The sequence below is a fragment of the Barbatula barbatula genome (assembly GCF_947034865.1).
Source record: "Barbatula barbatula genome assembly, chromosome: 21".
Lineage (NCBI taxonomy): Eukaryota > Metazoa > Chordata > Actinopteri > Cypriniformes > Nemacheilidae > Barbatula > Barbatula barbatula.
In genome coordinates, this window is record NC_136784.1 from 16,389,579 (window position 1) to 16,450,526 (window position 60,948).

At 38.4% G+C, this 60,948-nt stretch overlaps 3 protein-coding genes across 3 annotated transcripts; all 3 read left to right on the forward strand.

Moving 5' to 3' along the window:
* The first annotated feature begins 11,606 nt into the window (after window positions 1–11,606).
* Window positions 11,607–14,645, forward strand: LOC306910655 (uncharacterized protein). Its single transcript, XM_079485370.1, has 4 exons — window positions 11,607–11,669; window positions 12,093–12,289; window positions 12,373–12,458; window positions 12,784–14,645. Exons 2-4 carry the CDS (start codon window positions 12,100–12,102, stop codon window positions 13,924–13,926), a joined length of 1,419 nt encoding a protein of 472 aa, XP_079341496.1. The 5' UTR covers window positions 11,607–11,669; window positions 12,093–12,099; the 3' UTR covers window positions 13,927–14,645.
* Window positions 14,646–18,696: 4,051 nt separating this feature from the next.
* LOC306909895 (uncharacterized protein) lies at window positions 18,697–22,575 on the forward strand. The gene is made up of 4 exons (XM_079484020.1): window positions 18,697–18,949; window positions 19,366–19,562; window positions 19,645–19,730; window positions 20,300–22,575. The coding sequence occupies exons 2-4, from the start codon at window positions 19,373–19,375 to the stop codon at window positions 21,554–21,556; spliced, it is 1,533 nt and encodes a 510-aa protein (XP_079340146.1). The 5' UTR covers window positions 18,697–18,949; window positions 19,366–19,372; the 3' UTR covers window positions 21,557–22,575.
* Window positions 22,576–23,867: 1,292 nt separating this feature from the next.
* myo1g (myosin IG) lies at window positions 23,868–60,678 on the forward strand. The gene is made up of 22 exons (XM_079485475.1): window positions 23,868–24,056; window positions 25,767–25,975; window positions 26,864–26,957; window positions 27,406–27,571; window positions 28,047–28,100; window positions 28,216–28,314; window positions 28,430–28,546; window positions 28,641–28,847; window positions 28,966–29,111; window positions 29,536–29,650; window positions 29,730–29,900; window positions 30,127–30,197; window positions 33,848–33,922; window positions 34,938–35,070; window positions 36,733–36,899; window positions 37,232–37,439; window positions 38,672–38,895; window positions 38,966–39,110; window positions 43,394–43,498; window positions 45,608–45,721; window positions 48,669–48,826; window positions 58,959–60,678. Exons 1-22 carry the CDS (start codon window positions 23,962–23,964, stop codon window positions 59,119–59,121), a joined length of 3,036 nt encoding a protein of 1,011 aa, XP_079341601.1. The 5' UTR covers window positions 23,868–23,961; the 3' UTR covers window positions 59,122–60,678.
* Window positions 60,679–60,948: the final 270 nt, after the last annotated feature.

Sequence of the window (60,948 nt, forward strand, 5' to 3'; positions counted from 1 at the left end):
TGTGATTGGTCTGTTTGAACCCCTCCCTCAGGTCAAAAAACTCTGCGATAGCATCATGTTTAATCAAAAGCATTTCTTAATGAATAATCTATGTAAATTATTAGTTTTTTCTGTATGGAACATCTCAAGCTGCAACAAAAGTTACTGTTTACTTGCCGCTATCAATGCTAATGCTTCTCAAACAAGCTTCTTCTTCAGCTCTTGTCTTGGTTACACACGCAACACTCGCATGGGCACTGATGCCTAGTGGTCATTGCCTGTCGACGTGGACAACGACAAAGAAGCATAAATGAAAACCCACAGCATAGGCGACGGCGTAGGTCCGACGCACAAGTACAAACTGGCCTTAACTCGGCACAAACGAGAGGTAAACGTTATATCTCAGTGGAGACTCATTGGAATTTTTAGTTTAGTGAAATGTTTGTGGACCATGCAACAAATACAACTCTATGAATTTCACTGCTAGATCAAATATATTACCTAAAAGAAACAAAGGAGTTACTCATTGCATATTAATATTACTGAAACATCTCCTGAATAATAAAACTGAAATATCAACTGGCTAACCGTTCAAGCGCAATAGGTTTCTCTTGAATGTTCTTGCTATGAGGCCATGGCCTCTGTGTTTTCTTTATAATTTTCTGGAAAGGTCAGATTATAATTGGAATTTTATTAACACTGTGTCATGGCAATACGAGCTTAACCATATATCTGAGAATTAAAAACTCTTTCCAATGTTCTCTTGTTACACTTGCAGCTGTGTACACGACTATCAGTTGATCATCCCTCCCTGGGTTTGTGATGCAGTCGACAGTCTCTCAGGGTATTCTGTGGAAAATGTACATTGAGGTTAATGTGTCCCAGGTGCTGTAGTCAAACACTGCATCAACTCACTGGATCAATGCATTGCACAATGAGCCAGTTTGTTGTGCTCTGTCAGCTTTTGCCCTCTAATGTTGTGTACAAATTATTTAAAGATATGATTGAACGGTTTCATTGTATTTAATACTATTGCTTATGCTAACGCTAATGCTATTGCTTTGTATGCTATACTTATTTTGCTTCATAATTTGAGTGTATGGCTGCATTTTATGTAAATAGAATATTTCTGCAGTGTTGAGTTTGAAAATAATGTCTGTATTTATCTATCTAGGCAGACTAATGCATTAAGCCATAGAAATATGTCTCTGTATAATATCATCATATCCGAAACACATTTTTTCTGCTTGAAACCTCTTTACCTTACAAACTGCCTATACACAACATAATTTTAACTACTTTATGAGGTGGCTAATTTTTATAAATGTGTTCAATGTTATTCAGACATTATAGCACCAGTGAGGTTAGGTTTGGGTCGGGATGTGGAGGGGCTTTAGTAGCTTTGTTCTATTATACAGTATGCAGACATTTTGGACGATTCCTGTCATACAAGAATGATCTTTTGATTGTAACATAATTTGCGCAATGTTTCTATGTAGTTTTTCTAGTAATTTTTTTAGCAGTGAAGAATTTGATAGTCTTATTTAATTAACACTGCACATAGGAATTTATTGTGTGTCTGATATTTGACCTGTGTTTTGACTTCCATAACCTTTTATGTTTTACTTATAGTCAATGTTTTCTTGTACAGCTGCTTTGTTACAATTAATATTGTAAAAAGCGCTATATAAATAAAGCTGACTTGACTTGACTTGAATTGAAGGCAATCCCATGATCAACCCCAAAATTTCATTGAGAAATGTCAAGGTTAGCTTAACAACATCCAAACCTCAAACTCGACCCTAAATCAGTTGACTCAGTCAGGCTTTATTTCAATTAATTTGCCGTTTTCAATTAGGCAGCTGCCCATGTAGAAAGCAAGGCACCTCAATGCGGCATTCAATTTTTTATGACAAATTGCTCTCCTGCTTTTTACGGCAGTTCATCAACCCAGCGTCGTCAATGAATAATCTAACATCTCAGAAAGACTTTACCATAAATCAGTGTGTATATATGTATGTGGCCTTCTGCCCTTCACCCCGCCTCCTCTGTACTTAGTTGATGAGAGTAGGCAATTCTCACTCACACTAAAGGCATCATTCACTGCACTGTCCTTGCTCTGCTTATGTAAATGTGTGATAAAGCAGGAGCATTTGTTCCCGAGGCAAAACACAAAGTTCTTTGTGTTTATGAACCAGTGTCTGAATCAGAGAATCAGTGCAGCATCACATAACCTGCAGAATCACACCAGCACCCATTTGATTCTTGGCAAGTGAAGTTTGACCTGAGGGCCACTGCGGCTCTCAGCAAAATAAGCCCTACGGTTTGGGATGTGCGTCACTGTGATGTAAGGCTTCATTACGGCTTTGTTAAACTCAGTGCACTTTACCCAGAATTTCTTTGGAGGGATTATTGCGTTCTTAATGGCTGGCATATAAATGCAGCTGTCCTTTGGTCAGGCAGGTCTTTTTTTCAAATACAATGCTTTATCTTTTTGTCCACAACTGGCTCATTAGAAGGATTTGCTTCTGTCTGCTAGGACAGCGATTATAACCTTGTGGACATATTCCCCCTGCCTGCCCCAAAATGGGTCTTGAATATTTTTTTATTTGGTCAAAGACATATAACTGTGTGTAGCACAATAAATATCAACCTCTTAAACAGAGGACCTAGCAGTTCCTATTTCTTTTGTTGTTGACCTCAAAGACCAGAAGATATTTAATTGTTACTTAAAGCTATATTCAAACTGGGTATATGCCATAGACAGGTGGTGCAACATGCCATGTCCTGAAAGAGTAAAAGTGTATTACCACAGAGAAGTTAGTTCGTCCATATGCACAAGCGTCTTATTCTTAACAAAGCCATAATGCCTGTTTATTCACTAAGTGTGTCACATTTTAACTGTGCAGGCACAGTGTGCTGTGTTCTCATACTGTCAGCCACTCCCTTCACATCAGTGTCTTCTTCCGGCCATTCCTGTTCCCTTTCACCGGACCTTTAATTTTACAGACTACAGTCCCCATGATCCTTTGCACCCATTCATGCTATGATTGCTTGTCCCTTGTCTTTGCCGTGGCCCTTCATCCCGCTGACTCCACCAGGCTCCCTTGTACCTCCGGCTCCGCCTTGGTCCTTCACTGACTTCTTCCGGCCACAGTCCCGTTCCCTTTCACCAGACACTATTTAAACCCTGTGTTTTGTCTTTATGGTTTGTCAGGTCTAGTTATAAAGTTGTAAGTTGTTAAGTCTTGCTTTATGAATTGCTAGCTACCATCCCTTGTTATAATTTACCTGTGGATATGTTATTTACATGTGGATCTTATTTGTTATAACTCACCTGTGGATGTACCTTTGGATGTAACCTGTTTACACTTACCTGGGGATTTGTATCTGCCATTTGTTCTCCTTTGCACCTCCATTAAATCACCAGTTCAGTTTACTTCATGTGTGGCATCGTCCTTCTGCCTGAAAGTGTTACAGTGGAATGGGATTCTTCATAAAACTGCAATCCCCAACTTTTGCCTCCACATCAAAATCTCTGTTCAATACATAAAAATGCAGGTTACTTTACATATAAATATACAGTACAATATCATTTCAGTATTAATTTGATTAATTCATTCATTCATTCATTTTCTACCGCTTATCCGGGGCCGGGTCGCGGGGGCAGCAGTCTAAGCAGAGATGCCCAGACATCCCTCACCCTAGACACTTCCTCCAGCTCTTCCGGGGGGACACCGAGACGTTCCCAGGCCAGCCGGGAGACATAGTCCCACCAGCGTGTCCTAGGTCTTCCCCGGGGTCTCCTCCCGGTCGGACGGGCCTGGAGCACCTTCCGGGGAAGGCGTCCAGTAGGAATCCGTAACAGATGCCCAAGCCACCTCAGCTGACCCCTCTCGATGTGGAGGAGCAGTGGCTCTACTCCGAGCTCCTCCGGGTGACCGAGCTTCTCACCCTATCTCTAAGGGATCGCCCAGCCACCCTGCGGAGGAAGCTCATTTCAGCCGCCTGTATCCGGGATCTTGTCCTTTCAGTCATGACCCAAAGCTCATGACCATAGGTGAGAGTAGGAACGTAGATTGACCGGTAAATTGAGAGCTTCGCCTTGCGGCTCAGCTCTTTCTTCACCACGACGGACCGGTACATCGACCGCATTACTGCAGAAGCTGCACCGACCCATCTGTCAATCTCCCGTTCCATCCTTCCCTCACTCGTGAACAAGACCCCGAGATACTTAAACTCCTCCACTTGAGGAAGGAACTCTCCACCAACCTGAAGTGGGCAAGCCACCCTTTTCCGACTGAGGACCATGGCCTCGGATTTGGAGGTACTGATTTTCATTCCCGCCGCTTCACACTCTGCTGTAAACCGTGCATGCTGAAGGTCCTGGTTTGAAGGGGCCAACACGACAACATCATCCGCAAATAGCAGAGACGAGATCGTGTGGTCCCCAAACCTGACACCCTCCGGCCCCTGGCTGCGCCTAGAAATTCTGTCCATAAAAATTCTGTCCACGCGATGCTGCAGAGGCGTGTCAGCCAAGACAGCCCCACAACATCCAGAGACTTGAGGTACTCAGGGCGAATCTCATCCACCCCCGGTGCCTTGCCACTGAGGAGTTTCTTGAGGAGTCCACTTCTGAGCCCTCAGCCTCTGCTTCCTCAATTGAGGACGTGACGGTGGGATTGAGGAGATCCTCGAAGTACTCCTTCCACCGTCAGACGACATCCCCAGTTGAGGTCAACAGCCTCCCACCTCCAATGTAAACAGCGTTGGTAGGGCACTGTTTCCCTCTCCTGAGGCGCCGGACGGTTTGCCAGAATCTCTTCGAGGCCAGTCGATAGTCCTTCTCCATGGCCTCACCAAACTCCTTCCAGGCCCGAGTTTTTGCCTCCACAACCACCCGGGCAGCAGTCAGCTTGGCCTGCCGGTACCTGTCAGCTGCCTCAGGAGTTCCACAAGCCAACCGGGCCCGATAAGACTCCTTCTTCAGCTTGACGGTTTCCCTTACTTCCGGTGTCCACCACCGGGTTCGGGGATTCCCGCCTCGACAGGCACCTGAGACCTTACGGCCACAGCTCCGTCAATGGAGGCAGAGAACATGGTCCACTCGGACTCAATGTCTCCAGCCTCCCTCGGGATCTGGTTGAAGCTCTGCCGGAGGTGGGAGTTAAAGATCTCTCTGACAGGAGACTCGGCCAGGCGTTCCCAGCAGACCCTTACAGTACGTTTGGGTCTGCCGAGTCTGTCCAGCTTCCTCTCCTGCCATCGGATCCAACTCACCACCAGGCCCGCCGCCTCTCCCCATGGACAACTCCAGAGTGATGAAGTGTCCATCCTCTCTCAAGGAGTGTGGTTCCAGAGCCCAAGCCATGCCTAGAGGTGATTCCGACTATCTCTAGTCGGAACCTCTCAACCTCACGCACCATCTCAGGCTCCTTCCCCGCCAGCGAGGTGACGTTCCACGTCCCTAGAGCTAGCTTCCGTGTCCAGGGATCGGGCTGTCGAGGCACTCTCCTCCGACTGCCGCCCGATCCACCACGCACCGACCCCCTATGGTCCCTCCCACACGTGGTGAGCCCACGGGAAGGCGGCCCCACGTCGCTCCTTCGGGCTGAGCCCGGCCGGACCCCGTGGGGAAAAGCCCGGCCACCAGGCGCACGCAAGCGAGCACCGACCCCGGGCCTGGCTCCAGGGTGGTGACCCGGTTGCGCCATACCGGGCGACGTCACGGTCCTTGTTATTTTAGACATCATAAGGGGTTTTTGAATCATTTAAATCTGATCAATGTTCATGTACAATATACTTTTACTGTTTATATATTAATAAAATATAATGCATTCATCATTTTGTGCACAAAACAACTATATGTATTGAATGTAATACATTAACATAAAGTTGTTTCTGTTCAGGTACATTAGCTTGATTATGCTTTCCTCTAGTGGAAGAGTTTGGGACAGCAGGATCTTTTTCTAGCTTTCCTGTATCCTTTCTCTTGATTATTACTTAGAAGATATTTACTTAATAAGAGTTAATAAGTAAGCATTTTATATAATAAAAAAATTGTAATACTTTATAGAGAATGTGCCTCAAATAATCAAACAATTAATTATTCTTTACAATCACAATATTCACAATATAATACAATCAATCTCAATTTTGGTCTTCACTCCGACAAAACCATTTTATACCTTTTCATGATTTTTTCAACATAACATTCTCAACTTTATCCATTAGCCGAGGAATACACAGACCACACACTCAAAAATATATCCAGTTTCAGAAGAACACAAATCTTCACACAGATTCTCTATTCATCTATTATTTCTTGTCTGGAACCTTGCAGACGTAAAGGTTTTTAGAGGGGTTTCTGACTTTAAATGGAAATCAGTTACGTGATCAATGACAAATAAATACTTCTTGCTTTCTTGTTATGAACCTGATAACCTGCAGGAGGAGATTACTTCAAAGCTACTGTGAATCAGAGGAAAATGACAAGAGATAAACGAATGGGGCCACGATGTTATACGCTCCGGTGCAGTAGGGACGGTATTCGTCTTGTACCGAGGTCTGTAACCCATTAAAGAGCAGAAGGAAGAAGAACGTTAAGTTAACTTCCGGTTGTTCGTTCGCTCTGCCATTACCACGTCGAACCGAGTGAAAGGCGCATCGGGATCCGTTTGTCTGCTTACAAACTTCGCCGTTTTTAGGTGAGATTCAAAAGGCACGATACGTTTGGTAGTACATTTCCTTGGTTGAATAAATGTCTTCGTATTTTTTCGAGTTGTTACAGCTTTTCTATGTGTTTTGATGTTATGGAAACGTAAGCTAGCAAAATAGTATTGACTGCCAACACTTATTATCTAAATAATAGTTAAAACAACTGTTAAATAACGCTTTTTGTTCAACTATTTTGGGTGGCTTTAAATAGAAGTTGTCATCTCAAGCACGTGGTCACGTTGTCCCATGTGCATCGATCAACTCTTAAAATGTTAGTTTCGTTACCAATAATGCTGTCACTCATTTGCTAGTAATGTTTTTCGTTACCAACATTTTAGTTTAAGTTCTAAGCAGAGCGGTGGTAATTCAATGCAGGCTGATCAGCGAGGTTGAGTCTGATGTGACTCTGTCCTTTCCTGCAATGTCTGCTAGATGGATATGGGGTGGTTTGAGGCCATGCTGTGCACCTCCTACAGCACGGTTATAGAAACCCCAGACAAATGCTCAAGCATACCTGTTCGATTTCTTTTCCTTGAAAGTCTTCGACTTTTCTGAAACATGCGACCTTCTCTTTCAGCGTGGTGAAGTTCCCCTGTAACCTCGAGTGTTCTATAAAAGCGGATGAGTGAAGTGTTCAGGGATGAAGATGTGTTTTAAAGCTGCTGAGGTTAGTTCAACAGATGAAAATTGCAACCGAATGCAAGGCCACCGTGTATTAAACTGTTCTTCTCAACTCAATAGCTAATATAGCAGACTGTTCAGCGAGGTTCAGTCTTTGTGACTCTTGCCTTTCCTGTGATGTCTGCTAGAGAAATGTGATGTGGTTTGAGGCCTGTTGTGGTGCCGTCACAGCATGGTTATATAATCGTCAAACATTTGAATTGAAAGAGTACATTATCCAATAAAACATCTAATTTGTTTGTGTTTTGTCTTTCATAGGAGGAACCCCGGGGGTAAGCGTTGAGTAAAATGTAATGACAACAGTTAATTTAGTGTAGTTTGAATGTTGCAAATTAAGCACATGTTGATTTGTTCACGTAATTGTAACCTCTCTGGCACCCATAGTCTGTTTGGGTGATCTGAATAAACATTCTTTAAAAAAGTTGGTTGTGGTTCCTTCTACAGTGTTTCATTCATTTAAAAATGTTTGGGAGGAGCATGTATCATACAATCAATTAGCGGGAGACGTCTGTTTATATATACAGTTGCTGCATCACATCAACTTGCTCTCCACTTGTACCTGTTCCAGTCAAGAGGGACAAAGTTCCAAGATTGGACCGCACCCCTTAAATGACAAAATATGTACCTTACCATTTATGACATGTTTGTGTGAATTTGTTAAATGGGTCATGGTGAGCTTTCCTAACAAGGTTAGCCAGTAAGAATTAAATCTATATGATTATCAGGTAAATTGAAACCAACATCACTGATATATATCCACCAAAACAAAAGGTAATAACTGAACGGAATGAGTGACCGATGATTATTTGTAGGGAAACGCATGCATAGTCCATGTTAATGTTTTTATTTGCTTAATGTTTAAACTTGCATAATAGAAAATTTTCCTGGGCAATTATTTGATGTGAAAACCTTGAGCAGGAACATGATTCAAACCACATTCTTATTTTAAATAGATCATAGATTTGGTTGAATGTGTAGCAATGGTCAGCATTTTTATGCATAATTTAATTTTAAATGAATCATTTTATTATAAAATCATGTTTAAGTATGACTTGAGATAAAGAACATGGGGCACAAGAGAATGGAAAATGGAGTATGTAGACGGACAGGAAATTGTCTAAAGATTTTTGTATATATATGTAGCATAAACAACAACGGATCATTAAAGAGCATGAACAGGAAATTAACAAAGCCTAATTCGTACTTTCACTACTATTAACAGACTAAATACAGATTAACAAAACAAACAAGTTACACTAAACATTGATCTTTAGGTTTTTCTGACTTATATCCTTAGTCAGGTCATCTGCCCATTTGCATGTGATTCCATGACTGTTGAGATCTGCTGGGGTTTGTCTAGTATAAATGTAGTAAAATACCTCATGATGTAAAAACAGGCTCTTTTGTGGTTTGTTGATTTGGAAAAAGAAAAGTTATATATATATACACAATGTCATCAGCAAAACGTATTAAATATATTGGGACTCATATAATTTGTAAAGGCAGTTCCCATATTTGGAACGACTTAAATTACATTTGGATTAAAAAAAATCGAAACTCACTTCCATTTTTCCAGTTTGCATACTGGATGTGTCCTTAGAGCAAAGAGTTGTTTTACTCCTGGGCCTTCTATTTTATCACCCCCTAGGTCCAGGTCTTTTAGATGTGTGGGCCCGGGGTTTGATCTCAACGCTGAAGCCAGTGCATGACCGTCATCTCCAATTTTGCAGTTATATTTTATTTTATTTATATAGTGTTTTTCACTATACGCTTTGTTCCAAAACAGCTTTACAGCAGAGAATAAGAAAAACTGAAAAAAGGTCAAACACAGCACAGTCCATAATGTTTATAGAACAAGCAAGATTATTAAATAATATCTAATGTCAGCAGTCTTCTGGTGGTTTATTTTGCATATTTTGCATTAAGTGAATGCTTGGCTGAAAAGATGTGTCTTTATTCTAGATTTAAAGTGGGCGAGTGTGTCTGATCCTCGAATAGTGTCGGGAAGGCTTTTTCAGAGTTTAGTTGCAACATATGAGAAAGCTCGACCCCCCTTTGCTGGATTTAGTTATTCTAGGTGTTATCAAAAGTCCTGAGTTTTGAGATCTTAGAGAGCGTGATGGGTTGCAGTGACAGAAGCTCTGTTATATAGGTAGGGGCTAAACCATTTAAGGCTTTATAATAGGAACAAGCAAAGCAACAAAGCAATTGTATGCCAGCTGGCTGAACACATACAGTGCAACAGTATTTTAAATTGTTAAACAAAATCAAGCTGACTGTGTATGATTATAAAAACATATTTATTGTTGTGTAAATTCAAACATTATATCTGCTACACTTACACATGACAACAACAAAAGGTTATTCAATTTTTGGTGAATAAACTGTAAGTCCAGTGGTTGTCACAGCCATGGCTGCGCACACTCGGGCTCTAAAGAAAGCAGCCAGATAATTGGAGCACAGCTTTAAGAAAACCAAATAAGAGGTAGTTCATACAGCATGGAAGGATAGTATTCGACAATACAGGAAAGCCCAAAAAACGTCTAGATTCGCCTTCTTTTAAAAAAACAGCACAACCCCACAAAAGCGTTTACAATGTATGTACTTCAGTTAAACACATGAGATTATATTTATCAAGTGAATAAAAAATATATATTGACCTGTGTTCTGTTTACTATCAAGTGTCATGCATGTTGTGTTTTATGCATGTGGGTGTTGAAACCAGTTGACTCTTTTACAACTTTATTGTTTTTCTTATAGTCAAAATGTTTCATGTACAGCTAATTTGTATCAATAAAAATTGTATAAATAAAGTGCTATAAAGTTGACTTGACTATTGGCGGAAGTAACTATACATCTTACGTTATTCAACTATTCATAACATTTTAGACTACACTTACAATTAAATTAAGAAAAATGGCAGCGGCTTACAAAGTGTAAATAGCAGTAGATTCTGTTTAATTTCAGAGTGCTGCGAGTTGCAGAAAACACAGACAAGACAAAAACACCCACCTTAAAAATGCAGTTCAGCTGCTTCCGTCCAGTGGAGGACTTTGATTTGAAAGCTTTGTTACTGTAAAGAAAATGGAAAGAATGGTGAATTCTCTGTCCTCACCTCACATCAAAATGTTAATTTTATACCTAAAATATAAAACCACACACAGAAGTCAGTTAGTATTTGCCCATTGTCATCTATTCCACATTTACTAGAAAATGTTGAAAAAAATATGTTGTACAAAATGTAAGAAATCTAAGCATCCAAAGCATAACTGTCATGATTCTGCTTCATCATGTCATGTTTCTCTTAGTATAGTGGCAGAATCATGACAGAACCTCACGGTTGATGTGGAGAGAGGCAATAATTGTCATGGCCTTCCATACGCTCTCTCTGGTCTCGTCTCTGTCCTCTCGTTACCTCGTTATTGATTTATGCCCTTCACCTGTTCCCCTCTTGATTTGGTCCCTTATTTAATGCCCTTGTGTCTTCTGTTTTGTGCTGGTTCATTGTGGTTTGTGTGGTGAGTGCCTGTGTTATGTTAGTTTAGTCATGTGTAGTTTATGTCAAAGAGTTAATTTAAGTTTTGTTTCAGTGTAGTTAGTCTTAGTCCTGTCATGTTATTTATCCATGTTTTGTTATGTTACCCCCACGTGGGTCTTTGTTTTATTATTTATGAAATTATCTGTTAACCCCTTACCTGCTGTCTGCACCTGGGTCCTCTCTCCGTGTCGCACCACTCGAGAATCATGACAATAACAGCTGGGTTTTTGTTATTCCTTGTTTTACAGATTTTGGTACTTAGGCCTACACGGTGTTCTTGGCTCCTCACGTGATTTTGGATTCTCATTACAACATGGTTGCTCAAAACTTTCTCTTTTATCTAAGAAGGAGGTGTCTGAAACCTCATAAACAACATTTAAAGGTGAGGTAGGATTTTAAGACCTGAAACATCCTAACTGACTGCAACTTAAGGAGAGTTCGGAGGTCACCTGTAGGCCAACCGACAAATTGCACCTCAAATCTGACTTTAATATCATGTTTTAATCTTTTGTAATTTTTTCTTTATTTGATTAAATAATAAACGAAGAGTCTGGTTCCACAAGGAGATAACTCTGTTCTGAGCCAAACACGATTTGATACAACACTGACATTCAGTTGTTGTTAATGACAAGTCCCACTAGTGCGCGAGGGGGCACGCCCCCTTGTTTTTTCAGCACTGGGCAGTTTCACTTTCGCTTATTGCATTTAACTCGCCTAGCGTGTTACTTTTGCTGTATAACGCCAGCGACAGGTACGTCATATAATAAACCTAAATGTATACGTGTAAAAATGATAATATCTATCATACACGTTATATTACTACATGTACGCTGCTTTTCCTTTAAAACATCAGGTTTTGTGTTACTTGGGGGGGGCTGAAACAGGCTTGTTGTTTTGGAATTATTGCTAACAACAATAATCACTCAACAACAAACATTTTAATCATAATGTTTGAGATTAACGACCTCTTGACAGCAATGTCCAAACGTATTATGGTGAGATATATATCTATATATATACATAGCTATATGTACTGTATATTACATTTTCTTACTTGAGGCAATGTGAAGCCTATTCAAAAAGTGAACAAGAGTACCGGAATGTAGTCTGGCAGCCAGTAACCATCCAACTTGTTTTCTGTTAAACCTGTTTTTATATTTTTTATTGTGTTCAGTTTTATAATGGACTTTGTGGGAACGGTTATTGAAGTCAATGGCATTCCGGACTACCCGAGCAGTAAAAGCAGCAGTATGATTGATAAACTGACCATGCACTTTCTGAGGCGCAGCAATAACGGAGAAGATGTTTTAACAGTGATTTATCCCACCTCCATCAAAGGCCAGGCGTATGTAGTCTTTGAAAAACCTGAAGGTATGATAGTTTGCTCCCATATTCTTGTTTATCTACATAGCAGATGACCAACACCCCTTGTTTTTTTTCTTTAAATATGTTAGTGCCTGGAGTGTTGCAACACACGCATGTTTTGGACGTGGATGGTCAGTTTTACCCACTAGATGTTAGAAGGGGACATCTTCGTCAGGTAGGCACTTCATTGGAGAATCGCAGTCGGTCATGCAGAGATGTGTCCAGATGTGTGGACCAAAACCCAAACTGGGGAGAATTATACGCATACCCTTCTGTTGTAAAATGCATTGCACATAAATGAACATCTAGTTGCGTCCGTTGTTGATACTCTTGGCTCTTTTAAATGATGATTTGCATCACATGTGCCACTCCATCAAAAAAGTCTAAACGCCTAAATAATATTATCATTATGCATTATGATCATTGTTTTATGTCATATGTGCACTCAAATATTCAACCAAAGTTATCTAATTAACATGCATCCTATCTCTCTTTCTCAGTTGGACATGCAAGCCGAAGCATGGCTCGATGTAAGTATGTTCTCCAGACAGAAAGAGATCGCTGATCTTCTGCACACGTATGGCTTTAGTGTGTCAGGGACCAGCTCAGGTCAGCTGCATTTGAAGGGTTCCTTTCTTGCACTAAAAGTCATACGACCCAAACTCATGGAACGTCTGGCTCAAGAAAGCTCTATTCGAAGAAGGACTTCATCTTACACTAACAGATACTCCAATGGCTCTGCCTCCAACTATGACTTCCGTGACCTTGAATACTTAAATGATTCCACACCGAGTCGCAGACCCATCGATGGCAGATCAGTGTATGCTGGGGCCAGGAGCCCATCTACAGGAACAACCTCAGGATCTCCTGATAATAAAGATCTGCCATTCTCCCGGACTGACACACCTGCGGAAGGAAGCTGTAGTACACAAGATTCCTTTAGCTTCCTCAAAACCCAGAACTCTCCATCTGCCAGGCATACCGAAATTTCCCTTCCTGTTAAAGCAGATGTGTTTAGATATACTATGAGTTTTAAGAAAGATGTTATAAAGAGAATTGAATCAGAGCACAGAACTCAAATTAAGCATGAAGGTGATTCTGAGCATCTTACAGTAAAACTCTCGGGAGGAGCCTGCGAGCAAGCAGCTAAAGAACTGTCTTCCTTAATGCAGAAGACGGCCTCCTCTCTATGCACAGAGAAAATAGACCTGAACAAGCTTGAAAGCAATCAGAAGAAATACATTTCCCAGAACGTATCTGTGTTCCAGGAGAGATACACAGTTTTGATAACGCAAAACGCAAACATTCTTCAAATTATTGGGACGTCAAGTGACAGCCATCAAGTGAAGGAAAACATTGGACTGAAAAGCTACACTCCTTTCCTCAGCAGTTTGCATAAGAGTGTAAAGAGACGAAGCAGCGCTTTACCAAGGATGAGAAGAGAGGACGTAGACCTGAGGAGAAGTCCTGACACTGTGCTTCAAGCTACTGCTGACAGTGGCTACTCTGCCTCACGTTACCAGACGGACTCTTATTCTCCAGATCTTTTGGTTTTGTTTTTTTTATTAATGATTTTATTCTTACTTACTGTGATGTCTAAATGTTATATTGAGGGTCCTTCAGTCCAGCAGAAAGCAACTTAACTGAATCCTGCAGCTTTTTGTGACCCAAAATGAGATCTTTCAGATTAAGGTTTGTGAGAACTGTATTCAGAGTTGATCAGGATTTCTCTGTGAGATTACAACCACTGCCATAAATTGGAAATTGGAATAAAAAATATATATAAATACAAAATAACCAGTATAAAAATATTTTAAACGAAAGCTAACTTTAACAAAATATTGGTAACAGAACAACGACGGTACCCATTTAATTCTGTAGAGACACAAAACCAATGCAAATCAATGGGTACAGCTGTTGTTCGCTTACCAACATTCTTCTTAATATCTTCTGTCTTTTACAGAAAAAAGAAAGTCATATAAGTTTGAATAGACAAGAAGATGAACAAATGATGACAGAGTTTTCACGTGTGTGTGAACTATACCTTTAAGGCTAACATATTAATACTAAAACCAACAAAACGTAGTGAGACTCAGAAAGGGTTTTCGAACTGCAGGAATGTTTTCATAGTTCTAATGTAACTACTCGCTTTTTATAGTGTTAGCTATTTTAGTTATAGGAATGCCTTTTGGGGAGACTAACCTAGCCCTACGGTAGGGTCTTCCTCAGCGTAATAGGAACAAGCAAAGCAACAAAGCAATTGTGTGCCAGCTGGCTGAATGCATACAGTGCAACAGTATTTTAAATTGTTAAACAAAATCAAGCTGACTGTGTATGATTATAAAAACATATTTATTGTTGTATAAATTCAAACATTATATCTGCTACACTTACACATGACAACAACAAAAGGTTATTCAATTTTTGGTGAATATACTGTTAGTCCAGTGGTTGTCACAGCCATGGCTGCACACACTCGGGCTCTAAAGAAAGCAGCCCGATAATTGGAGCACAGCTTTAAGAAAACCAAATTAGAGGAACTTCATATTCGACAATACAGGAAAGCCCTAAAAACTTCTAGATTCGCCTACTTTTCATGACTCATAGAAGAAAACCAGCACAACCCTAGGTTTACAAACAAAGTGGCTTAATGACAAAAAAACTGAATCATGATTTTGGATATCAGAATAGCAGGGATTAATTTAGAACTACTTCACAAATAAAATTTATGATTTTAGAGAAATAACTATAACTATGCAACCAGAAGCTACACTTACTGATCAAACAACCACCTACAGCTCCCCTGAGGAGCAATTGCAATTTTTTCTACCTTAGATCACATTGAATTTTATGTTTATGTATTTGGCAGAGGCTTTTATCCAAAGCGACTTACATTGCATTATCCAATACATTTGTTTCCAAGTATGTGCAATCCCTTGGGATCGAACCCATGACCTTGGTGTTGTTAACGCCACGGTCTTACCACTGAGCTACAGGACAGCTACAGGACAGCTACAGGACAGCTACAGGACAGCTACAGGACAGCTACAGGACAGCTACAGGACAGCTACAGGACAGCTACAGGACAGCTACAGGACAGCTACAGGACAGCTACAGGACAGCTACAGGACAGCTACAGGACAGCTACAGGACAGCTACAGGACAGCTACAGGACAGCTACAGGACAGCTACAGGACAGCTACAGGACAGCTACAGGACAGCTACAGGACAGCTACAGGACAGCTACAGGACAGCTACAGGACAGCTACAGGACAGCTACAGGACAGCTACAGGACAGCTACAGGACAGCTACAGGACAGCTACAGGAAAGCATTAGATCATCTAAATCAACAACATGCATGCTAGACCCTATGGTTACAAATCTGCTGAAAGAGATGCTCCCGAGACATTATGCTCTTCTTAGATTTTGTAACTCTTATGCTAGGATATAAAAGCACCGTGTTTTTCCATTTTAAGAATATGTCTAAACTAGGTCATATGCTGTCACTATCAGATGCAGAGAAGCTAATTCATGCATTAATGACGTCAAGACTAGATTATTTTAACACACTATTAGGTGGTTGTCCTGTGGGCCTATTACAAAAACTCCAGCTAGTTCAAAACGCACCAGCTCAAACTAAAAGTTAAACATATTAGCCCAGTTCTATCAGAAACGCATTTACTTTAAAATCTTACTGATTACCTATAAAGCCCTACACGCTTTAGCTCCTCGATACCTGAGTGAGCTTCTCTTGTATTACAGTCCTTCACGTTCACTACGTTCTCAGGGCTCCCGTCAGTTGGTAATACTTAGAATTTTTAAATCAAGTGCCGGTGGTAGTTCCTTTTCCTATCTGGTGTCTAAACTTTGGAACAGTCTTCCTTGTACTGTCCGGGAGGCAGACACGCTCTGTCATTCTAAGACTAGACCAAAGATGCATCTTTTCAAGCTTCCATAATACTTCCATTCTTTCTTGTGGCTCAGTGGTTAGAGCATGGTGCTAGCAAATGTCAAGGTCATGGGTTTGATCCCAGAGGGTTGCACATAGTCAGAAATAAATGACTAGTACAATGCAATGTAAATCGCCTTGGATTAAAGCGTCTGCCAAATGAATTAGAATAGTTGCGCTTTAGCCGTTTACAATGTATTTACTTTAATAAAACACATGAGATTATATTTATTAAGTGAATAAAAAACTAAATATATTGACCTGTGTTCTGTTTACTATCATGTGTCATGCACGTTCGTGACGAAGTAAGATGAATGCAAACACACCAGGGTTCAATAGAATCAAGCTGAGACACAAACCAATGCTGCAAGGGGCATCAGAACACCCGGATACACACACATTGAGACAGCAAATACTACAGTGTTTCCTTTAAATTTCTGGATACTTTGCAACGGCGGCAAACACCACAAGGGTGAAAACTGGGCCTGGGTTCTCTCAAGGTTATTTTCTCCATTGGAGTTTCTGTTTGCATACTGTTTTGCACTGTTTGCCTGACAGGGTGGGCTGCTGACATCAGCTTTAGAATTTAAAGTTTTTGTATTTATTAATATAACTTCAAAATGTAACGTTCTGCTTAATTTTTTTAATATTACATATTGGAATTTATAGTCTGTGCATTTGGAGTTGTGTTTTATGCATGTGGGTGTGTATGAACCTGTTGACTCTTTTACAACTTTATTGTTTTTCTTATGGTCAAAATGTTTCATGTACAGCTAATTTGTATCGATAAAATTTTTTATAAATAAAGTGCTATAAAGTTGACTTGACTATTGGCGGAAGTAACTATACATCTTACGTTATTCAACTATTCATAACATTCTAGACTACACTTACTATTAAATTACTGACAAAATATAACTTTTTCTGTCCTTTCTAAGTCGCATTCTATTCCAGTATTACGAAACCCACAACAGACAAGAAAACACTGCTCTGATCAAAGAATCCTCCTGATGTTTGCTTTTCTGAATGCTGTGCTGTGTTACGACTTACACTTCAGATGTCCGACTCCTAGTGCAAATGCAAATGGCCCAAAGAAAAATGTCAGCGGCTATTTGCACAAACTGTAAATAGCAGTAGATTCTGTTTAATTTCAGAGTACTGCGAGTTGCAGTAAACACAGACAAGACCAAAACACCCACCTTAAAAATGCAGTTCAGCTGCTTCTGTCCAGTGGAGGACTTTGATTTGAAAGCTTTGTTACTGTAAAGAAAATGGAAAGAATGGTGAATTCTCTGTCCTCACCTCACATCAATAGGAGAGTCTGTCCCACTGAATTTAGTTGGATTTTCCATTGACCAGTCACTCTTCATGGACACACAGCTGGGTTCAGGAGATTCTCCATGAATCACGCTAAAACAAAAATAGACAATCTGGCAAATTCCCCTAATGTTACCCACAAATTAAATCCCATTTCAAATTCCGTTAGATCAAAAAAGTACAGAAAAACAATACATCAAGATTAATATAGCATAATATGACGTTTTGTTTAACTATCCCAAAACCAAATTCCACACTCTGAAGTACATGTGCTTCTTCTTAGAATAACATATTGAAGTTTCTCACACTTTCACTGTGTTAATGTAACCTTTTTTAAAAGGACCCATTGTGGTCTGTTGCCTTCAAAAATGTTGATTTTATACCTAAAATATAAAACTACACACAGAAGTCAGTTAGTATATGTGCCCATTAAATCAGAGAAAACTGGTCACATTCATTTAAATGGTAAGAAATGTACATTAAAGTGTTTATTAGATGCATCACTAAAGCAGAGGTCTGGTGGTAATGAATGTAGGCTATGTGGTGCCAAAGTAAAGTTCATCCGTGTTGTTGTAAAAATCAATAACCGACCTCTCAAAAGTTTGTTGACATTTATTCCACATTTAGTAGAAATTGTCTAAATGTTTTACAAAATGTAAGAAATCTAAGCATCCAAAGCACAACAGCCGGGTTTTTGTTATTCCTTGTTTTACAGATTTTGGTACTTAGGCCTACACGGTGTTCTTGGCTCCTCGCGTGATTTTGGATTCTCATTACAACATGGTTGCTCAAAACTTTCTCTTTTATCTAAGAAGGAGGTGTCTGAAACCTCATAAACAACATTTAAAGGTGAGGTAGGATTTTAAGACCTGAAACATCCTAACTGACTGCAACTTAAGGAGAGTTAGGAGGTCACCTGCAGGCCAACCGACAAATTGCACCTCAAATCTGACTTTAATATCATGTTTTAATCTTTCGTAATTTTTTCTTTATTTGATTAAATAATAAACGAAGAGTCTGGTTCCACAAGGAGATAACTCTGTTTTTAAACATAAAAAAATCATGTCCAATTAATGATGTTTTTTAAACAAAGTTCGAGAGGAGCAGGAGCATGTAATAAAGCCCGGCTGATCCGCATCAGCAATCACTCTGGGTTCGGGGGTGCGCTCTGGTTTCGGGGGTCCGTCTGGGTTCGGGGGTGCGCTCTGGGTTCGGGCTGGTTCTGAGCCAAACACGGTTTGATACAACAGTGACATTCAGTTGTTGTTAATGACAAGTCCCACTAGTGCGCGAGGGGGCACGCCCCCTTGTTTTTTCAGCACTGGGCAGTTTCACTTTCGCTTATTGCATTTTTTAACTCGCCTAGCGTGTTACTTTTGCTGTATAACGCCAGCGACAGGTACGTCATATAATAAACCTAAATGTATACGTGTAAAAATGATAATATCTATCATACACGTTACTACATGTACGCTGCTTTTCCTTTAAAACATCAGGTTTTGTGTTACTTGGGGGGGCTGAAACGGGCTTGTTGTTTTGGTATTATTGCTAACAACAATAATCACTGAACAACAAACATTTGAATCCTAATGTTTGAGATTAACGACCTCTTGACAGCAATGTCCAAACGTATTATGGTGATATATATATATATATATACACATAGCTATATGTACTGTATATTACATTTTCGTACTTGAGGCAATGTGAAGCCTATTCAAAAAGTGAACAAGAGTACCGGAATGTAGTCTGGCAGCCAGTAACCATCCATCTTGTTTTCTGTTAAACCTGTTTTTATATTTTTATTGTGTTCAGTTTTATAATGGACTTTGTGGGAACGGTTATTGAAGTCAATGGCATTCCGGACTACCCGAGCAGTAAAAGCAGCAGTATGATTGATAAACTGACCATGCACTTTCTGAGGCGCAGCAATAACGGAGAAGATGTTTTAACAGTGATTTATCCCACCTCCATCAAAGGCCAGGCGTATGTAGTCTTTGAAAAGCCTGAAGGTATGATAGTTTGCTCCCATATTCTTGTTTATCTACATAGCAGATGACCAACACCCCTTGTTTTTTTCTTTAAATATGTTAGTGCCTGGAGTGTTGCAACACACGCATGTTTTGGACGTGGATGGTCAGTTTTACCCACTGGATGTTAAAAGGGGACATCTTCGTCAGGTAGGCACTTCATTGGAGAATCGCAGTCTAAACGCCTAAATAATATTATCATTATGCATTATTATCATTATGTTTTAGATTAGATTAGATTAGATTCAACTTTATTGTCATTACACATATACAAGTACAGTGTAACGAAATGTAGTTTAGGTCTAACCAGAAGTGCAGTTAGCAAGTGCAGGATATACAGTTAGAATAAATACAGAATACAATATGAGAGATTATAATACAGTGGGCATGGGCTATAAAAATATTTTGCAATAGGAATGTTCTATGAAAATATGACAGTAGGTATATACTATGAACAATTTATACAGATGGTTATATACTATGAACATTAATGTACAGGTGGATATGAACAGATAATAATTTAGATTATATTAGTGCAAGTGACTTAGGTATGCATAAATTATTGACATTGGCTATTAAAGTTGCAGTGCAATAGGTGAGTTAATGCAGTTGTTGAAGTTACGGTGGAGGATACGAGTTAATGTTTTATGTCATATTTGTGCACTCAAATATTCAACCAAAGTTATCTAATTAACATGCATCCTATCTCTCTTTCTCAGTTGGACATGCAAGCCGAAGCATGGCTCGATGTAAGTATGTTCTCCAGACAGAAAGAGATCGCTGATCTTCTGCACACGTATGGCTTTAGTGTGTCAGGGACCAGCTCAGGTCAGCTGCATTTGAAGGGTTCCTTTCTTGCACTAAAAGTCATACGACCCAAACTCATGGAACGTCTGGCTCAAGAAAGCTCTATTCGAAGAATTTCATCTTACACTAACAGATACTCCAATGGCTCTGCCTCCAACTATGACCTCAGTGACCTTGAATACTTAAATGATTCCACACCGAGGCGCAGACCCATCGATGGCAGATCAGTGTATGCTGGAGCCACAAGCCCATCTACAGGAACAACCTCAGGATCTCCTGATAATAAAGATCTGCCACTCTCCCGGACTGACACACCTGCGGAAGGAAGCTGTAGTACACAAGATTCCTTTAGCTTCCTCAAAACCCAGAACTCTCCATCTGCCAGGCATACCGAAATTTCCCTTCCCGTTAAAGCAGATGTGTTTAGATATACTATGAGTTTTAAGAAAGATGTTATAAAGAGAATTGAATCAGAGCACAGAACTCAAATTAAGCATGAAGGTGATTCTGAGCATCTTACAGTAAAACTGTCGGGAGGAGCCTGCGAGCAAGCAGCTAAAGAACTGTCTTCCTTCATGCAGAAGACGGCCTCCTCTCTATGCACAGAGAAAATAGACCTGAACAAGCTTGAAAGCAATCAGAAGAAATACATTTCCCAGAACGTATCTGCGTTCCAGGAGAGATACACAGTTTTGATAACGCAAAACGCAAACATTCTTCAAATTATTGGGACGTCAAGTGACAGCCATCGAGCGAAGGAATACATTGGACTGAAAAGTTACACTCCTTTCCTCAGCAGTTTGCATAAGAGTGTAAAGAGACGAAGCAGCTCTTTACCAAGGATGAGAAGAGAGGACGTAGACCTGAGGAGAAGTCCTGACACTGTGCTTCAAGCTACTGCTGACAGTGGCTACTCTGCCTCACGTTACCAGACGGACTCTTATTCTCAACAAGCTGCACCAAAGGAGAGAGGCCGTCAGCTTAAAACCGCCTTGCAACAGAGAGCCCAGAGTGTTGAATCCCGACATCAAAACAGAAACAATGCCCTGCCACCATCAGATCAACAGGATTCGTCTAAAAAAGGGCAGATTCCTAACATCTTGAAAACTCTTTTGCCTAATAAATCCTTACCAAAATTTCCCCAAAAAAGTTCAAAGAAATATTCGTGACTGAATGTTAAATCAATCCATCAGTCTCCTTTACAGCACTGTTTATTTGGTCTTAAGTTGTTTAGAACAGTATTTGACTGTAAGCATTATGTAATACAGCTGAGATACTGATGATAATATTTTCTTAATCATACCCAAGTCTACAATCATATTCAATTACTACACTGTAAAAAATCCACCTATTTCAATTTAAAACTGAAGTTCAAAAGCTTACATCAGATTGGCTTTACACGTAACTTAAAATTGTAGTTTAACCAATCAGTCAGTTTACTGTAATTGTTGCAATTTTTGGATTTAACAAACATTTAAAGCAAAATCATTATTTGAGGAGTTTTCATAATCTCCATGTTTTTGCTATTTTTACTTAAATTTGAACTGTATGTTCAGTCTTCATTGTTGATTCAAGACTCCCTCTTACCATGGAGATAGGACTCAATGAGGAAGTGCCCTTTTTCTGCATTCTACAGGAAGTAAGGCAGGGCCTGTGGTTAACTTAGAGCTCAACGCCTCCCTGTCAGAAACAAGAACTGAGGCTGTAACAATGAGACGTTGGAATGCATTGATGATACACAAAAAAGGCATGAAACAAAACTATAAAATAAGTGTTATTGTTTTGGCAATGTGATCAGCGTTTTAAAATGTCTAAATGACAGTATTTTTTATTTCACTTAGATATTCTATGCACCAAAACACCCTTTTGTTTCATGTTGTCATTGGGGTCTTGTTTTTAAGAGTGTTATTTTGAGAATATTTGTTTTGATTCATCTTTGTTGAACCATGTTATTGTGTTAATGTAATTTTTAGTCTTTGATTTGGACAATCAGGAATTTTAATCAAATGGCACTTAATTGCTCAGCAGAAACAATTATTTAAATACTAATATATTAGAATAGACTAATATATTAATATAGACACATTATATAGTCATTTATTGTCATTTTAAATTGTATTGTCACTGTACTGTACATCCCTTTGTTTGGATAAAAATGTCTGCTAAATAAATCAGTGTAAATTGTACCAATCATGATCCATCCTTTCTCTGTACTGCTTGGGATAAAGGCAAAGATAGAGTCCATCCCAGTATCTTGGTCAGTCAATGGTAATGTTATGGTAATATTGACTTAAATTTCTCCAAGCCAGTGAAATATGTGCATAAAGAAATCATTGACTATATCCCAAGAAAAGCTGTGGACTTGTTTCAAGACCCATTTCTGGTGCCTTTTTGGACCATTGCCAATTTTTAGCAGCAGTATGCTGTTTGTCAGAAATTCTACACTTCTGATTTATTATCGAAGTTCATTCTCTGATTCATTAAACTGTAATGACACTCAATACCAATTAACCAGTGAAGGTGTATAGTCTGATATAGTTAGAATTTTTAGACAAATTACTATGACATTTAATTACATGATTTGTTAGACAAGACAAGAACAGCACATTTACAGTATTTGGATAATTGTATACTATAATAGTATAACAAGCACCTTCTTAACATCTCCACAAATGGCATGCTGTTAGTCATTTCCTGTCTGCCTCTAACTTAGTCCTGTTGTTTATGGTTGTGAGTAGGTTTTGCAAGAACGAAACAGATCCTAGATTAGCGTGTGTGGGCAGCACAAACCCAGACTGCAGGACTACAGGAGGGGGTTATGGAAATCTATATCAATCTCTAAACCACTATAACTCATTCATCTGTTTGGCTGAGCATATTGTTTAGGACTTCAATTTCATATTTCGCATTTATTGACCTTATACGCACGTGAGAATAATTTAAAATAAAGGAGGATTGAGCTAATTAATGTTATCAGAACATAGTTTAAGTATGGTATAAAGTAGTCAATTGTAGTCAAGCTATTTATTATTTGTAATAAAACTCTTAAAACAAATGGCATGCCATGAAAAGCCCTGATTACCATAACTTTGGCCACATTGTTGCCCCTGAAGAGTGTGCATACCTCGAAACATAAAGTACCAATGTAATGGAAACAAATGGTACCGACCCACTGACAGCTTTTGAGCCATTTTCTGAGAGTTTTATAAAAGTTTGAAAAGACAAAGGTATAGCTTACATGGCTGCTCCCAGTATATCATAAAAATTTACAAAAAAAGTCTTATACTTAAAAATAGTTACTTCCCCATTGCATGTCCCCAAACACGTACCGAAATACACACATTCATACGCTGACGTTCTCTTGAACAGGATGACATGCTGGAGCCTGCAGACCACAGTTGTCGCTGACTTCATTTAGCACAGACTCAGATGAGGCAAGATCAAGACTTAGACCACACCCACTCAACACTTGTCTTCTCTACCGGCTTCGAGAGGACAACAGCTACTGCTGTCTCTCTCGTCACCTTTCTTTGTACTCTCCATCTATTCGTCTTTCGGATAGACACCTGCAGGGATGGCGGAGCTGGAGGGCTTGGAGTTTGGGAAGTCAGACTTTGTACTTCTGGATGAAGTGACTATGGAGCAGTTTATGGAGAATTTGAAGTTGAGGTAAGAATGAACCGTATTCGCTAAAGTTGTGGTACAGAGATTTTTATCTGTAGAACATTATTGTTAAATAGGTTTAAAAAACATATTTGATTTTGTGGTTTTTGTTTAACTTTTGGCCACTCTCTCTTTATAGCCTACAATTATAAGAAATTACAGATCAAAGAGAAGATGAAAGGAGGGGACATTTTGTAACATCACTTTTGAATTCCCCTCTTAAAACTATTGATTTGGGTTTATGGAAATCCATTATTTCGTCTTATAAAAACTGATTATGGCCGGTCAGTTGAACCGTAGCCGCTCTGATGATGAAATCAAAAGTTACCAGTTCTTCTTTCCTTTAACATGCAGCATTTGCCCCTATATCCACCTTCTGTGATGTCACTGGTTATGCCGGGTTGAATCAGATGTCCTTTCTGCTTTTGTGTATGTGTATAATAAAAAACATTTGCAGGAAACCGAAAGTATCCTATTACTTCACTTCTGAAACATCAGGGAAAAGCATTCAGAATTGAATAATTCTTTGTCACGATTCTTATCAGCTGAGGTGTGACAAAGCCTCGTGTGACTGCACCACATAATCATTCGGCAAAGTGACTTGTAAATGCATTTAAACATTTTATTTCATTTTAAAAAGTGAATGTCCATTTATTGTTTACATTTCCCATTCATTGCTGAGTCTGGGTCTAAGACTTTATTACTTTAAGTAAATGTGCTTATGCGTGTAAAGATATCATACATTTACTACACAGACCAAATTTCTACCAAACCAAATGTACCAAATACCAAATGTATTTAAGTTGTACGCTAGCACAGGACAGCCTTTTGGCCCATGCACTTGGTTAACCAAATTACTTTATATTTCTTGTTCAAAATGTGAGTCATTTTGAGCCCCATTGCACTTCCTGTTCTCACTTCCAAGCCTCATATCACTTCCTGTTTAATATGGGCGTATATGACATTGAAAACCATATTGTGGTACAGACCGTATTGTCAAGTTTTTGGACATTAATGTTTCCTCGTCTGAATTTATAAATGTCCCCAGAGAAATTAGAGTTCATGAGAATGTAAAAGCACACTGAAGTTAAAAGGGGATGTGGCTTTGTGATGTCATGTTAATGTGGACACGCACATATGAGCTTACACAGTAAAATACTTCAGTAACTTAAAAGGTAATTTCTTAAATTAATCTAGTGGATTTTTAAATGCTAAAGTTTGCAGCCGAAAATTCTAGGCTCATCGTTAACCAGCTCATTTATGATTTGTCTATACGGAGCATTTTAGAAAAAATGCTGCAGTTGTGGTGACTCTTTTTAACCATATATCTTGAAACTTGCATGTCAGACCATTGGCACATTGCTCTTAACAAATACAAATCAAAATGTTAAGGTTTAACTCTGTGATGATATTGCTTTATTCTGTTGTATTTACTTTGTATACATGAGCTTATCTGCAGTTATACACATTTTATACATTTACAGTAAACTGCTGGCCTCTGCTTTCATAAGTAATGCATGCATCAGTATTTCAGTCCAGGCGCCATATTCCCCTTTCTAACTTCCTAAACATCAGATGTAAAATGTTTAATGGTTATTAAATCTCATATGCACCATTAAGACTCAACCATCCATGACAAATGATGAAGAAAATGTTCGGTTCTCAGCTATTTCTATTAGCACAGTTCAGAATCAGTTCATTGTTTGTTGTTTCCAGGTTTGAGAAGAGCCGTATCTACACTTTCATTGGAGAAGTGGTGGTGTCAGTAAATCCATACAGACAGATGGATATCTATGGGAAGGAGGTCATTGAGGATTATAGGGGCAGAGAGCTGTATGAGAATCCACCTCACCTGTACGCCGTCGCAGATGCCGCTTACAAAGCTATGAAGAGACGAGCCAAGGACACATGCATCGTCATTTCAGGTAGAGAAGCTACACACGCTCATTCGCCTTCTAAAAGTCTCGTATAAAGGGGAGGTTCACCCAAAAGTCTTTGTGTGATTTTTTACTCACCCACATGATGTAAAACATGTTTGGAGAACTTCCGGCGTCTTCAGAGCACAAATGAAGATATCTAGATGACATCCAAGCGATTTCCAGGCCTCCTCATAGACGTCGTGGTGTCAGTTTTTTGCCAAGGTACTAAAGACATAATTAAATTGGTCCATCCACGCATAGTGGCTTAGTCGAAAATTTTTTGAAGTGACGAGAATGCTTTAAGTGCGGAAAATAAAAAAACAGACTTTAATCGATATATTCTCCTCTGTCTTGTCAGTGTATGGAGCGCGTTCACGAGAGCACTTCTTCTTCGTCTTATTCTTGGACGATAGCACTTTGACGCATATGGCAGCCCATATTGGACGCCGGCTCTCTGACTCACAACACAGTGCTCTCGTCTCTTTTAAAAAAATTCAGCTGAGCCACTATGCGCAGGTGGACCAATGTAATGATGTCTTTAGTACTTTTCTGGACCTTGGCAAAAACGGACACCACGACGTCTATGAGGAGGCCTGGAAATCTCTCGGATGTCACCTTGATATCTTCATTTGTGCTTCGAAGACGCCGGAAGTTCTCTTAACATGTTTAACGTCATGTCGATGAGTAAAAAATCATACAAAGTCGAGTATTGGGTGAACTTTCCCTTTAATACCACTACCGTGATAAGCTTTGGGATAAATTTTGCTTAGTTATTTTGTCAACTGATTGCTGAACCGAAGCAAATGTGTTATGATGTTTTATGGCAGGTAGTTCTAATGTTCGAGAGTAAAGGGTCATGATTCATTGGTTTACATCATATTTATTGTGTTGAAGGTGAGAGTGGAGCAGGAAAGACGGAGGCAAGCAAGTTCATCATGCAATACATTGCAGCTATCACTAACCCCAGTCAGAGGGAAGAGGTCGAGAGGTCAGTTCCTTGGGGTCTCTGGACGTTTAATGTGATTGTATTACAATTACCAATCCAAGCTTTATTGTTTTGAATATCATATTAAATAGTATGGGCAGAAATCAATGCGTTGACTGGTATTGATAAAGCTAATAGTTGTATGAAAATGTTTTATGTTGATGTTCTATTTCCCGTTTTCAGTGATATGATGTATTGTTTTGTACTATGTTTGGTTAATGTATCTCAAGATGCATTACATAAGAGGCAAATATCTGTTTCTGCCCCAATGAGAGGTATTTCTATCCATGCAAAAGCTTAAAAACAACCGTTGACTGTCGTTAAGTGGCAGTATAATATCGCTTTAGATTGACTAATAAATGCAGGTCTGTGGGATGCTATGAATGAGAAATGCTTTTTGTAAATACATCGGTTTGTTCATGCAAACATTATTTTTCACTCATTTCAACAGTGTAAAGAACGTGCTCCTCAAGTCCAACTGTGTGTTAGAGGCCTTTGGAAACGCAAAGACCAACCGCAATGATAACTCCAGCCGCTTCGGCAAATACATGGACATCAACTTCAACTTTAACGGCGACCCTACAGGAGGACACATAAACAACTATTTGCTGGAGAAGGTGAGTAAAGCACTATCACATCCAAACATGTCAAACGTGGCTTTCTAACTGTAAATCCTGAATATGCTGTTTTTGATTTATTAATTGTTATTTTTAAACAATAAATTCATTATTCAGTTGTAAAGTTACTTCATATTTAAATACTATCAACAATAAACAAATTATTTACTCATTAAAATGGCCTCCCAACTCATATTCACATTCCATGTAAATATAGTGATATTTTCTGTGTCTATGCTTACAAATATATATATATATATATATATACTGTATATATAAGCATATATAAAATGAATTTCTGCCATTTCCATTTAACTATTTGAATTATGACATTATTATAAAGTTTGTATTTTTAACACTGTAATCGTACCATCATGCTGAAAACAAACACGCGCTGATACATTTTAAAGACACAACAGGAAGCAACGGAGTTCAAAAGAAATTGAATCATTAACTTAGTAAATGTCTTTCTCAGTCAAGGGTTGTTCAACAGCAGGAGGGAGAGAGGAACTTTCACTCATATTATCAGGTGAGATCTTTGCATATGGTTCAACCTGTGGGATCATGCTATTAAATAATGGGTTCCCAAAACTCTGTGTTTACTAGACATAAAGATCTGAGTTTTTTGTGTTGTTTTTATATAGTTGTTACGAGGAGGGTCTGATGATTTGCTGAAGTCACTGTATCTGCAGAGAGACCCTGCTGAATATACCTACACCAGTCAAGGAGCTACTGTCACACTTGTATGTACCTATCGAGCCTTCTACACGTAACAAACAAACAGCTTCTTCATGTTTTTGTGGTCTTTTTGACTCTCTCTATGTTGTTCGCTTTTTGTTTTTTACATTGTTGTCTCAGGCATCCAATAATGACTCCTTGTGTCACAAAGCGGTGATGGCAGCCCTGAAAGTGATTGGTTTTACTGCAGATGAGATCAGCTCCATCTACAAGATACTTGGGACCATCCTACACCTGGTTAGTCTGTACACTGTTTTCTAATGTGTCCTTGTCTGTATGTAGTTTCTAATTTGACAAAGTAGTAAAGCAGTTGCTGTAAAACATGTTTTAGGGTAACCTTCAGTTTAGTAGTGATGGTGAACATGCAACGCTTGAAGAAGAGGACACGTTGAAACATATTTCAGAGCTGACGTCCACAGAGGCCGAGAATGCCAGAAAAGCTCTGCTTTACCGCACGGTGGCTACTGGGGGAGGTGAGGTTATCGAGAAGGGACACAATGAGAAGGAAGCTAGCTGTGGAAAAGATGCTTTCGCCAAGGTATTATGCATTTGAAGAAGTAGATAAATCGTATTTGTGTGACATCTTTTAATACTTTTGTTACAGGAAGGGATCAAATAAACAATCATATATGTATGTGGTTGCTTTTTGTTTCCAGGCTTTGTATGAAAGATTATTTGGGTGGATAGTCGGTCGTATCAATGCTGTGATTGAAGTCAAGGATTACAATCCAGCCCTTCATGGTAAAAACACTGTAATAGGTGTGCTGGACATCTATGGCTTTGAGATATTTGATAATAACAGGTCAGTGTCATTCATTGCATTGTGTAGTTATTGTTATTAAATGCTCAAATACGTAAGACCTAACTGGGAAATTCTGTGAAAATGTCAAGCTTACCACAAAATTCTTTTACTATGGTAACGGCATAAATATTAACATTTGGTGGTTCAAATACCCATGTGCGATCTCTGTTCAAGTTTGTAAAGCATTTAATAAAAAATGTGTTCATAGACTGACATTTATTTTGTTTTGACTCTATCAACAAGGTTTTACTAAAATTTACACAGATGGTTCAATATATTCGTAACAAATTCATTCACTGAGCTTTTTTATGTCAATTCCATAGCGCAAAATGTCACGTCCATAATGTTGGAATTGCCCAACTTATTTATTTTGTAAGCGGTTTTAGTAGTTGATTTGTCTCTCTTTAATATGTTGCCATTGCAGCTTTGAACAGTTTTGCATTAACTACTGCAATGAGAAGCTACAACAGCTCTTCATTGAACTCATCCTACGACAGGAACAGGATGAGTACCAGAGAGAAGGCATCACATGGAAACATGTGCGTTAACACACAAGCCTCAAATATATGGCATATTAAACCTTAGTTTTTTATAATCCAAGCACTGTTTCTTTTTTAGATTGAATACTTCAACAATCAGATCATAGTGGATTTGGTGGAGCAGCCTCATAAAGGCATCATCTCCATCCTGGATGAGGCCTGTCTCACCGTGGGCAAAGTCACAGATACCGTCTGCCTGGACAGCATGAACAAAAAGCTGGGCCAGCACCCTCACTACACCTCCCGGAAGGTAAGCAGTAAGCACACACGCCATACGTTCTTACCTTCATCTGTATTTCCTGCATCAAATCGTTTGACTTTCCATATAATGGATGGAACAAAACTGTACCCTTATTTAAGCAGACCACTGCAGGATCAGAAGGGGGCAGTATTCTTTCACTTTACATGCATGCAACTGTACTACACCTGTTGATAAAGAAATGACCGCTGAAGCTCGGTCTGGCCTTTTATTTCAGCTCTTACCCACTGACAAGACCATGGAGTTCAACCGAGACTTTCGTATACGACACTACGCGGGAGATGTTACGTGAGTTTTCAAAAGACATTTTAGTTTGACATTTTATGTGCAACAAACAGTCCTTCATCATATGACTCCGTAAAGCTAGTATAGAGACTGATGGTTGGAGCAGACGCTGCACTACAGCTATGGTGAAAATGGTTCGGTAACAACAGTCTCGCAGCAAAAACGTAAAAAAATCTTATGTTGGCTAATTCATATGAATTCGTAAGATCTCATTCGTACATTTTAGTACGATTTGCATTTGCGCCAGTAACGTTATGGTTAGGGGTGGAGCTTCAGTATTGCTTTTTCTAGTAATCGTACACTTTTGTACAATTCAAAATGTAAAAACTCATATGAATTGCAGTTAGATCAGGTTGGTCGGTACAGTGGTACAAGAGAGAGTCTGTTTTAGGGCCATATATAAAAAAACATGTTTTAAAAAGTTTTTTAAGTGTGATCTGAATTCTCAATATTTCCAATAAAGCTAGATTACTTTTATACGTAACGGGTTACAACTTCTGAACTACTCTGCATAGAAGTTCCATCGTGTTTTGTTTTCAAAAGATTACTTAAAAAATGTTAACATACATTTAAGATTTTGTAATGTGTTTAAAGCAGAATATTCAACAGTAATTCAGGTATTTGGTTGATATTATTTATATGGACTTGCATTCGGCAGAATCTTTTAGGAGTTTTACATTTTGAGTTGCCATCTTGAAATGATGTGAATGCACCATGATACCTGTAGGCGGGAAAAAGATGAGCAGAACTTGACAGTCCCCCCCCCACACGAAGGGGTAGCCCACAGAATGTGAGCGCAAATGGACCCTGAGTAAGTTTAGTTCATTTATAAAGTATACAATTTTGAATTCATGTTGTCTTCAATAACTGCCTGAAGGAAAATCTAGAAAACCAATATTTTAAATATATAAAGTTGCTACTGTTGCCAAAGTTAGCATTTTGTGTTAGCGCAGCAAAGGCTGTGCCTCGTTTAGAAAATAGCAGGACCTTTTTTTTCATTGAGGAAAGAGAAGCTGCTGGAAGCCTCTGAAAATAGATGACATATTTTTCACTTCCTTTTCGCTCCTTAATGAGTGTATGCTCATGCGTAGTTGATTTATGTTAAGCTGTCTCGAAATAAAGTTTCATTGTGTAATTCCTCAAGTACAATTACATGTGTACCTGTTCTCAGATCTTTCTGTGTGACTCTGAATGAGCAAGGGCAATTTTTAAACTCCACATTTTATTGCAGTCCGATCTGAGAGACTGGATGACCTGTGTTGGCAGCCACGAGCCACATGCTTGAAAAGTAGATCAAGAATACATAGAATTCAACCTTAGCACTGAATGGCATTTTATGACTGGCCAGCCTTGCGGTTATACACATAGATTCTGTGACAATTATATAGAATCTTCCTGAGAATGGGTATGCAATACAGGTCTCTGAAATGAATGTCTGGGTTTTTCTCTCTCTCTCTCTCACACACACACACACACACACACACACACACATTACAGGAAGTTCCCTTAGGGATGAAGAGTGTCAGAACTGGGATGTCAGGCCTCACTGACACTCACAAAATAAAATCTGTGACATCCCTCCGGCTCTACTGTGTCAGTGATGGAGGGGGGCCTCGCTAAATATACATGCTGACCAACCTCCATCAGACCCCATCAAATCATGACCTATTTCACTCTGCCTCTAACCCCCCTGACTTTCTTTTCTTGACTCTTTTTTTTTATTTTCAAAGTACTTAAAATGATGCTGCATTATGTATATAATGAAACATCAAACAAAGTCAAATCTAAGAATAACTTCTAACTAACTTATTTTCTGTGCCATTTTTACAATGTCATAGGACCAGCTTAGTGTTTAGCATGTGACCAATTTGTAAGACATAAAAACGGTTTCAAGCACAACATAAACAAATGTTCTGTGGCCCAAATTTCCGGTAGACCTCCACAAATAATGTGAAGACCTCCACTTTTCAGTAGTTTTAGTTTAATTCAATATAGAAATAACAATTATAGAAATAAAGTATAGATATAATAATATAGAAATACAGTTTGAGATGGATTTCATACAGGAATGTGTTATATTATTATCACATGATCTCATTACATTATCAATGCACCCATGTATGAAGTAGAAATGTATAATTTCTAGTGTCTAGTGTAATTTCATGTACTATTATTTTCTGCCAACTGTAAGTAGTGAGCTATTCTTGTCAACACAGCCTTTCAATTTACTAATCTAGCATTTGTCATTTTATCATTTTACACGTTATAATTAGCATTATATCTCACCATGTGTTAAAAATGAAGCAGCGTTTCCTGTTTGTCTGTGTTATAAACCGCAATCAAATTAGTTATGTTTGTTGCACTATGTTCTCCTTTTTTCTATAGTTTTATTACTTTTATATAGTTCTATTTGGTTTCTTTTCTTATTTCCAACATTCCTCCCACCTGGTCACTGGTTTACCAAAATATCATTTTGTTCATTGCGCACACCTGTTCCCCATTAGCGATCTCCCTATTTATACCACAGTGTTCCCCTCACTGGTTGTGGTGTTGTCGTCTTTACGTACCTACCCCAGTGGATTACGGGCTGTGGGTTGTGTCCGTGTTTATCCAAGCAGTGTCGCTGAAGCCGGTTTGGATGTTTTCGTGCCCATTCGGTTTCCCTTTCTTACAAGATTGACCCGGCGCTTGCTCGCCTTCTCTGGATTGTTATATTTTGGTATTGTTTGCTGTTTTCGAGCCGGGAGTTCCCCGTCTCACTGTTTACTGGATTTCTAACCAGTAAGACCATTAAACCCTTTATCAACACTGATATTGAAATTTCATATCAAATGAATAAAGCGTTTCCCTAAAAAACCCTCAGGCCTGTTGTTTTAGCTGGACTTTGGCCGGTCTGTACAGAAAGGCCACGGGCCTTCTTTTACCCTGGTGATGGCCTATTATTCTTTAATAGCCATGCGGGCAGGCACGTGTTTAAATATGTCAGCGATGAAATGCAAGATTGCATGTGTTATGCATGCAGTGTTGTTTCTACTCGAGCGAATGCACACGTGATTTTGGAGCGTGGGTCTGATTGTTAGTTGAGCACATCTGCGTTTGTTAATCCCATCCACAGGGCTAAACCCACTCTGGTTTAGTACCCGGCTAAAACACACTCCTTCCTCAAGCTTTTGAGGCTTTACATATTCAACAAATCACACTTTATAGTGCTAATTCTTTAGTTTTTCATGTTTCTACACCCTTCAATATATAGTAAAGGTGTTTAAAAGGTATTCACAGCAATGCAAAGTAAAAAGGCATTGAAGAACCCTTTGAAGCACCTTTAAAGTGTACGCATAAATAATTTCCACTGTACATTTTGTTTACCTGGAACCAATGTTATGAAATGTCATTGTGTCAGTTGTAATGAACTAAAAGTATATATATATGAATATCCTAAATGAAAAGGGCAAAGGCCAGTTTAGTAGGTAATGACATTATTTCTATCTGGCCATTAAAACATTTTGTTTGCGTAATGCTGTTATGAAAATGGTCCAGGTGTTGTTCATCGGCTTGTACCTAGTCATGAGTAAAAAGACTGTTCAAACCGCTAAATTAATTTAATTTCACGATTTGGATTAAGATTTGTACTGATTTCACTTCCTCTTTCTCAGATATTCAGTTGAAGGTTTTCTTGATAAGAACAAGGACCCACTTTTCCAGGATTTCAAGCGACTGATGTATAACAGGTATTGGCTTTAAGGCTTTTCTCTTTCTCATATCAAGAGCATATTTGTTACCTGTTATAAATAACAGGAGCACACTTCTTTGAATGGGTCGTAACAGGCAATTTGACATCATTTTATTTAAATTTGCGATAATCCACCCTCTCTGTTTCTTAAAATACAAGGACATTTATCCCTGAATACATTTTGCAGCTCACTTTTAATAAATGTCAGCACAAAACCTCCAACTCACACTCTATTTCTAATAATATTTTCAGTCTGTCAATGTTATTTTCAGCACAAACATGCCTCTTATCCATGTAAATCAGTCTTATTATAGATTTAGTCTGACAAGCTCAGGCCTATTTTTATGCCACTCGCAAAATGCAGGGGGTTAAAAAGATTTTATTTAAAGGAGTCCTAAATCGCGGCTCTCTCTGTCTTCCGCAAATATAACTTACGAGTGTGTGCAACGGGAGAAAGCGGCGCATCTTGCGTTTTTATTGTTAACGGCCCCTAAACTATATACGCCTGCCGCCAGCATTTCTTAATTTATTCCAAAAAGTGGGGACATGTCCCACCCGTAAATTCTATTTAAAGGGATACTTCACCCCCCAAAAATTCTGTCATTATTTACAAACCTTTACATTGTTCCAAACCTGTATAAATTACTTTGTTCTGATAAACACAGAAAAATATACTTGGAAGACTGCTTATAACCAAACTGTTATTGGACCATCTTGACTACCAAAGTGAAAAATTTATTTGGACAGCAAACACTTCTGGGGCACTTTTGACTATTGTGATTTTTCCTACTATTGTAGTCAATGGGGTCCATGAACAGTCTGGTTATAAGCATTCTTCCAAATATGTTTTTCTGTGTTCAAGCAAATAAAGACATTTATATAGATTTGGAACAACTAGAACCTGAGTAATTTCATTTTTTGGATGAACTACTTTATCTTAAAAGATTACGATTATCCATCAACCCCATTTTTTGTGAGTTTATGTCACCTTTCTCTCTAAACCTGTCTTGCAGTTCTGACCCCGTTCTCAAGGAAATGTGGCCCGATGGAAAAATGAGCATTACAGAGGTGACCAAACGACCTTTAACTGCGGCTATGCTCTTTAAAAACTCTATTATTGCCCTAGTGGACAAACTGGCCTGTAAGGTAAGAAAAAACAATGGCCACAAAGAACTTACTTTACACAAACAAGCAATGAAGCAGTCCACACTGGATGTGACGCACACAACCGTGCTTGCATCTGGTGTAGACACAGTGTTAAAGTAACAGTTCACCCAAAAATGAAATTCTGTCTTCATTGACTCTCCCTCAAGTCGAACACAAAAGAAGATATTTTGAAAAATGTAGGAAAGCAAACAGTTTTGGGGCACTTTTTGACTACCATTGAAATGTGTCCCACTATGGTAGTCAATAGTGGACAAGAACTGTGTTCATCAGAACAAAGAAATCTATACAGATTTGAAAAAAGATCCCAGGAGAGTAAATCGTGACAGAATTTGTATTTTTGAGTTAACTGTCCCTTTAAGTGCCTTATGTGCACAAATACTTTAAGGGATTCCATCTGTTTCATGTATTGATTTCTCTCAATCGTTGTAAAATCGAATTGATATGTAGACGGTGATCTTTGGTGTTTCACTGTATGTCTGCAAAAGCGTATGATATATGAATTATTTATATAATCTAGGCTTACTCTGAAGAATCACCCCTTTAATACTCTTTCTGTGAAAAGATGAAATAGGGGCCTCTCAGAATAGCTCAGGTAATCTCTTATGTAGACATGTTGAAAAATGTCATTTCTCTAATGGAGACTCTGTATTTCATAAAGCTGTTAACAGCAAAGCAACACCTGCCAAATCCCACTTTACTACACGGCAAAACTTCCGACAGCTTTTTACTCTCCTCTCCGACATGTCTCTTCTCCTATCCCCAAAAAAATGTATGGGGCATTTGGTGGTGTTATTTTCGGATGACCTGCTATATGCATGAAAGTTTCTGTTTTGCCAAGCTGCACATGTGCGTGTGTTCACGTGTGTTTGTGTGGCAAAGTGGGACAGTATCCGGGACACTTTCTGTTTATTTAGGTCACAGTAAAGTACTGCCTGCTCTCCATCTGGTCCTGTGGGACCACCTGCACCTCATTTGACCGTCCACCCTGTCATCACATGCTCTCTCGCTGTAAAAAGTGCACGTGTGCACAAGATATTTATTGGTTTAACATGTAGTCAGGTTGATTAAGCTTTTAAAATATGTTTAGAGATAACTCAGGTTACAGTTTTAATTGTATAGTTGGATAATTAATCAGATTAATTACAAGTAATAACATAACTGCATATCAAACATTGTAAATATATTAATATTTATCAATTGTTATTATCTGTTTTTCAACAAAATTGGTTGATTTAGTGTTTAATCCTAACAAAGTAAATTGTTGGGTTACTTGACAAAGTAGCCTAAATCTGTTTACTCCACTACTTGTTTAAATGAGAAGTATTCAGAAACAGTATGGAGAGAATGAAAGTTAGAGAAAGAAAAGAATGTAGACAGACAAATGAGGTGGTTGACTGGGTGGATGCAGTGATATGTTAGCTGAGATTCTGCAATGGGCGGCCTTTACATTTTTTTTACGATTTTCAACGGTAACAACATGCCAAACGTTTAAATTGTCTATTAAATCTTTTCTATTAACCACAGAGCTGATTCCAAAAGCAACGGCAATGTAATAGTACAATAACGCACCTTTGAGACCTTGATAAATATTTGAATTGAGGTATTTCAGCAAATAAAAATGAGCTGAAATTGGTATCACAGGAGCCTTACTATGTGCGCTGCATAAAGCCAAATGAGGTGAAGTCCCCCTTGCTGTTCGATGACGCACGCTGTCAACACCAAGTGGCGTACCTGGGCCTGCTGGAGAACGTCCGCGTCCGCCGGGCTGGATTCGCATACAGACAGCCGTATGCACGCTTCCTGCAGAGGTAAGAGATCAATCATACAGTACCTCCAGAAAAAACGGTTTTACTTGAGAAATGTCTTTGTGGTTTTGGTGTTTGTTGACTTTTCATCCCTTTAATGCTGCATTAAAAAATTGTCTATTGCCATCTTTGTTTGAAACACAAAATTGCAAGTTTCCTATGTTGTTATTTTCTTTCATTGTTATGACGTGGATGTTGATGTGCTTGCTCAATAACTGATTTTCATTTATTTTAAAAGTTAATAAGTGATGACCCATAATGACATAACTATTTGTTTTTTCATGTTAAGAGTCCTTTAAGTCTGCCATATAGAATATAGTCTTCTCTGTGTTCAGATATAAGATGACCTGCGAGTACACATGGCCCAATCACTTGATGAGCACTGACCAGGAGGCCGTTGAGGCCGTTGTGAACCAGCATGGCTTTGAGGACGATGTAGCGTATGGTCACACTAAGCTGTTCGTGAGAACCCCTCGCACACTCTTCACCCTGGAGCAAGAGAGAGCTGCGCTCATCCCCATACTAGTGCTGTTCTTACAGAAGGTGACAAATGCTCTATTCTCCCTGCTCTCTCTCTCTCTCTCTCTCTCTCTCTCTCTCTCTCTCTCTCTCTCTCTCTCTCTCTCTCTCTCTCTCTCTCTCTCTCTCTCTCTCTCTCTCTCTCTCTCTCTCTCTCTCTCTCTCTCTCTCTCTCTCTCTGTCTGTCTGTCAGTTTCCTGGGGCGTTTTAGGTCTCTATCTGCATTGTTTATTGTTTCCCTTGAGTCAGGCTCTGTTCCTCTGCTGCTCTCGCCCTCTGTCTCGATCATCTTCCCTTTTCATTTCCATGTTTTTTTGCTCTCACTCTAGCTGTCGTACTTGATCATTCCTGACTTCTTACATTTTAATGTGTGTTCAGACGTGACATGACAGCGGAGTAGGATTCGAATACCTAGAGATCAGGTCCTGTCTGTTTTTACGACCTCATACAAACTGAGCTTTTAATCTTGCTGAGTATAAATATAGATTTACATCTAGTACATGTTTATTTGCTTATGTGTTCTCATTTTTCAATGCAGATATGAATGCATTTATGCGTGTTTTGAATTATATTTAATTGTACAGATACAAATAGATTTTTGCATGATGCTGTATTGATATAAATCTGCGTTGAGATTCACTTAATAGGACATACTGTACCTGCACTCTTAAAAATAAAGGTTCTTAAAAGGTTCTTTACAGCAATGCCATAGAAGAAACATTTTTATTTCCACAAGGAACCATTCAGCCAAAGGTTCTTTAAAGAAGCATCTCTTTCTTTTTATAATGTGAAGACCCTTTTTTTCGCCACAAAGAACCTTTTGTTAAACAGGTTCTTCAGATGTTAAAGGTTCATTTAATATGTAGGCTGATGTGATAACAGTAATTATGATAAAGATTGTGATTGCTGGATTATTCTTGTGGTGTTTTCATTTACTGTATTTATCAGACATTGTGAACTGCCCTGATTTGAGTTCTGTCCCACTTAATGTTGCCAGACCTAAACTACAGGATGACTTAGTCAAAACGTAGAAATGCAATCAGCAAATAGTATTCTGTGAAATTAACTTTTTTGCAGTGCATTCTGGGATTGCCTTACAATCTACATGAAGGATACAAACAATACTGTCTAACAAATTTTGGAGACAACTAACCCACCACCTTGGTGTTGCGTGTACCATGCTCAACTATTTTAGATACAAGAATATTTTATCCAGTTCAATCTTGACTTCTTTTGGTATGTCTCTCTTTCTGCAGGTATGGAGGGGGGCGTTAGCACGCATGCGCTGTAGAAAGATCAGAGCCATCTATACTATAATGGCGTATTATAAATGCTATAAGGTGAAGGGTCACTTCTGGGAGGTGGAGAGGCGGTTCGCCAATGTTCGAAACATGGCAGACTATGGGAAGAGTGTGGTGTGGCCGGCACCCCCCGCCGCCCTCGCGCAGTTCCACAGTATCACGCAACACCTCTACCGTCGGTACGTCATCATGCCATTCACCTTCAGATATTTTATGGATCTTTTCACTCACTCTTCCTCTCTCGTTCAGATGGTGGGCACGACAGCTCATTAAAAACATCCCCCCTTCAGATATGGCTGAGGTGAGAGCGAAAGTAGCTGCTCTGGCCACTCTGAGCGGTGAAAGAGTGGACTGGGGCTACAGTCGGGCCTGGGAGAGAGACTACCTGGCTAATGTAAGTCTATGTTTGTGTTTTCTTGATATATTTATGTATTAGCTCATAATGATCATATTTGATGGGGAGCAATTTGTGGAGGCTGAATTAGCTTGGCTTTGCATATTATGCAGGATTTATACATTAATTAAAGGAGCTGCGTGAAATAATTGAACTGTATTATATCAAAACAAAACCTTAAATATATTCGTAGGCATTAAACATGCAAAGTTCATATATTGGCTTGTCCAAAAAAACAATGCTATAGTCAGTTATCCCACTCTAAAATGTGTGTTCCGTGCAGGAATGTTTGTTTTTGTTTTGGTCCGTTTTTTTTATTTTCTTTTATTTAGAACATGTAAATAACATTAAAAAACAGGCATGAGTAACATAAACTCCAAAGATGATTAAAGAAAAAAAAAAAAAAAAAAAAGAGACATTCACAAGACGCCAAATACAGATTCATAATATCTTACAATAGACATAGCTTTTGAGTTTTTAACAATTTTAAGAGACTTCATTAACAGAATGAGTTCGTTAGAGAAAACCTTGTGTAAAGGAGGAGATTTTGACAATCTACATTTATGAATAAAAAATTTGCCATTCAAGGTGACAAAATTTACAAAGTTTTGAATATTTTTATCATCATTCTCAAAATAGCAAATAATTTCTTTCACATTCAGTGATATCGTTAGATTAATTTTAACTGAAAAAGTAAAAAAAACAATCTTTCCAAAATGACTTTACACTTAGGCAATCAGCAAACAAATGATTTAAAGATTCCTCACAGTTGTTACAAAAGGAACATTCTTTCCCAATATCCATAAAATTAGAAAGCCACATATTAGTTGGATACATTTTGTGTAAGATCTTCAGATGAATTTCTCTTACTTTATTAGAAATACAAAATTTGTAAGGGAGCAGCCATGCTTTTCTCCAATTAACATCTCTTAAAATGGAACTCCAGTAAAATTTCCCTCTTGGAGTAACTTTCTTTTGTTCGTTAAATACTTGTCTTATATTTGTTAGTACATTATCAAATATGTATTTACCATTTATAAGGAGATCGTAATCTTTATTTTCAACTTTATAATAGGTCAGGTGTCTGCACATTAAATTAATAAGCCCAGAAGGAATAGCTTTAATAACTACCGAAAATTATTTAAATTTTATAGGAAAATTGAATTTGGACAAAAAAGAATCATAAGAGTGAATTTTTTAAGATGAATCAAATAAATCACTTAAATATATTAACCCGTGATCCAACCATTTTTCAAAAAATAACTCTTGCCTTTAACTGCAATCAATTCGTTGTTCCATATTTTCATTCTGTGAGGAGAAAAATTATGCACAAAGCACAATTTCAAGGCCAAGAGTGCTTGCTCATGGAATTTGGACAGTTTTATAGGTAATTTAGATGGTACAAAATTGCAAGTTAAAAGAAATTTAAGACCACCGACCCTCTTAAAAATATGATGTGGAATAAAAGACCAGATTGGATCAGTATCAATAACACACCTTTTGATCCAATTAATCTTAAAAGTTTTGTTCATGTCTACATAATCCAGCATCCTTCAGATTTCTTTCCAACTAATAAAGTTTTTTTAAGATGGTGGTGCTTATTTTTCCAACAAAAATCAACTAATAATCTATTAATTTCTTTACCAGTAGAATCTTGAACAGATAAAGACAGCGCAGGAAAAATGAATCTGGATAAACCTTCTACTTTTTTTGTTTTGGTCCATGTGACCCCCGCCCACTGACGATTTACGCAGTGTATTTCGACAGCTCGGTTGCCAGTTGGTGACTATTGCAGCATATTGTAGCAAACAAACGATCTGGGTCAGAGCAGATTCCCCCCTTTTCCGGTACTATTATGTGGCAAACTTAGCAAGAATTACTATATTATTTTACAACTTACGAGGAGTAATATACATTTTTTACAGTTATTTAAACGATACAGCAATATGGCCCGTAAATGCGACTTCCGGAGGATGCGACCTCTGCAACAAGCTGCTGATTGAGTTATATTTGCAAACAATAAAACCACTGCAAACATCACATAAATGATCACATAAACTTTCAGGAGTATAATGGAAAGCATAAATTCTTACAATGTAAGTGTCTTGCAACTAGGGGGGCCATACGTACGGCTTTTGGCCGGACAGTCTGGATTTTAAAATCCCTGTCCGGCGTCCGGCGCAGCCTCAAGCCGGACACTCATTTGTCCTCCTTTTCGGAGTTGCGCTGAATCGGCCTTAAAAAACGCGCTCTAAAACCTATATTGGGACGCAGCAGCATAGCGTCTGACGCCGTAAGATCTCCGGTCAAACAAATGATAGGATGAAAGAGGTGTCAAATAAATATCAGATATATAATTGGTTAAAAATGTAAACAAGCCTCCACGATTTGGAGGTGGAGTCCACGTACTGGCTAAGTCACATCATAACGTTAAAATGCCGAAACGTCACACATCATTTAATCTGGAATGGACAAAAGAGCACGAATTGATATCAAAAAGCAGGAGAGATGCTTTCCATGGATTTTGCAAACTATGTAGCTGTGAAGTGGACGTTAGTAGTAAAGGGAAAGCCGCCATTGACCGACATGCCAGCACTGAAAAACATAAAGGTAACCGAGGAGCTGCTGGTACGTCTTCCCTTAGGTCTTAATTTCGAGAGGCAACATCACCTCAGGAGGACAAAATCTGCGCTGCAGAGCTTTGTAAAGTCTATCATGCAGTCAAGCATCACCAGTCAGTCATACAGGAGTGTCTTGAATAAATACAAATCTTGTGAACAAACACTTTTTGCCTCTTCTGTTACACATAGGTCTACATCAAGATATGTTGTTGATCAAATTGTCTGGTAATGAAGAGAGTAGGCTATTTCAGAATCACTGTATCGGGATACGATATGATAGACAAAATTGTATTGTTTTTATTTGCGAGTACACTAGATGCAGTTATTCTTGCCTCACTAAATGCTGCAAAGTGTCCTCCTTTTTGGTGATATGGAAATGGCCACCCTACTTGTAACCCCTGTGAGTGTCAAGTCTGAGGAATGGCGGGGAAAAACCCTCCCCAATATTTTGAATTTCGAATGCGATACAAGCTCAACCTCTAGGTGTCAATGTTACATACAGCTCCTTTAAGCTTATTAAAGTTTAAACGTTAATAATGCCTTAAGCTCAGTGGTTTATCACTCCAGGATTACTCTGACGTTTTAATGGGATATGGCCTTGTATTCCATTTTAGTGTGCTACTGAAAACTGCAGTATTTTTAATTAATGTCTTTTTCGGCAGTAAATGAAGACTGTTTGTCCTCAAGACTGTAATTTTAATCTTTTGGTCCCATTAGAAAAGTTTTAAAAACACGAATTGATTTTTTGTAAGCAAATATCAATCCAGCTAAAACCAGTCTACCAGCTTGACCCTTCTGGCCAAGTTTCCAGCCTAGTCAGCTAAAACCTGCTTGTTCATCTTAAACCTGCCTTCCTCGCCATCTTAACCTGGGAGACCAGCTAAAACCACCCAACCAACTTAGGCTGGTTTCAACAGTTTTTCAGTCGCTAATTGAGAAGACTGATGGGAAACCGGTGACCAGCATCAAAAACCCATAGTGACAATCTGTGAGGGTCTTTTCAAGAAAAAAAACTTTGTCTGTGTCATATGATGTTTTTCACTTGATTGATTTTTCTACCAAAGCAATTGACGTTACCAGCCTTGCTCAAGGACACCAACGCAAAGAAAACATTCTTGAATGAAATTCAAGTGCCCTGTGGCTCCAGCTAATTCACGCTTCAGTGGTGTGAAATGTTTTCTCCTTTTGTTAAGGAGAGACTGTTTGGGTGTTGAGCTCATTCTGTTCTTTAGAGTTTTCTCAGAAAACAGTATTAAGGGCTTTTTTCCTGGCAGAAGTCTCCTTGGCCGCACAAGACGCGCTGTGACTTTGGTACTTCATAGCACACGTTTATAAAGCCCGCAACGTGCACGTTGGTCTGTCCTGTCGTCACAGTTTACATCAGACTTGACAGATGAGCTTTCAAAGCCCTTTGAAGCTGTCAGATCATCTTCGTGAGTCAAAAAACTACTCATATAGCACAGTTGACAATCTGGTGTCGCAGATAAGGTGTCGCGTCTGTTTGACGCTTTGAAGTGGGCTGTTGAATACCATGACGGTGTTGTCGAATCCGTCATGGTGTGATTTCAACTATTATCATGGAAACGATTTAAGTGTGCTCGTGATAATGAGCTTTTCAGCTTTGTATGTTATGAATAAAGAAATGTGTTATTTTGACCCCAGGCTAAAGACTCGCCGCTGACAAGCTCCAACTTTTTGCGCATCACGAAAGAGCTGAAGAACAAAGACCAGTACGGCCAGGTCCTCTTCTCATGCTTTGTCAGGATGGTAGGCTGTGGTGCTTTTTTCAACCTCATTACTTCTTTATTTACTGCATTTGTTTTCCCAAAGTAATAACAACTGTGTGAGAATTGTGCAGTTTATGTGTTGTGGCCTGTTTGCTTTATCCAAAATCCTTAGTATCCAAAGTTGTGTACCTGTAGCTGCATTGTTACAAAGCAGCTTCACAAAAAACAGCATTTACATGTTAGAATAGTGTATACAATATGAATAACATTTACATTTTACATATCAAACTTGTAAATATCTAACAGAACGGCACTCTGGAATACTTTATCCTCAAATAACAACCGCCTAAAACTAATATCACAGGGTTATACAGGAAATGTGAGTCATTTTGACCCTACAAATAATTTACATTACATAAATTAAATACAAATATGACACAAATAACAAACATGAGATTATATTTACAAACGAATAAACCAATTTGCATTTTGCTAGTTTGACTTTTATATCTTGGCCTAAATATTGTTTGGCATGAAAGGTTTGTATAAAAACTAATAAAATAATCCACATTTTTCCTTCCTATTGTTTTAGTAGAAAATATTGTGAAGTCATGAAGTAAGAAATACTGTTTCCGGGCCCGAGCCTCTATTGGTTTCAAGTGAGGGTACTACCTAAACAGGCGTTTATGAGCACTTTAAATGCGTATCACACATTTACACAAAACGTTTATAAACTCACTGCATACACTACAGTCTCACGGAATCTCCGATATCAATACTTAATCAATACTTAAATATACTTACAATAAATTGTAAAAATGAACAGCTGGATATCTCGGATTCCATTGTGATTTGTTTTAAAAGCAAACCATGAGTGTATATTAGCATTTTTGGTTGTTTTGCCTTGGCATCTGATGGATCGGTTATAGAGTGGTTGGACCCTGAAACAGTGACGGCTTATTTACAGTAGGATTCCTCCACTTCACATCAAGGTCGCCACAAAATATTTGTAATTGTAATTTATAAAAAATCAAAATATTAAACATATAATTTGTAACTGTTAAGATGACTCACAGTACTAGATTGAGTGGGCTATTATCAGTTTTAGCAGTTGTTGCATACCTCACAATGTTGCAACCAATCAGAATGTATTCCAGAGAGCCGTGTAATAGCGAGGCACAGAGATGACGTATTTTGCGTGCAAACCCCCGGAAGTGAGTTCGCTTTTTTTCGATTTCGGTTTCCATCACTCCAAAAGCTATGGGTTTTTAAATGTTTTTTGGTAAATCGGCCGAAAAAGGTCTGTGCTAAATAAAACCTCTAAATATTTCTATGACATAAAACACACCAATTTTAACCCGCTACCAGGGAACCCATTTTTAATTAAGTTGTCCCAGGACAGCAAACACAAGGGCATTAAATTGGAGAGGAACAAAAGGGGCAAGAGGTTATTGGTGTGGACTGATAACGGTATAATGAATGTGGTAAAAGGGGCGGGGCTAAGACACAAGACAGGAGAGCACATGGCACAAAAAACAATGGCCATGTGCTTCCAAACACAAGCACAAGACATCGGAGTGTCATGATCCTGTCACTCCAACCTAGAAAAACGACCACAAGGGCAGGATCATGACACAGAGCTTATTTTTACGATCTTCCAAAAGTCTGGGAAAACTGCATAGGCTTTCGTTCGAGGGAATCAGCTTACTTCCGGGTGAGCCTACAAAAATACGTCATCCCTGAGGAACTGGATAATCAAGAGTATTTATGAGTAAAATATGAACGAATGCAATATATATTTCTCTGTCTCTTTCACTCTCACACACACACATTCTTGCACATGAGCTCTTGTGACTTGAGCCAGCTAGGAGATCACATGCACAGCAGAGGGTTTGACTGCCTTAAGCAAAGAGCATTAAACTCTCATATACATGTTGCCGCCGCTGGTCCAGTTTATCTTCCCTTCACACCGCAAGCACGTTTTTAAAAGCAGGAGCAACAAGTGTTCCATATGTAGCAAACGTTGCATGTGAATTTCATCAAACCCTAAATTGCATTGTCATTCTATCTATTGGTGTCTGGTTTACCTTGTTTATTTATTTTGTGATGTTCTTCCCCCTCTCTCTCTTCTAATCTCTCCCCTCTCCAGCTCAACTGGTTCAATAACACAAAGGACAGAGCTCTGCTCATCACCGACAAGCACATTTACAGACTGGAACCCAAAAAACATTTTAAAGTGCAAAAACGAATAGCGCTCGATACTGTAAGTGTTCCACATCCACGCACACTTCGCTGTCAAGCTTTTCAACACAGATAGAATTGCAGACACAAGTCTTTGTGTCTATTTGTTGTCATTGTTTGGGTTTGTTTTTGTTTTATGCAACTATCTGCTGCAGTTACTGCATCTCTCTTTTGTACCTCATTGTTTTTAGTTTATGTTTTTTTGCCTGGTTTGAGACCAGGTCAGGTGAGAGCATTAATACTCTGAATGATCAGACTCACACAACAGTATGTGTCTGACCTACATTCTGCGTAGGTTCTTGATGCAAGACGAGAGAGGGATTTGGTCACGCATTGCAGAACTGTGATCTGATCCCCCTCCGATTTCAACTGCATACACACAGATAAAATTTGCGTTTTATCAAGATCTGTATGTTTTACACATCTTAAGCGGACACAAGATCAGATGCTCCAAGGAGTGAGAGAATGAGAGCATGAGAGAGATGCAGAACAAACCCCATAATAATAACCAACATTTAACACATTGTCTTCCAAATTTCAGTGTTTTATTATGTTTACATTCTTCATTATCTACAAGCGTATATAATCAACTGATGATGTCTTGAACATGATCCTTTTGTAGCACCTTTATTTTTAGGAGTGTATAATGTAACCAACTGCATGTGAACTTTTTTGACCCTCTCAGGTCAAGCCATACCACATCGCACAAGTTCATGCAGTCCCAGACAGATATGTTGTTTTAGTGACAGCCCAGTGCATTGGGTTTTAATCTCATTTCAGCATAGACTGACGCAGTGCAACAGACCGGTTATGTCCACTGTTGGAAACCAGCAGATGTGATGCTTTACCTTTATGAATGTGTCCGAGTGTTTGGTTGTTTTCCACCTAATTCAACTCAACGATGTATGAGCGCAGGAGACAAAGTGGTTTATAAGTTTCAAGCGGCGTTCATAAGATTCTGCAGGCAAACAGAGAATTGGAAAGCCTGTCATTTAAAAGAAAGCATGTCATTTTATATATATTTTCTCAGCTGCTCTCAGTTCTTTTTAACACATTATTCAAATGCATTTCACGCACTTCCACAGATTGTTTCCAAAATCTAAACACTGCAAATTCCCTCTGTGGCCGTGGGCACACAATACTGTATGTGCTGTTTGGGTCTTTGTATACTTAAGCGTGCTTATGTGTGTGATTGGAAAACAGCATAATATTGCCCAGCCTCATTTCTCAAAATCTCAGACAGCAAGGTCAGCCGCGTGCACCGCAGGGCACAGAGCGATTAACCTGCTCGTGCGTTTATACGCGCATGTTTGTCTGTCTCCATCCAAGTGGCAGTAAAGAGGCTTAACGCTGCCTGAACACACTGCTTCTCTCTACAGACACAGCCGTGACGCACCTACTGCTGCCCGTAACCATTCATGTTTACCTGTATGCATTCTTAGAAAACACACACTATTCAAATCGGTAGCAAACCACTTTTATACAGTATGAGCTGCTGTTTAGGCCTAAATTGTCGACATGAAAGGTGGACAGTGGTAAGAGCATGGTGTTAACAATGCCAAGGTCGTGGGTTCAAACCCAGGGCATTGCACATACATAGAAGCAAAATGTATAGGATTAAGCCATGTAAGTCGCTTTGCGTCTGCCAAATGCATGAATGTAAATGTAACTTCACTTCATTACAAAGCACATATAATTTATTTACTCCATTACATTTCATGAATAAAAATTGTTTTTTGCCTTTTAATAATTGAGAACAAGCTCAAATCTAGTACTTTTACTTCTGATGTTTAAAATGTGGTACTAGATTTTTTATGCACTTACATTCTGAATTAAAGGTAAACAACGTAAAATAAAAAATGTGTTTATGAAAGTGAGTGTAAAGTCCAAAGTAAAAACACTCTCATAAAGTACAGTTATTTAAAAGTGTGCTTGAGTAAAATAAAAAATACTTAAGTGCTGCCCACCTCTAATAGCTTTTACAGTCCTCTTCAGTCTAAACCTTGTGAATATAGTGTCATTACAGTACATGAAAGAAAAATCTCTATAGGTTTGTTATAAAACCCTTGTTTTTATATCAATGTTAAAGACAGTATACACATAATAATCATAATGATAATGCAAAATGATAATAATCATAGTAATGCAAAAACATATTTCAAAGACCCTGATGCAATTTTAAAAAGCATTTTGTGACTCGTAAGTCCATGTGTTTTTCACTGCCTACATATGAAGAGTTTGGTTCCAAAATGAGATAACTCATTCAAAAATCATGTTTTTTTTATTATGCTATCATGTTTTTATTGTCTTAATTAGCTGTATTTTGTTGTTGTTTTGGCTTAAATCAAAACAAACCAACAGCAGTTTGATTAATATTAATTGATATTAATAAAAAACATCGAATACCTGTTCTAATGTTCTCACCCTATTTATTGAAATGCGTTGTCCCTGTAAATAAATAAACTAAACTAAGCTAAAGCTACAAGTAGCTTTTTGGCTGTAATCTATCTGAAGTACGTTAATGTTAAACAGAAAATATATCCACAAAAAAAAGAAAATTACATGGGGTCTGTAAATAACAAACTGTACACAAATGCCATGCACGCTTATGTACACTCATACAGCATTTTGTTTCTAATCTCAGAATCATGCGTAGCAGCCCACACACACATTTTTGTTGACGCACTGCTGTGATTGGTCACACTCATCTTGTAATTGCAACAATAGAGTCATTCATTCATGATTATCCCCAACATATTACTCAATCTCAACGTGATTAAAGTAAATGCAGAGGAGCTTTTTACTCTCGTGTCAGTAGCTTTTTGGAAAACTGATCAGTTGGACTTCAGAAAGAGATTTGTTAGAGAAAAATGCATTGACTTGATCGCGTGCCACCCCATACAATGCAACATGTTACTATAATTTTCAAGTGTATTTTGGTACTGATTCAGACTCTCTTGAATCCCCAGGTTGTCGGTTTGAGTGTAACTAGTGGCACTGACCAGATGGTGGCGCTACACACTGCTTCTCACGATGACATCCTGGTGCACCTGCAGAGGGGTCAACTGAACCCAAATCAGGACCGCGTAGGGGAGCTGGTGGGCGCCCTAACGGACCACTTCACACGGTGAGATCTTGACTGGACCGCCTTAAACACTTTACTGAAGCTCCAAGTAATCACATCACGCTTTGAGTATTTTACCTTCGAGTATTTGTAAATAAAGCATGCAACACACATGCATGCAATCATTTTTTAACACAGTCATGCAATGGCATCCTCTCACATACCCTGCCCCAAGGGAGAAAATTATACACCCTGGTGCAGACAACAGCCTGGATGTGTATACATTGCTTGTGTGAGTGTGCGCATGGCAGGTGTGTTGTGTGTGAAAGTAGGTCTCTAGTCACTGGCCCCGTAAGTCTTTAGCCATTGTGCCGCCATCTGCGAGTCAGGGTCGTGCCCCTTTTACGACATCATCAAAAGGAGATGTCAGAGTGGTCTGTGGAAGTGTGGAGGAAGGCAAACAGTGTGTAAGCATGTGTGCGTGGGGGTCGGCAGGAGAACAAATGACATACACACGTGCTGTCACTCTGGTCCCATTTGCCCGGAGACCACAGCAGAGATTCAGCACCCATCGTGATGTCTTCATTTTAACCTGTATATTTGTTGGACTTTTCCTTTAGAGGAAGAGGCATAAACATAATGTAAAGCGGATGACAAAGTTATGTTTATTCTAAGCTTATGCGCTGCAGATTCGTGTGTTCAATGTTTGAGCCCTTTACATTTACATTCAGTCATTTAGCAGATGCATTTGTCCAAAGCGACTTACACATGAGGTTAACAATTTAAGCAATTGACATAAGGACAACAAAAACCATAAGTGCAGTAAAACCTGGTCTCGTATAGCCCACCACAGTATACAAAGCTTCCTTATGTTTTGAAAAAAGTTTGTTAAAGTTCTACAGATGGACATTTTTCCCATATTAACAAAGACTTTATCACATTTAAATTCACTCTATAGTCTGAACCGATTGTTAATTTGCGATAATAATAATCTTTGAAACTGAACAAGAACAAGCAAATAAGAGTTATTTGTCTACAATTGGAAAAATCGTTGACTTTATTTCTGTTTAAGAATTGAGGCATACACTGAAAGTCTGGTGTTATTGAAAGTCTGGTGTTAAAATAATAACAATACAGAGAGTTATTCCAAAATACCTATTTTCTTATTAAACGAGGAAAATTTTATATGATTTGTATATGAAGGCCTATCCACAAGCTTTGCACAACTAATTTAATAAGTTTTCATAATATTAAATTCATTTTTTAAATGAATGCAAGTAGAGCTGAAGTTGGGTTGCTGCATAGAGCCCTTTGTGCACTCTTGTTCTGCGATTGATAAAACTTGCCGGAATTAGTAAAACTCCAATGTTAAGGAAAGAAATGTGAAAGTTTGACTCTGTATTGAGGAGTTTGAAGCCAGTAATAGTTGGATTAATTTTGTCTTCAAAGGATATACTCAATTGCCATTTTTTCAGTTTTATTAAACCTATTGAATAATCTGAAATGTAATCTATTATCAATATTCAATGACTTTACCAGAGGTGGGTAGTAACGCGTTACATTTACTTCTTTAAATTTTCTTGAGTGACATTTTGGAAAATATGTACTTTTAAAACAAAATTAAAAGGGGGTTAACGTTTACTCTTACTTAACTAGGTTTATTTCTAATAGAAAATCTGCAATAACTTTATTAGACTACATGACGTTCCTTAAGCATTATAAAATGTCTAGTTTATTTCAAGGTTGTCGCCTCTTTTTACGGGCATTCCCGAGTGATTGATTATTTTGAGTCGATTCTTTTGAAAGCATTAATTGAATAATAATAAAATCGTGTGAATAGGTTCACGAATCAGCTCAAATGATTTGTTCAGTTCACACCATAATCTGAATCTTCTGAAGCGGCAGGTTACTCACTCCTTGTAGCGTGAAACTTAAGAACATGCAGAACACAAAGAGTGTTAGATGAAGTGGATTTGAACCTATATTTATCAAATCAAAGCTCAAGTCATATTGTTTGCCAGCAATGATAAATGCCCGTCATGTGTGTGCGCCCTATTGGTCAAGAAAAGGCAACTGGTAGCACAACTCTACCCACCTCTGGACTTTACATTCTTCTTTCTACCTTTACTCTACTTTGCATGCTGTGAAACATCTGTACTTCCATTCAGAGTGTAAGCTTTTCTCCTATCCATGTTTTATAGTTTGTAACTTTCCCCGAATGACTGTGACCTTTCTACAGGGCCATGCACCCTCACCTGACATATAGACCGACATTATGACTTCGTCATGTGTGTTTGTTTGTGGAAAGACCATGCCAGCCTGTGTGTGTGTTTAAACCTCTCTTTGGCCATCTGCTGAGACAGCTGTGTGTGTGTTGGGGCTGGGTTGGCCTAAGGGGGTAATCTGTGCTTTTTAAAAATAAACGATACATTATGGAAATGGGGAGTTATATGCTACCGTTTTATTTCTCCAAATATTGAGAATTTTCTTTGTGAAGGTCAGATTCTTGGGAGGAGAACAGATTAGACTGCTCGATGATGGACATTTTCTATATTCACATTATACATACAAAATACACGACAATTTAATGTAATGTAATATTTTATATTTCATTTGTATTAATATTTTATTGTATATTCCTTGCATTTCAGTTAAATTACTACTTGAATTACTACTACTTGCAATTACTACTCAACAGTAATTGATTCTTTGCGGAGGTCTGCCAGAAGTTAGGTTTGGGCCAAACAGTGGTTTATATCGTTGCCGCTGAAACTATTTGAGAAGATACATATTATTATGATCATATATCGATTTAGGAAATTATGTTTAACTAATAATTTCCCCTTTCTGTCAATGTTTGCAGAGCTCTGAACAGGCTGTGCCTAGAGCTTAAAAGCTTATCCCAGGTTTACAACATATTGTATCCACTGCAAATTGTGGGGCAGATAATTGTTTTTTAGTAGTCAGGTCAATGTGACTTTGAACCTTCATGAAGTTCATTTACGCAATAGAGAAGAAAATATAAGGCATTATGAAGTGCATCTTTTGAATTTAAAATGATTATACATGCAGTCAGGAAGCTTGTAATTGTATTAAATATATGTGGTCTTGCTCATTACGGTTGGTTACAGTGACCCTGTGGATTAATATAGATGTCCGCTGCTAGATGATCTGGCCTCTGAACATCATTTGTACTGTTGGTTGGTGTGAATGTGGCATGCCATACATCGTTGCATGTATGTGTGTGTTTGTGCCGCTCTGAGGGTTAAATGGGTTTGTTTGTGCTTGTGTCATCTGCAGACATTATGACCAGAATAATCAGCTCTATTGTTGCCATGCGTGACATCATTCCCCCAGTGTGTGTGTGTGTGCATGTTTTCCTCCCTTAGGAAATAAGACCCTGTTGCGTAATCCCCCATTGGTGTTATACTGTGTATCAATAAGGGAACTATCTTCTCATCCTTTTCAGTTGATGAGCAGATTATCTCTCTGTACCTTCCCAAGATGTCTCCTAAGTATCACTGAGGCTTATGTAGGCCAGAAGTAATCTACGTGATGAAGTATATGATTTTATAACCATTACACATGGTATTTCTGGCTTATTGAATTAATTGGATTGTGCGATTTATTGAATAATTCAATATCTGCACGTTTGGCCAACAGATTTTAAAATCCATCAGTCTAGTACTACAATAGTGCCAGGGAATAATGAATTGCTCTTGTTGTCATAATGTGGATGGGGAATTTCGTAAATTTTTAATAAGATCAAGAGTACAATAAAGCAATGGTTTAATTAAAAATAACAATAGACATCCTCTTGTTGTTCTAAATCTGTACAGTACTGTACATCTCTCTTTCTTAAGTGGGACACAAAAGATGATAATTTAAAGCAGGGGTCTCCAACATGGTGCCCGTTTTGTGAGAGGAACAGACTGAAATGAATTTATTCACCAACAGTGTTTCCATAAGCTGTAGCTCTCTAACCTCATTCATATTCAAACATGGTGAATCAAGTCCTTTGCAGTCATATTTGATGTCACTGACGCAAAACAACATTGGTGAATAAAGAGAAGATTTTCAGTGACTAGCCACAGAAAGAATTAAGAGACTATTCCAGTCCACCGTCTGTTGATTTGAACTAAATCCAACCTCAGGAATGACATAAAGTCATCCAACAGCAATGTAAAAGACGGACAGCATGACAAGACTCATGAAAACGATGATCAAAATTTGTGAGGTTATCACATGAAAAACCTTTCCAAAAAACATGTACTCTTGTACAAAGCAATTATTACACTAGTTGGAATGCTTGATTCTGATTGGCCAGTCACAACATTTCCAGGTTTGTTATTTCCAGATAACAACCTCTCAAAACGAATGCAGACCGGATGCAGCAAATCCTTTTGACAGGTTTTTTTGACAAATTAAATATAAATATGTATTTTAATAACATATAAACGTATAACATTATATTTACAAATGATTTAACCAAATGGGGAAGGTCATTTGGTAGAAATTAGAAGAGCATTTGGAAAAAAATTAGCTAATAATTTTTTTTCTCATGTGCCAAGTAGCCGTATAATAAGTTGGATAATGTACAAGCGGATAATGTAACACCGGCTGTTATCGTGAAATAAGCCCATTCATTTTATATGATACAGTACATTCCTTACTTAAGAATTTGGTTTGTTTGCAGTATATAAGGTCTGAAATAATATAGATAATCTTTTCTGTAATTTTGACCTTTTTCTCCTGTTTCAATTTTCTACAATATTTTTATTTGACATTGGTCAGGTGGCATTTTGACCCAACATTTGCCGATTTCCCCCTGACTCACCCAACACCCCCCACTAACACTCTGAACACAGCCTGTGCCGCCACACCTCTGCCGGACGCAGATGCTGCTGTTACCCCGACGATAGTTGCCAAGCAGCTGAGGAAGTGCTAATTAGGATTGCTGGAGATGACAGGCCGTAGTGGAGATGGAGAAGTGTGTGTAATTGAACGTCTGTGTGTGCTTGAGTGCGTTTTAAATGGGCTTCAATCTGCAGTCTTAATGGTCCCTCCTGGCCATCGTATGACTGCTGTGGTTGCAGACGACTTTTTCGTTTTTGCAAAAAAAATGAAAAGAGCCATGTTATAGAGAAACAAGCCTGATTTTGTCATGGTTTGCTGTAAAATAATGTTACATAGCAGGTTTCTACTCAATTCTGGCATATTCAGTTGAATAGTATGTTTACAGGTGTTTTGTGATGATAGTAAAACATGATTCTTCAATTCTCCTTCCTTGCTTCTTCACTCAAGATACTACTTAAACAAAACAGGAGTTTCCCCCTAGCTGTGCAGCTACAAAAAACAAAGCACAATTCAATTATTGAATATAAAAGCTTTAAGAGAGGTGCAAATACAATGTATAGATCCCCATTTTGTAATCCTTATTGCAGTGTGGGATGGTACCGTTATTAAAGTAGTAAATTGTATTTTTTGTACCACATGTGCCTTTCTTACTCCTAGTCTTCCTCTAGGACCTCTACACCTTTGTTTTTTCAGAGGTTTGTCAGTTTTGGATTGTTGATGTGCATATTTTCAGCTGCTGTCTTGAGAGCGTTTCCCTCAGAGAAACGACTGACACTTTTATGGAGGAGTGAAAGAAGTGATGTTGTGTGAGAGTTATGGATGAATGCCCGAGGTGAGAATGATTTCAAGACCAACAGAGACTCTCAAGCTTTTGAGATCAGTATGAAACAGAGTGAAAGTAGCAGAGGAAAAGGTGGAAGAGAGTTCAGTGACCTTCTTATCGCTTCCATTTACGAGTAGTCTCTCCTGTCTTTTCCCTTCCTGTCTTCTGTAGTCTCTTGTTTTCTCCACATTTTATTTTTCTGTGGTTCTCTCCTCTCTCCTCTGTTGTCTCTCCTCTCCTGTTGTATTTTCTCTCCTTCCCTGTCCTTTGTTGTCGTCTCTCTCCTCTGATGTTTCTCCTCTCAAAAGAACTTGTGTATATGTACTAACTCCCATCTGCCTTCACATGTCCACTGGGGAAATTAATCAATTTTAACTGCGGCAAAATGAAATAAAGCAGTAAAATGCCAAAGAGTTTGAAAGAAATGAAACTTATTTTGTCTGGTTTAACCTAAGAACTATTTGCTTACACATTTTTTTACACATGTTCATTGTCATATTTTGAATGTGGCTTTCTAATGCATTTTGAATATGTTAAAATCCAAGGTAATATTTAAGAATTTCTGAAAAATATGTTTAGTCAAATTCCTTCCCTGTTTGTGTCCAAAAGCCAAGGTCTAGCAGGAAAGGTTTACCAAAATAGCAGCAGTGTCTAAGACTGGTTGTGCTTAGGCTTTTGTGACTGAAGATGCATCTTTTTTGTTTATCTGTTCTTAAGCTGCGTCCGACAACACAAAGTTTGACAGTGTGTACTGAATTTGAATATGTACCTATCTATCGACCGTTAAAACAGTACATTCCATATAGCATGAGTGAGAGTAGTGTGAATACATTTTGGACATACTGCATCCAGCAAAGGCGGTTTTCCAAATGTTGTGCATGTTTTATTAGGATGGCAATTTCTGACTGTTTCAATAATCAGCCCTCTGGGGCCCCCTCAAAAGTGGGGCCCTAACCAATTGCCTGTCCCATTCCTACGCATCTGTTTCTCGCCTACTGTTTTTTTGCATACTGAGGTTTCGCCCATACTATTCGTGACTCATACTTAGATCATAGACTCATACTAGATAGTATGGATGTAGGCCATTTCTTGCGGTCACTGTAACTGAGTTTATTGCCTACCTGTGTGCAGAAAAGCCCCCGGTACCCTAATACAGTGTATTATTTAAGCAGACATCGATTTTTAAAAGTGTTCAATTTCACAATAAATTATTAAATCCCATGATGCATCTCAATAACAAGTGTACAACGGATGTACACTCACGGCTAGCCACTAGCCATCAACATTGAGGCTCACAGATGGCGCCCGCAGTACTTCCGGTACAGTGTATGATTTGTTTTCATTCGCTACTTCGCCAGTAGTTGACTACATTAGTGAAGCATCTACATTGGTAGATAGTAGAAATAGTGAATAATTTCAGACACAGCCCTGGTTTATCTTAATGTTGTATGTTGTATACATACTTTGATTTTACAGTAGAGTGACATTCCCTGTTAAATCTTCATTGAAACAATGCATAAAAAACGAATCTGTTCTTGCTTTTGCTGGTGATAAATGCAATAAGCCATCAGTAGAAAACAAACAAACTCACAGTTACAGCCCATGGGGGCTTAAAGTCAGGGTGTGACAGTAAACAGAATGTATGCGCACTGACAGGGAGGCCTTGGGGACACACACTGCCGTGGTTCTGCATGTATTTCTAAGATGGTTTCCACTGTCATGAAGGTAGGAAGGCGGAGCATTCAAGCACTGTACTGAGTAGCTGCTGCGTCCCAGTTATGTTGGTATGGTTTCCATAGCAATAAATAATGCAGTCCGACTGCAGCATCTTCTCATTGGTTGGGACACTATGTATCTAGAAAAACAGGTCAGATCATCCGCAAACCTGCATCATTGAGGAGATTGTAGACCACGTGAAATCTGTAATTGCAAGTGCATAATACCAAAACGGAATACTTGGATGCATTAGTGATTCAGAAATAAATGCCCACCAGTGTCAAGTTGCACTGACCTGCTTATGGTTGTGAATTTGTGAATCATTTTAAGTCCTCTCAAAAGAAGGTCAGTGGGTTGATGGGTGCAGATCCTACCATGGCCTCAGGCCCACATGAGACAGCTGGGTGGAGGGTTTGGCAGAAAGGGAATACGAGAACTGGGAAGTTGCGTGACCCATACGCTTCTTTTTCATGGTGGGCTGCCATCCACCTGTCGAGGGGCTAGGGACTTCTCAGATGTTTCTGTGCTTTGGTTTTTGGATCTGTAGAAAAATACTTCTTTCTCTCCCCCTTTCAATAATGCTAGGGTAATACTGAATAATGTACAAACACATAAACAGATAACATACAGTAGGCCTATTCAATTTGAATCTATTTTAAATTTGAATGTAGTGTTATCCAGCATTTCAATGTGTTTTAACATTATTACACCTGATACACTTTCGAATAATTCCCAAAACAACAAAATTGCCCCACCACGCCTAATTTAAAACATGATATGTGACCCTGGACAACAAACCGAGTCTTATGGGTACATTTTTCAAAATTGAGATTTTTACATCAACTGAAAGCTGAATAATAATGCTTTTTATTTATATATGGGTTGTTAGGATAGGACAATATCTGGGGGGAGATACAACAGTGAAAAACTCTGTAATTAAAGGGTGCCAATTTTTTTTTAATATTGATAAAATTGCCTTTGACGTTGTTAATCAGTAGCTGTAGCAGGCCATCCACTAACAAAAATAAAGTTTTTATATATTTTATATAAAATTTACAAAATATCTTACATGATGGGACATGATCTTTACTTAATATCCTATAGATTTTGGGCATAAAAAAAATCTATAATTTTGACACACAAAATGTATTTTTAGCTTTTACTAAAAATGTTCTTGTGCTACTTAAGACTGGTTGAAGACTCTCTATATGCTATATAGAATAATGCTGTGTTCTAAAATTGGTTCAAAAATTTGGCAAAATGTCAAACGTGATAACTATGGAATCATAGTCCCAAGTTTAAAATCAAAGTCAGTGCCCATCCTACACAACGCTTTTTCTGTGTTTCTTTGCAGACTGCCCTTAATTTGCAAACTGGAACAGACTTTCTGCAACTATCATCAACTTCCCAAGACCGTAAATAAAGGCAAAAATCTGAGCAAAAGTTGTGTGGTGTATTCCAGCCCAAGCAAGTCGAAGTGAACACTATGGTTCCTTTTGAAATCAGCAAACACATTTGTGTGTGACAGAATCAATTAATGAAAGAAAGACGGTATGACATCTGTGAGAAAGAGAGAAGATCATGTTTTTAGGGAACCAGGACAGAATCAGATAGCAGACGTGTCCCTTTTTGTCTTTTCTGCCCTACATAAAACATTATTTTTGACTGCATCATTTGGGACTTTTTGAGCCCCACTTTACAGTACCTGAATCACTTGCATAACAAGCTGGTGAATTTGTGTGTGTCATAATCACCTACTGGAGTGCCCCCCTAGGTCCACTAGAGGGTACTCCCCACATCAACCAGACTATTGCCATTCAACTGGACTACAATAGCCATAAACCATTGCACAGACTCATTATCCATTATGACTTTCACCTATGTCCTGTTAACTATGGTTTGTCTGCTTTTTTATACCCGGTTTTTGCAGTCACTCATTTTGAAGTCTTGTTTAGTGTCACACTGCAATTCTAAGTGCGCTTAGAATTGTGAATGTTTTGCAGTGTTTGGAGGTCACCTGTATTTAGATATACTGTATGCCTGTATGATCAATTTTGTCACCATATAACAAAAGTAACAGAATTAACAGCAGTTAAAGTTTACCGTTATGCTATGCTTTTGTGGGTAGTTGCCACCATTGAATCAGAATCATTGTATTGAATTCAGAATGGTTGTTAGGGTCCTCTGGCTGGCCCATCTTACTTGGTTGTTTGCATTTGGTTGACTCATTATTCATTGTTCATCGTTCACTGTTCGGAACAATATTTGAAAACATTATTGTTATGGTTGATGGTAACAGGCCTTTATTCAGGTGGTCCAGTCAACGGCAATGCACATCTCTCCATAATAAACCTCATTTGATATGCAATTTTAATAAAATAAGTAGAAAAGATGTATGCAAGATAGATCACACATCAATTCATGCCACAGTTCCATTCCTTTAACCCTAAACAACAGAATTGATTACACAGATGATGCTTGACTTGGCAAACACAAATTAGCCAGAACCCATTTCATTAAAGCAGTCAAAGTGATGAGTTGGTTTATTGTTAATGAATGAGTCACTCTCACTGTGCAGCTGTGTATTCCAGTGGATTGTTTCATAACGCTCAACCTCCATTATAAAGGTCTTTTATTGGATTCTCATCATGAACCACTAATAACAAAGCAAAAAACAACTGAGTCTGCACGTTCATCTGCTGTATATGGGCCACAGGAAGCTGTAAGAGTTATTTTTGGCATGTTTTCAGCGCTCTGTAGAATCTGGAGTAATTGTGTAATCTATTGTGTTTATTTCAGAGTGAAGAACACTACTCTTCCAGTGAAGGTTTGCTCCACGGGGGTCCAGGTACACATGAGCGGCAAGCCTAAGAGCATCAGCGTAGAGAGCAAGCCAGGCCAGACCATCGCAGATTTTAAGAAGAGTCGATCCGGGTTCACCTTACTAATGCCTCATCAGTAACGCAATCTCTGAGAAGGACATGACCAGTATTTATCCATACATTAACCTTTAAAGATTCCTGGCAAAACAGGATTGTATTGTATATTAGGCAGGAAACAATGCGTTTAATACATTTTACGATTGCTTATTTACTCCGCAGAGTACCACAAAATGTTCTTTATGCAATGCACTTTGTCATTTTTGTAATTTGTCTTAAAGGGATAGTTCACCCAAAAATGAAAATTCTGTCTTTGTTCGGTTTAACACAGTGAAAGATATTAAGTCAAATGCGTTTAACCAAACAGTTCTTAGACCCCATTGACTACCATAAAATGACAATGGTAGTCAAAAGTGCCCCAGCACCGTTTGCTGTATTACATTCTTCAAAATATCTTCTTTTGTGGACAACAGAACAAAACAAAAAAATTTGAGTAATTTTTCCTACAATGGTGGTCAATGGGGTTATAAGCATGCAAATACCTTCCTCTGTGTTTGTGAACACATTTTACAGATTTAAAACAACTCGAATATGAGTAGATGACAGAATGTTTATTTTTGGGTGAACTGTTCCTTTAAGCAAAAAAGCTTAAAGTGTGATCATGTACACAAAAAGAAGATATGGATGCTGAATCTCTTTTATCTCCTGTATTTTATTTTTGCCAAGGTAGTAGCCATAAAGTGTTGTGTTGTGCCTTAAAGGTTAAGTTTTGATATTTATGTTTATAATGGAAACTTCCAATGCATTGCACTTTCATAACAATTCAGAGTATATTTTGATGTCCTCTATAATACTATTTTATTGTAGAGATGTTATTAAGAGGTGTTTATGTGTTATTGCTTCTTTATGTTAATACTGGAGTATTTTGCCAAGAGATCTTTGAGTAAACCTAACCACGGCAGGGCAGTTATGAAATTATATAAAAATAGAGATATAGAGATATACAGTAGCACAGGGGCATTTGTAGTTTATTAAAATCTGTATAAAATATGGGCTGTAATTTACTTTTACTATAATGACATTATGACTTAATGAAAGTAAATGCTACATGGAATTATAATGTGGTTGTTTGAGTGATTTTACTGGTGAATCAGAGGTACTTTTGTATGTCCGTGCGTGCACATCTGCCAGGTTGCCTTGATGTCACTCCATTAGCTGTTTCCTGTCTTCACTTCCCTGCTGAGTGCATCTCTCATCCTCCCTGTCACCCTTGTTTGTTTGCACTGCGTGTGTCTTTGGTTTGACTGCTTTTTTATTCTTTTTTTATGCACGCTTATGTCTTTTGTCTATTTTTGAGCAGCCATGTTATTGAAAATCCAAAAATGTGTTGCTGTCACACTCTGGCTGTCAGTTTTCGTTGGGGTAGTTGACATGAAATGTCAAGCGGTTAATAAGATAGAATCATGTTTTATAAGCTGAGACTCTGTTCTCTCACGTCACATATTGCATGTTCTTATATTCATAGAGAAAATATTCATAGACGTTTTTGTGAAAACTATAAAAAACAATTGCGGTGACTAGCAACATGTTAATGTAATTCACTAATTTCAAATAAACTGCAATTAAAAAGTTAAAAGCTGATTAAAATTTGGTGAAAACATATTTTAGACATGGACATGTCTTTAAACTACCTATTTATTATCTGTACCTTTTGTTTAAAACAGAATTTACTGCTGTAATATAGTTTCAGTGTAGAATTCACCTGCTCTTTCACTGTATATAAGCATTCATTTAGTCATTAAAACAAAACCAAAAATGTTTTTGCAGCTTGATGCCAAAAGTTCAAGCAGGGACTTTTTTCATGAGATATGTGAAGAACTAATGCAATGTTCTTTTCCAAATTCTCAGTG

Coding starts and splice junctions, on each gene's coding strand:
- myo1g (XM_079485475.1), top strand. CDS start 23,962: ATGGCGGAGCTGGAGGGCTTGGAGTTTGGGAAGTCAGACTTTGTACTT. Junction 28,547..28,640: donor TTGGGACCATCCTACACCTG/GTTAGTCTGTAC, acceptor AACATGTTTTAG/GGTAACCTTCAGTTTAGTAG. Junction 43,499..45,607: donor TCTCATGCTTTGTCAGGATG/GTAGGCTGTGGT, acceptor TCCCCTCTCCAG/CTCAACTGGTTCAATAACAC.
- LOC306910655 (XM_079485370.1), top strand. CDS start 12,100: ATGGACTTTGTGGGAACGGTTATTGAAGTCAATGGCATTCCGGACTAC. Junction 12,290..12,372: donor AGTCTTTGAAAAACCTGAAG/GTATGATAGTTT, acceptor TAAATATGTTAG/TGCCTGGAGTGTTGCAACAC. Junction 12,459..12,783: donor GAAGGGGACATCTTCGTCAG/GTAGGCACTTCA, acceptor TCTCTTTCTCAG/TTGGACATGCAAGCCGAAGC.
- LOC306909895 (XM_079484020.1), top strand. CDS start 19,373: ATGGACTTTGTGGGAACGGTTATTGAAGTCAATGGCATTCCGGACTAC. Junction 19,563..19,644: donor AGTCTTTGAAAAGCCTGAAG/GTATGATAGTTT, acceptor TAAATATGTTAG/TGCCTGGAGTGTTGCAACAC. Junction 19,731..20,299: donor AAAGGGGACATCTTCGTCAG/GTAGGCACTTCA, acceptor TCTCTTTCTCAG/TTGGACATGCAAGCCGAAGC.